Source organism: Diospyros lotus, chromosome 1 (genome assembly GCF_014633365.1).
Source record: "Diospyros lotus cultivar Yz01 chromosome 1, ASM1463336v1, whole genome shotgun sequence".
Lineage (NCBI taxonomy): Eukaryota > Viridiplantae > Streptophyta > Magnoliopsida > Ericales > Ebenaceae > Diospyros > Diospyros lotus.
In genome coordinates, this window is record NC_068338.1 from 8,128,982 (window position 1) to 8,201,070 (window position 72,089).

The following is a 72,089-nucleotide window of genomic DNA, read 5'->3' on the forward strand; positions in this document are numbered from 1 at the left end:
TACGGACTAGGGCGGGGGTGGATGATGGTCCACATTTATTAATTACAACTCTGGGAAGGGATAAGAGGAATTGTATGAATACATGTGCAGGTGTAGACTATAATGGTGGTAAAAATCAAATGACCGTAAGACTGATAAGAAGAGAACCCCACAATAGCATTTGATATTGCGTATGACTAGTGGGGGAGGACCCCACAACGATACCTCCTAGAGATTCCACCATATCTAAAGTTATGCATAGTACCGATTGTACTCGATAGGAATATGGCATATGGGTGTGTGGTATCATGGGTATGGGCTAGCGCTGCAGAATTGAGAATGGATTGAGAGCACGGCTATGATGGGGCCACTGTATACTTAGAGTGTGGCATCACAAACAGGTGCTAGTGTCGCAGAGTGGATTGGATTCATAGGCCCAGAGTTAATTGCCTTGTAACATAAATCTATGATACTTCAAGATAATGGTTGTTGTGCTTAAAGAATTAGATGGGTTTCAGAGACTATAAAGTAGCAAGGCTACTGGAGTTTGCTTTGTCTATGCTATGATAGGAGTTGTCATTTGGGTAGGATGTGCTAGTGTTGGTTGTAATTCCGTCCATGATGTTTATGTTGCAATTCTACCTGTATTATTCTATGCCACGATCCTACCATATATATTACTTGTTATTCTTCCTAAGTCTCTGTTATGATATATCTCATGCTCTATTTTATTGTATTATACTTGCTGGGCCTTGCGGCTCATTCTTTCTCTTCACAACATTCCAGGTGCAGGTAAAACGAAGAATGAAAAAGGTCCTAGTAGAGCATGATGAGTTGGGTTAGATGTGTACAAAGCTCACCCAGATAAAAGGTTTTGGGAGCGTTTACCGACTGGTTAATTTGTACCATTCTAATGGTTGTATTTTATTATTTGGAGTTTATCATATTCCTCTTGGGAATAGCCTAATGGAATGTAAATGATAAAGGTTATTTTATACTGTTAAAAAAAAACAGAGAGAAATTGATCTAGTTCGAGTTGTGCTTGGTTCCTATCTTGTATTGGACCATTGGGTTAGCAGGTCTTTACAATTTTATCCCAATAAACATTAAAACCTATTTTTTCATAATTTCTTTACATTATTCTCTATTTTTCTCCTATTTTTCTCACTAATATTCTAAAATAAATATCTACTTAAATATTCCACCAAATATTTTTTCATAGAAATTCATAAAATACTTATCTAAGAATACTAAAAACTCAAAAACTCACCTCGGCTTAGCTTTAAAGCCTCATTGATGTGCATGCATTGACCTCAAAAAGCATGCAAATCCTTAACTCTCGAGCACCGATTCCCGCGCACCACCTTGATTCTCACACATAACCTCTATTCTCGCGCACTACCTTAATTCTTATGCACCGCTTTGATTTTCGTGTACCACCTCAATTTTTGTGCATCATCTCGAAACACGTGCCCGAATTAATTTTCTTGCCAAAATATTTGGAATATTATTACATCTTCATATCCTATTTTTCTGGAATTTTCCAGCATTTTTTCACATTTATTTTCCATTTTTTCCTTTTCCTCCTTTTCTTTCTTTTCTTTTTCTTGTCTTCTTCTTCTTCTTTTTCCTCCCACCTGCGCGCGAACCAGCTATGCCGGTCGCCGCCCATGCGCCAGCCGCCTGCCTCACCACCCTCGCCAGCTGCCGCCGACCTCCTCAGCCACTGCTGCGACCTTCGCACTGCTGCTGCCAGCTACTCGCAGTCGCCTTCGGTCGCAGTTGGTCGCTACCTCGTTGCAGCGGCTTGTAGGTATGGCCGCTGCTGCTGTGCGGCCAAGTTTGGCAGCCTTCGGACTTTTCGGCCGTCGTTCCGGCCTCCACTAAGCCTCCTCAACCTCGAGCTACAATCATCGTGATCGTTTCTGGATGCTGTTGTCGCCCCTACTTCATTTCGGCCTACTAGAAGCTTGTGACCATGGCTGCCGCTAGCTATTGTAGCCAGCTTTGACTGTCTCCGGTCGCTTCCTTAGCCGCCTTTAGCCACCATTTCGGCCTTCTCTCACTTGGGCAAGCTTTCTCTCTCTCTCTCTCCCTTTCTGATCTCAGCCAAACTCTCAGCCACTGCAAGAGTATCCATTCCCCCTGTAACTCTCTGTTTTTCTCATTTCTACCATCTCTCACACTATATATATATATGGGCGAAGCACCCATCACAGTATTGGCTGACCACCCCCAACCAATCTCTCGACAAACTCTCTGAAAATCTCCTCGCCCAATTCCAACATGTTGTAGCTTGCTCCCCATGCCTCTGCAGAATGCCTCCCACGCCTTACGCTCATGCTTGTGTATATTACACATTTAAACCCCCAACTCTCATTAATTACGCTTAAGATCCTCGATCCTTTTTGAAGTTACATTCACTTAGGTTACCAACCTTTCCTTGAACCAATCTCTATTCAAAACTTTTGGTTCGTTTCCCGAAATCTATCAGGACATCTTACTTTTCGAAACTTCCCAATCTCATGGTGCTTATGACAATTAACTTTGATTTCATGTTCACCAACATAGAGCCTCGTGCTCTCATCATTTCTTTCACGGTTTGCTTACGACCTAGCAAGCTAATCTCGTTCTCAACATCTATGGTGATGTTTTTCATCATTATACTCAATGTTTCTGATGTGTCTCCCTATCCGAGGAGTACACTAATATCATCAATAGACACAATTACCAACGCAACTTCAATGTAGATGGTACATTGGTCAAATCACAAGGTAACATCAATCACGACTCACATTGTCGATTCCCATAAATGCCCCATTCCTTTATCTTAACCTTGATCACACATCAATCATAAATATCCCAGTCTCTTATAGTTGTTTCATAATTCATCAAGTTCGAGTTAAAAGATATCGATTCTTAATTATCACCTCTTTCAAAGCCTGATAATTTACGTCCTCGATCAAGCCACACATAGCCAATCATCCAATATCCTCAAGCTATCATTGGCAATCATCATTATGAAATAATCCCGATGAATCTTCCGATAATACGTCATAACATTTCTTAATTTTCTTACGGCTTTTCACTAACCGCAAGTGTCTGTACCACATATCAACAGACTCCTTATTTCCATAACTTGCTCACATCACTTAGCGATACATCTTCAAATTTGCCTACCAGGCTACCTAGACTAATCGTCTAGCCATACAAGAATTCCATTCTCCAAAATAAAAAAATCTCGGATCCTCAATCGATTTAGGTTCGTAGTTTTTCCTATTGCGACCCTTCATCTTAGCACCTCTGCCATCATTTGATTCTCTCAATCACGAATCCCTAGATCCTCCATGACCCTTACAATCGATCTCTTTAGAAAATTCCTCAGGAATCTCAAACTGATTTATCTCCAAAAATCCTGAATCAGATCACAATATATGGTTCCAATCATCCTCCGAAAGCTCAATTTCTTTACAACCATTGCTCTCAATACACCACTCATCGTGGTGCTTTCAAGTTCTCCTTATCGGGTTGAACACTGACCACTTTACCTGATTCTGCAGGTCCATTTGGCACACTGAACCGTTGTCACAACCTTTGTTAACTAGGTCTTCTTATCATTCCTTTTTCGGTTGATACGACCTATCAAGCACCTCTTTCCTTTTTGGTACCTGATTTCTATCTTAAGTCGAGACTGCCATCTCACAACTAATCGTCAAGGTTTTGGACTAACCATGCCCCGCTACCTGAAATCTCATTTATTGAGAATCCATTGCTTTTCATTCTTTAGATCTAGTTGACTATCGGCACACGATCATAAAATTAGTTCTTCTTAGGCACTACACCTACCGTCAGCCAGCACACAACTGTCATCATCACTCCTATCATATGATAGGCTTACTCCTACATCATACGTCGACCCTCACACAGGTACGTCCTGGGTGAAAACTGCACGGTCTCGTCATAGTCCTCTAAGAACTATCATTCCTTATCGCTGGCACGAGTCCAACTCCTTCTGCAAGAACACTCATTCTAGGCCCTCGAGCCTCCCACTGCTCGTCGTGTCACCAATTCCAAAGATAACCACGAACCCCGATGCAATTCGGACACACGATCCACATTTAATCCATCTCATTTCGGGTTGATCCCCTAGGCTTTCAGCCTCTTTCAACCAACTAGTGGCACATCTCACACCTTAAACCATTGGAACTTTAGATCCTCCTATAAGGTACAAACTCTACTAGGTTGTCCCAGATCTTCAGCATCTAATCGTCTCATCAGCAGTTCACTAAACAACTCAGACCCTGGGTCCTAGACCCATACCGCGAGATAGCCTACAAGCCTCTCCGGTACGTTAGTCACAAGCTCATTACAAGTCTTCTGCCTTGGTCCTTAGATCTAGATCTATCACTGTGAACACCGAACCAATAGTGTCGTCATGCTGCTAGGGTTCCTTATCCCATCTCTGCGAGTTACACCACTATCGCCTCATCAATTGACGCAACTCACATGCCATCACTTGGCCATATTCGACCTATCACTTAACCCAATCCGTTGGAGCCCTGATCTATACATCTTATTTCCAAGATACTACATAATCCTCGAAAATCCTTATCATCCGATCCTAACTCATCAGCTAGGCTATGCCACATCAGACTAATCATTCATGATTCAATCATTCTCGATAACCACAAGTTATCCTATCATTTCTCGCAATGATTTCGACTAATGATCTCAAGTTAACAGTCTCCAAATCTCTCGGATCCATAATCATGGCTACCGAGTCAACCTTACACCCAAATCATATTATCAAATCCCAACTTCAATAGCTAGATCATTCTACTTGCTAGCTTCCATCAGGCTTCCACTATTCACTATGAATAGTAATCGTATACTGGAATAGTGTATGTACGTGAATAGTATACTAGGTAAACTCCCAGGAAAGAGAGGTGGGTCACAAACGAACACACTTAAATACCAAGTCTTTCCTTAGCCAGAACTTTCCTAGACATGCACTACCACTACACCACACTAAAATCCAATAACCGTGGTTACTATATCTGTAACACCCCCTCTCCTAGAACTGCCCGAGAAAAGGTGCTACGGGAAAATATAAAATAAATTAACTGATAAACTGAAATCTGATACCAATAATGAATATCTCAATCAACTGGAATAAAACTCTGAGTCATCAAGACCAAAAACCATAACTGCATCTAAGGGAGAATCCCTAAACTGGAAATAAAAATAAACCCAAACTGACAAACACTATAAGTCTAACAACTCCTAGACATCTTTTGTCTTAAGCGGCTCCACGTACACACACTACTGGACACTACTGTTAGGCCCCACATCTAGTACTCCCCCGCTAGGACTTGGAATGGTGAAGAGTACAAGGTGAGCTACAAAGCTCAGCAAGTAATAAACTGAAAAGAATAACTGGAGCTGAATCGAAAAATATCGATACTGGTAAATACTTACTGAACTTGTACTGAGAGATATAATAATTACTGGATTGCATTTACAAGATGTAATGCACATAAACTGTAAACTAAATGCAGGTATGCAACTTTGGCACATAGAATCACATAACTGTAATACATACCTGGCTGATCTGAATCCTGCAAACATAAAAATTGTAAGCACATATTGTGGGCAATATGCCCCTAACCCCCTGGTCGACGCATCTCATAATTGAGATATAACTAAATTGATACTAGTGGGATCCCCGCAGACAAGCCGCCTGGCGCACATCATGCAATGCTCATATAAGTGCTAGCACACGATATGTAGTGCTCCATATAAAGTCATGCTCAATGCTCATACAAATGTGTATGCACAATAATCTCACAAAATAATGTTGACCATGTCATAATAAACTACTAAACATGGTATATGATTTTTACCAGCAATATTGAGATACAAAGATTCTGAAATTTCTGAGTATAGGCTGCGCATATTGGATTTTATCATATCTTGGCATAAAAATTCAATATTGAATAATTAAATATTTATATTAAATTTAAGACTTGCATCAAGAATTTATTGGAAGCCATTCGGATACTATATGATACTATTCGGATGATTGAGGAAGTATAAGGAGTAATTCGAATGAAGCAGCAGCCCATTCGAATGAAAAAAAATGGACTACAACAAGCTCATTTGAATGGCAGAAACTCATTTGAATGACAGAGGCTCATTCGAATGATAGATGATATAACAAAGGCTATTCGGATCTGATCAAGAACTCATTCGAATGACTCACAAATTCATTCGAATGAATTTGACAATTTTCCAACTTTTGAATTGGAAAAAAGTGACTCATTCGAATGAATTAATGGGATACTCACGGATTATTCGAATGACAAAGAGACTCATTCGAATGCTAGACTATACAAAACAACAGCTTATTCAAATCTTCAAGGACTCATTCGAATGATAAGAAAACTCATTTGAATGACAGTCTCAAAACTTCAAAAACACATACGAATGATACGATAACACATGACTCATTCGAATGACAAAGGACTCATTCGAATGACTGATACATTATAAGGGAAAAACTTACGATAACACTAAAAACTCATTCGGATGCCTCAAAACTCATTCGAATGACTAGAATCTTATTAGACATAAAACTCACGATAACAGAGACGATATCTAGAATTACAAACTTAACATTACTACACCATTCCAAAAGAAATCTTGAGTAAACAAAACCCAATCGATAAGAAACAACTTTAGGAATGATTTAATGATCATAACTAATGAAAACACTTCAAAGAACATGCATGAACTGGTTGGAACTCACTGTATCGCATATATAAATATATACGTATCTGGTTTACTGAAATAAATTTGAATCTTAACAAAGCTATTAAATAATCTGAAACGAATTCACAAGGGCCTGTAATGGAAGGGATTACAGGAAGATTACTTGCCTTATGATCTCCTTAATCGACTCAATGATCTCCCGAGAGCCTTCTATGCAAATCCTTGAACTCGCTGACTGCTTCTTGACTCTTTGTTCTTGCAGCATGAAGAACATATGGCTATGGTCAAATATATATATATATATATATAAACAGCCCTAAGCCCATCTCACATTCCCATTATATCTTGGAGACTTCTAAACCCAAGCCTTCTCGCACTTGGACTCCCAATCTCATAATAACTCATTAATTAATTAAATTCTATTAACAAATCCTTAATGACACCCATGTCCTTGCATTTAATTCTCACAATAAATAAATATAATTAAATGCTAATTTCTCGCTTAAAAATACTCTAAATTTCCACATTACAATTAAATGGCAAATTCTCTTAATTAAATACCTCACTAATTAATTAAATAATTCTAATTAAATATTGGGCCCGCTAACGGGTCGTTACAATATCACCCTTACGTCCGAGCCACATCATCGGACCCTTATCTTTCATAGCTAGATCCCGACCAGCTAATCTATCGCTTAGCAAGGTTAGATCCTCAAATCAATAACCTCTTAGACTTCAATCGACAATCCCCGAATCTCTAAGTAGGGATTTCGTTCTACGAACCATTAGTCTCATTTCCCCTAAGCCTCCACTTAGGGTTCCTACTAATTGGTTCTAACAATATCGAATCCTCTTAAGTCTCCAAATCAGACTTCTCCTAAGTCTCCAAATAACATTCCGCTCTAATATCCACTATATCAAAGTCATTTAGGGCTTCCAATTGGACTTCTTCTCCAAACAAATCCCCTCTAATACCAACTGTATCAGAGCCACTTAAGACTTCCAATAAACTTAAGCTCTGATACCAACTGTATCAGAGCCACTTAAGGTTCCAAATACACGTAAGCTCTGATACCAACTATATTAGACCCACTTAAGGCTCCAAATACACTTAAGCTCAAAATCCACTTTAATCATAAAATAAGAATCCGTACCATTACATCTTCAAATACTTAAATTACATGGAGACTCGTCATCAAGAGATAATAACTAAATACCTCAATTAATAAATAATAACATCATACATGGATATCTCTCAACTCGACTAAAACATATCTGGATCTTCATACAGAAGCAAATACCGGATCTACTCACCAAATCCATCGGCCACGTCATCACGTGTCGTTACGTTTCAATCATCTCCTTGCCATATCTGCTAGTCCTAACTGGAACGTTTGAATGTTCCAAGGGCATAACTCAATTAGAAGATGAACCTTCTAGTGAGCGTTTTAAAAATAGTTACATGAATGCATGATGCAAATACATGAACAAACATTTTCCCTAGTATAACTTCCCAGGCCCAGCCCGACACGGAACCCTAGGTAGAATCTTGACACCTTCGGCAAGATAATCCTAACGTTGTTCTGTTAATTGCCCTTGGGGAATTATAGGTACACTATCGGGGCGACATCCCATTCCGACACAAGTATCAATATGTCAATAACATCATGCCATATGAAAATCACAACTTTCCATGCAATAGTATACGAACAAATATGACAAAATGATCATAACTTTTATGAATATCATGCATAATATAACACATATGAGTTTTGAGATAAAACCACTCACAAAACTAGGTTTACGATAAAACTACTTACCTTTAGATGCAAATCTGAATTTTCTCGAAAAGCACGCATCGCCTCGATTTGCGTGCCAAATCTCAAAATTTGCACAAGTCACTATTCCTCAAGCCTCAAAGTACCTTATCCATCAATTTATCCCAATAAATATTAAAACCTATTTTTCCATAATTTCTTTGCATTATTCTCTATTTTTCTCCCATTTTCCTCACTAATATTCTAAAATAAATATTGTCGACGTTCAGAGTTAGTCGATGGTGATTCGTTGGCCCACACTGGTATGGGGATCTGAGAGGGAGAGAACGAAGTGCTTGGTCCGATTTGCTAAGCCGCTGGCCCGTCCCTGTAAGATACTCCGAAGCTCAAGTCAGTGAGCGAGTAAGCAAATATATCGGTTCTACGTAAGTTAGCGGAAAAGAGTACACATACCCTAGCCTTTAAGAGGGCTGGTCGATATATATCCCAGAAGAAGCCCTTCTGCATGCTCCGTACTTGTACAGGCGATGGGATAGAATAACCGGCGGGGGCGTCCCTGTCACGGCAAGGTGTCGACGAGACCTTCAATAATGTGGATGGGATCCGCCATTAATGAGAATGAGATCTGCCATTAATGAGGATGCGATCTGCCATTAATGAGGATGGGATCTGAGGTGGACGCCCGGAAACCTAGGTGCGGCTGTAATGATGTTGTTGCAAGAGGGCTAGGATGGGACTGGCATGGGTCGACCAAATGGGCCGAGAAAATGAGCCTGACTGGTCCAGCTAGGGCGGCCCTTGGCCTGCCAATAAACTGCGACATACGCCCTTTCAATAATGCAAGCTGACGGGCTGAGCCAACAAGCTACAGAGATCACTGGGAACTTACTCAGAACATAGCTGGGAACCTGCATGAATACGCTGATGAGTTAGGGGCGTTACCGGGAGCTCGCTTGGTCCCGACGTTTGAGCCTGGGCTTCAGCATTATACGAGCTCGCTTTAATGAGCTCAATTCGATGTTTACTGGGCCTTGAGCATTTAGGCCGAATCACTACATTAAGTCCGACCCACACAGAGTAGAGCAAGAAATACCCGTAACAAATATCTACTTAAATATTCCACCAAATATTTTTTCATAGAAATTCATAAAATACTTATCTAAGAATACTAAAAACTCTAAAACTCACCTAGGCTTAGCTTTTAAAGCCTCATTGATGTGTGTGCATTGACCTCGAAATGCGTGCAAATCCTCGACTCTTGAGCACCGATTCTCACGCACCACCTTGATTCTCGCGCATAACCTTTATTCTCGCGCACTACCTTGATTTTTGTGCACTACCTTGATTTTTGCGCACTGCCTCGAATCATTTTTCTTGCCAAAATATCCAGAATATTATTAAATCTTCATATCCTATTTTTCTGAAATTGTTTAACATTTTTTCACATTTATTTTCCATTTTTTCCTTTTTCTCCTTTTCTTTCTTTTCTTTTTCTTGTCTTCTTCTTCTCTTCTTCTTCCTCTTGTCTGCGCGCGAACCAGCCATGCCCGTCGCCGCCCGCGCTCCAGCCACTTGCCTCGCCGCCCTCGCTAGCTGCTGTCGGCCTCCCCGGTCACTCTTGCAACCTCCGCACCGCCGCTGCCAGCCGCTCGCGGCCGCCTTCTATCATGATTGGTCACTGCTTTGTTGCAGCGGCTTGCAACTATGGCCACCGCTGTTGTGTGGCCAACTTTAGCTTTCCGGCCGTCATTTTGGCCTCCATTGAGCCTCCTCGAGCTGCCATCATCGCGGTCGTTTCTAGTTGCTACCGCCACCCTTGCTTCACTTCGGCCTGCTGGAAGCTCGCGGCCATGGCTGTCGTGAGAGATTGCAGCCAGCTTCGGCTGTCTTTGGCCGCCTTCTGCCACCATTTCGGCCTTCTCTCATTTGGGAAAGCTCTCTCTCTCTCTCCCTTTCTGATCTCAGCCATGCTTGGCCAAACTCTCGGCCACTACAAGAGCATCCATTCCCCCTTTAACTCTCTGTTTTTCTCATTTCTACCATCTCTCACACTATATATATATATGGGCGAAGCACCCATCACAACATTGGCGACCACCCCCAACCAATCTCTTGACAAACTCTTTGCAAATCTCCTCGCCCAATTCCAACATGTTGTAGCTTGCTCCCCATGCCTCTGCAGAATGCCTCCGACACCTTACGCGCATGCATGTGTATATTACACATTTAAACCCTCAACTCTCATTAACTACACTTAAGAGTTTTATTAATTGCAATTTAACCCCTCATGAAATCCCTTAATCTCACTTAGGGACTTAATAATTGCACTTAGGCCCCCCCAAGGCTTTCATTTAATTCCATCAAGCCACCCAATCTCCAAAATTAATAATCGATAATTACTCGATAATGACGACTTCTCCCCAGTGTTCTCACCGGGTTGTTGTTTCATCCCAAAACCACTGAAGGGTTGATCGTTATGAAAAACTAGAGCCCCCTCAGCATTCCGTTGACTTCTCGAAAGTCCCTTACGACAATTCAATTTTTCAACCTAAATGGCAGTCGCATTTTAGCTGTACCGAAAATTGTTCCCGATCCGATTTCTTTCAGCACCATAAATCATGCCTCGAGATGCTTGACAATGCCACATTATTTTCCTTAAGCATCTAGGCTCCAGTACACTCCTTGCAGTTGATTCGGTCAATATTTTCGAGCTATTCAAATACCAATCTTTCCCGAAATTTCATTTTTCTAATAAAATACTTATTCTTAAATAAATAAAATTTCTTGGGTATTACAGTTGCCCAGCAAAACTGAGGTGAATCCAAGAGAGGAAGTCAAGGCGATGACATTGAGAAGTGGTAAGCAACTTGGTGAGGTAAGTAGCGAACATGTTACAGGTGATGCTAATAAAAAGAAAGTACATTATAGTTAATTCTAAAAATGAAAATGAAATTGAGACTTATGTCTCTTTTACAACCTGGATGAAAGAATAATATTACATATTTATCAAATAAATACCTGAAAACATTCATTCATTCATTCACTCACACATCTATTCAATCACATTGAATCAGTCCATGATTATCCATTAAGTCTCATTGAAATTTTTTGTGCATTAGAAATTAATAAAAATTAGTGTTTATGTAATGTACACCACTTTTCAGACTAAAGCATCTCATGTTAAATTTCTTTCGATTTAATCCATTTAATGTAATCTCATCACATTTTGCATACACCAAGATAAATCAACAATCGGCTTGCAAACTATAATGACCCGAAGGTCCAATACAAGGCTCTGTCACCAAACCGCGAGGGCCCACCTCCGGAAGTCCCACTAGTAAAGGAATTCCGAGGGAAAGTCCACACAAGATGGAATCAAAGTATAACTCTACCAAGGTTACTCACACCTTTAACAATAATTAGTAATTATTCCATTATTTTTCATACAAAACAAAATAAACATAACCATTTACATTCCCTTAGGCCGCCCCAAGGGAGATACAACAAGCCCAAATAACAAAAACTACCGCCACTGGCCTGACACAAACCAACAATGCCCTAAGACTCTTTGTTCAGGTGAGCTATGTACACATCTAACCCAATAGACCATGCCACGCTAGGACTCTTCTCATCCTTTGCTTTACCTGTACCTAGAATGATGCAAAGAGAAAGAATGAGCTGCAAGGCTTAGCAAGTATAACACAATGAAATGGAGCATGAGATATATCACAATAGAGGCTCACTAAGCAACAACCAACAATACATGATAGGACCTTCACATAGAGTGCTATTGACAAAATAGAACAAGAAGCACCACGAGAAAGACATACCGAGACTGATTGTAGTCCCCTCAACTATCTAGCTTCCACCATAACCTAGGTATGATTCGGTGACTCTACTACCACACCGTCTCTAGAACCCACATAATGTTATAAGCACCACACTCATTGTCTCGCAATAACATGATAATCATGCCACAAGGCACCCTACTTTGGACCCATAAATCCCATCCATTCTACGACGCTATCACACATCTACGGTACCACACACCTAGCATGCAGTGGTCCCACCATAACAGTACCCTCAACCTGCTCTCAACTCTAGGATACGAGCACACGCCTATGATACAACAGCCACATAATGCGCACAAGTCCATATCCCTGTGTTATAAACCCAAATAATTTTAGACACTTGGGGCTAAACAGCTCTACTCCCAAGGCAATGCCCGAGGCCAGTCGGCTCTGCCCAAGGTCTACATACATATCAACTGACCCTTGGGGCCAGACAGCTCAAGTCCAGGTTGACACCTGAGGCCAGGCAGCTCCACCCAAGGTCTATGTACACACCGAGTGACAATTGGGGCCATGCAGCTCAACTCCAAGTTAACACTTGAGGCCAGCCAGCTCCACCTCACGTAAAATTAAGAAGAATCATCAAGGGCTGATGTGATGGAGTAAGAAGCATCAAGAGATGGTGATTGAAGGGATCAAGTGAGCTAATGGTTTTCCAGCATATGTGATATGTGGTTGAATGTGTCTCTTAAAGCTTTCTTAATTAAATCTTAAATTTTGAATTTAATTAACAGATAAAGTCCATGATCATTCAGTTGTTTACTTATATGCATTTTGTGATGTATGAGATACATAGTGAAAACTTGATACATGTTCAAAGTGAGATCTTAATTAAGGACTGAAAGTCTTCTTACATTTGTACAAAATAATATTAGATTAAAGTGGTAAATTTGATTTATCGTTGCTGTGAAAGAAAAATAGTTGCACAAATTAATATATATATTGTTACGGATATTTCCCGGACCCCTTATTATGGGTTGAACTCGACCCAGTAGGCCAGCCCAATCTCTTGAAGCCCAATGGGCCCAAGGCCGAGCTCGCCAGAACAAGGTCACACTTCGTTGAGGCTCGAGTTCAGACTGCGGGAACCAAGAAAGCTCCCATCGATGTTTTAGCTCGCTGACCTAGCCAAGCAAGCTCCCAGAGGTGCTTTCAACTCGCTGGATGAACTGTTCAGCTCGCATAATAAAAAGGCCACGAAATAACCAGAGAATGGTCGTGGACTAAGCATTATTCTGACTGGGCCATCCATGCCCGATCTGGCTCCACCCTCTCGTCCCATTTCTTGGCCATGTCGGTCCCATCTTGGCCCTATATCAGCCTACAAACAACATCATTGCTGCCTCTTTTAGGTATCCAAGAGCCCACCTCAGATCCTATCCATATTAATGAGGGTCCCGTCGACACCTTGCCGCCACCTAGGTACCTTCACCAGTGTAGATATTCAAACCCATCACCTGCAGATGCATGAGGCAGGCGTACGGAGGGACATCTCCTCCTCCTATATCAGTAAGCTCTTTCCAGAGCCAATGTATGGTTTCCCTGTGAACCTACTGATACACAGCTTTTCCTTACTCCCTTACTTACTTGTACGTCGAAGTACTTGCAGGGGCCAACTGGTCGGAGGATCACAGACCGAATCACACAACATTCCTTGGAGTATCTTCTCTTCCTCCCTCTCATGTTCATTTTCTTAGTGTGGGCTAATGAATCACAATTGACCAATTGTCAATGTCGACATATATATATATATATCAATAAGCAAAACATGGAAATAATTTTTTCACATTGAACCTACCAAAAGAAAAATGGATTAATCGAATATGGCATACCTTTGGTATTGTTGCCTTGGTCACATCAGTGAGAAAAGACTTAACAAGTTAGTCGTTGGAGGATACTTAGTACCATTTGATTATGAATCTTATGGTACTTGTGAGTCTTGTATCAAAGGTAAAATGACTAAGGTTTCACTTGTAGGACAAGGGGAAAAGGCATTGGGTTTGTTGGATCTAGTACACATTAATATATGCAGCCCAATGTCCAAACATGCTAGAGGAGAATATTCATATTTCACTACATTTACTGATGACTACTCTAGATTTGGATTGTATGTATTTAATTAAATACAAATCTAAACCCTATGAATTTTTCAAAAAGTATAAAGCAGAGGTAGAGAAACAAACTGGTAAGAATATTAAAACCCTTTTAATTAGATCGATGAGGTAAATACTTAAACCATGAGTTTTATTATTATTTCAAAGACCATAGGATTAGATCTCAAAGGACACCTCTTACCCCACAATTAAATGGAGTACCTGAAAGAAGGAATCGTACTTTGTTAGACATGGTATGGTCCATGATAAGGCTTGCAAACCTTTAATTATCGTTTTTGGGTTATGCCCTAGAAACAACAGCTTATTTACTGAATAACGTTCCAACCAAATCAGTCTCTAGCACTCCACATGAGATGTGGGTCAGGAAGAAGTTGATTCTAAGTCATATAAAGGCATAGGTATGTCCTACAAATGTTAAGAGACTGAATCCTGATAAACTTGAGACTTCAGGCAAGAAGCTCCAAGTGCTACTTTGTGGGATATCCAAAAGAACTCGGTGATATTATTTCTACAATCTAGATGAGAAAAAGGTGTTTGTCTCGAAGAATGTTATTTTTCTTGAGATTGATTTACTTGAAAAAAAAAAAGCTTGGATAGTAGAATAGATCTTGAACAAATTCAAGAACCACAAGTAGAGGATACTAATGAACCTATTCAAGAACCTTCCAATATGGTTCAACTACATAGGTCTATTAGAACTTTGAGACCACCTAAGAGATATATGGGATATATCGATCAGAATGGTTAAGATATTTTGATAATAGAGGATGAGGTGAAAGGAAGCAACCAAAGACGTGCCAAAAACACCAACCCGATGTGGATCTATGCAAGGATTTTATTTTCAAAACATTTTTCAATAGAAAAAAAACACAGCAGAAGCATAAAACATACGCAGCAAAAACCAAAATCAACCTTCCAAGACTTGGTTTCTATCACCCACAAGAAAAATAGAAAATCCCATGCCATAGGGGGTATTTTGGTATACCTTTCGGATGAAGATTTATGTCGGTTGCCTATGCGTTGCTCTCATCCATTTTTGTCCAGCTAGTTGCACTATCCCTGCAAGCACTTGGGTGACCAACCCCTCCTCCACAAATGTAGATGACCTAGTTGGTTCACGCCCAAGCTGCCACAGAACCCTCAAATGGAGTTGTGCTAGGACCCCCTTGATGGAGGTGATCCGGGGCAATGCGCAGTCCTTTCTTAGTTGCCACTTGGCTGTCCAACAACCACTCTATAGGGATAAGATGATAAAGAGAGTTGCACCACCTTGTCTTGGAGTAAGAACAAGAAGAATCCACAACTCTAGAGGAAGGAGAAGGAGACGAATAACAAGCCAAAAGAAAAGGAAGAACAAAGGAAAAAGAAGAGAGAAGGTGGAGAGCAGCTCACGCAATTGGGTGCCTCCTCTAATCCTCCAAACCCCTTTCAAATCCCTTTCCCTTATGTCAACTAGTTGCTCACGCCTTTCCTCTCCCATTCCTTCTCTCTTGATTTGCATCAGGGCATTTAATGCTCTATTACGACAAAGTTGTGTTGGATTAAATGGAAAAAATAGTCGACAGCTTGAGAACTAGTCAACCATGAACTATTAGTGTAAGCCTTATGAGTTAAGTATGGTGAGCTCATAAATGATACACTTAGATGTAAGTCAGTGTAGGCTATACAAACCAAGTGTGGTCGTTTGGTGAAAGATACACACTAATTGTTGCAGTGATAAAATAAATTAGGCACAATTCATCATTCGTACTTCATTATATATAAATGCCTAAGGATGATTTCCTGAGGACTAACTTGTGTGGAGAGTGGTTAAAGTATGACTTTAATTGTAAGAGCACTCAACACATATACTAAAAGGTTAGTACCTTAAAACATAGTCCTTGGTCAAGATGTCATTGAGAAGGGATATAAATGATGCATGCGAGACTAGTATACATGTTGCCTCTATCTTAAGGAAGATAGCAGCCAATCTTACAAGGATGTTAGTGTGGGATCTAAGGCAAGTGTATGGGTGCTTGTTGGAGAACATGTACTAGACATGATCCGACATGGGAATATATGAGGTTTTTAGGTCTCTATGGAAACCCTGGTGGATGCTGTGTAAAGTCATCTTTTAACTTGTGGTCACCATAGTATCTTGTGTATAGATTCTCATACTTTGACTCTGTTATGAAAGCAACCAGTAAAGGGTGGGGACTCGACGGTGATTGATTATGTCATGAAGCATATGAAGGTTGTGAGTGATTCAGAGAGGATTCATCGACCCTTAATTGAAGAATGTCTCTTGGGCCCATTTATTGAAAAGGTAACTATTTAATTTGTGCACAGTGGGAATTTTATTTGAGATTAGATCTTAAATCAAATGCTCTTAAAGTTATCCTTTTGATATATCAAAGATAGAAACACCAAACTTAGAAGTGGTGACACCTAATTCAATCCTCTATTCAGTCAAGACACTTTAAACCGATAAAGGGATAACATTACACATACATGATTGTAACCTCCACTGAAAGGTTTGTGATCGCTATTGATCCTTTTACTAATTGGGGCTCTTAATGGATTGCTAAATCCCACTCAAGGTCTATGGTTCTTTTAGTGAAAAGAATCGTTGCCAACATATGTAGAAGCCTAATGGGTTACATGCAATAGAACAGCACGATAAGGTAATTGCAGGCTTGATAGGTTTTATGAGCAAACCTAAGTGTAAGAGCTGGAATTTCCTAAATATTATAGAGATTAATATTAAGGAAAATAATGTAAATATTGATCCTAATAATTTGGGATTAAAGTCACTTAATGTCCTTGGCAAAGATGCAAACCTTAACTTGGAGAGAGGTAAAGCTACAAAAGAGTCACAAGACTTGAAAGGATCACGAGAGTCACGGGACCTAAAAGAGTCATGAGATGTGGACATGAATCCCAAATGGAAAACAGATTGCAAGAGATCAAGGAAACAAGCCGAATGAGCAAGAGGTCAAGCCGAGACCAAGTTGGGTACACTCTCTCGGTTATAAAATTGAGTGGGGAACACTAACTCGATTATAAAATCGAGTGGGTGTGACTTCGGCACCTTGGTTTTTTGGACATAACTCTCTCATCTAAACTCCGATTGAAATGATTCAAAATCATATGGAAATCTAAGAAAAATATCTACAACTTTAATGTTTTTGAGTTTTGAGAGATACTGGCCGTATCAAGGCAAAAATCAAGCTTGAAATTGATGCACCTGCACACCCACTTGGTCATAAAATAGAGTGGGTGTGGCTTCGACGCTGTTTTGGTTTTTTAGGCATACCTTTCTCTTCCAAGCTTTGATTGAGATTATTCAAATCCTATGGAAATCTAAGGAAATTATATACAACTTTCATGTTTTGAGTTTTGAAAGATACTGGTCGCATCAAGGCTAAAATCAGGCTTGAAATTGATGAGAGTCCAAAATGTGACAAGGTTCCAAAAGGTGACGAGAATTCAAAAGGAGTAGCCCAAGCAGGTCGAGAGAGGGAGACTCTCTCGGTCATTTGACCAAGAGAGTGTTCTCCCCTCACTTACCCATCCACCTCATCCAAAGACTCCTTACACTACAAGAAACAAGATTTTTAGTGGAGGCCAAGATCGTCACTAAAAGCATAAAAACTCGTCACTAAAAGTTTTAGAGGCCACTAAATTGGTCGTCACAAGCTGTCACTAAAAGTATGTCACAAATAGTATTAGTGGCGATTATTGGCTGGCCGTCACTAAAAATATCGTTTAGTGGCGGCCGGATGTGACGGTCACAAAAATTTTTTTAGTGACAACCGCAGTTTTTTTGTGACGATCATGGCCGTCACAAATAATGACTCTTCAGTGATGGCCACCATTGTCACAAGTAATGAATTTTTTGTGACGACTTTGCTGGTTGTCACAAATGATAAGATTTTAGTGATAGTACTAGCCGCCACAAAATGAACGTTTTTTAATGACCACATTATATTGGTTGCCACAAAGTGTTTAACAGATACTTTTAGTGAGAGTCGTGGCTGCCACAAAAAAAGACATTTTTAGTGACCACTTTTTGTTGGCCGCCACAAAAAGTGATTTTTATAAAAATTTCCCACAACCCACTGCTTGTTTTTCTATATTTTAAACCCTATTAATTTAATACATTGTATCCAAAATAAACACCATTCTAATCATCAAGAAACTTCAGAAAACAACTCTAGTCAATTAATAATTGACTAGCACTTTACATTTACAATATCATCAAAAAAAGATATCAATTTACAATCACATTGTCATCAAAAAAAGACATCTAACACTTTACATCAAAAAAAGACATCAAACAATTAAGTCTAGTCAATTGTTATTTCTAATCCTTCCTGCCCTAACATCTTCCATAAAAGCTTCAAAAATTGATTGCCTTTCTTTGACTTGGTCTAATTCTGTCGACAACGCTTCATTTTTCTCTTTCAAAAGTTGCATTTCATTTTTCAAACCATTATTATGCTGTCGCATTTGTTCTAGTTCTGTAACAAGCTCATGACGAGATGGAATCATCTTTCCAAGGATAGAAGAAGGAGTTGGTCCGAATCCATACCCACGAACACGTCTATGTCTTTCTCTTCCCATTACTTCAGAAAAAATTTCATTTTCATCAATAGCTTGAGAAGTTTCTTCCTCAGCTCTTTGGGTTACTGAAGATTGAATTTTTTTCCTGAAATTTGATAATAAATAAAATAGATATGTTATAACATAATACTAAAATATATATCACAATAACATAAACTGTTTAAAATAAAATTTACCACTATTTCTTTTGATGTGGAATCAACCATTGACCCGTCTTTTTTCTTGTGTGTCACCTTGAACATTTCCCATGCAGACAGTTCATGTCCTAATATTTCAGCCTGTATTAAATAGACAAGTTAATCAACAAAAAAAAAAAAAAAATTGTTAATGAGAAAGATGCATAAATGATTTAAATTATACCTGTTCAGCTCTAACTCGAGCAAAACTTCTAGTGCCTATAGTTTTAGTCATTGTTTGCTTTGACCGATTAGACTTATTACGAGCACAAAAAACCTATATGTAAGACCAAATACAATAATCATATTTTAAACAATTAAAGTGACTTGTGCATAAAAAAAGTAAAGGGTATAGAATACCTGAAACTCATGTGAGCTCAACCAACTGACAAATTGTCTCCATTGTCTTTGGTCGATTGTTGTTGGAGCAAACTTAATTTGATCATCATCATTGTCATATGCATCATAATAGTCAGCCTTCAACTTATATCTATGGTTTGCAAAATCCCTTCCCATCTTTCTAAAGATCCAATTTTTTCTTACTTCGTTTTCATCAAATTCAAATTTCTCCTACACAAGTTAAAAGAAAAAGTTGTTTGAAACGTTATAAGTCATGAAGAACGATTTAATACAATATCATATAAGTATAATATAGAATAATTATTAATCTTACCAGTACATAAGAATACATTTTATTCTTATTGTCTTGTGGAACATCTTCCCAACGCTTGCAAGAAATTGGTGCATCTTCACATACTTTAACAATCTTGCCAATATGACTTGCAAATACATTAGCATTTGATCCAATGGCTTGACCATAATTATTGAATTCCAATAGCAATTTTTAACCAGGAGCCAAAGATGTTAGTATTTTATTCTTTGTTTTCCCTCGACCTCTTTTTCTTACATTAGATGATGATGATCCTATATAATAAATATATGATAAATAAAAATTAATAATTATTTTATCATTTTACAGATGAGAAAATCAAACTATTAAAATATAGATAATTATTTCTTACCAGCGCAACTTTGTCTTATAGATGGATCAAAATTAGGTGGTGTGACGAGAGTTTGTTCGTTGGTTTCGATTATACCCTCTATTGGCTACAACATAGACTTATATATAGAAAGTGACTAAAGAAAAAAGAAACACTGAAATACACTAAGCTTTAGAAAAATAAAGAGAAAAAAAAAAACATATCAAAACTAAGCAAGCAAGAAATATACAATCAATCATCATCACTTAAAACTGGTTTTTGTTTCCTTCTTCCTCTAGTCTTTCTCTTTCCCTTAACTGAAAGATACATTCTTTTCCTTCGTTGTCTTGATGTCCCTTCTTCAAATGCAATCTCTAGCGGAATGTCACTTCTATGGCATGAAAACTCACAATCATTTAGATCCGCATCTTGGGTTGAACATTGGCCAATGTTTGATAGATCATTTTGTTGAAATGGTTCATCACTAGTGGCTTCATAAGCATCCATATCATAAAAGTTTCGAGGTTGTGATCGTTGAACAACATACCAATTAGGTTCCCCCATTTCCCTTACATAAAACACTTGTTCAACTTGGCAAGCAAGTATAAATGGTTCATTAGTCTGCAATGATCTATCGAAATTTAAGGAAGTGAACCCGTAATTATCTGTCTTGATTCCTCTTCCTTTATTGCATACATCTCTCCAATCACACTTGAATAGTATTACTCGTAAACCACCAAGATATTGCAATTCGATAATATTCATTAACACGCCATAGTAATCCACATTACCAAGGGTTGGGTTACCATCTCTCGCAGTTGCAAAACTATTAGTTTCCCCTCTCACAAAAACTCCACTATTTTGAGTTTTCAATTCTTTCTCTCAATCTCGGGTGTGGAACCGAAAACCATTAACAATGTAGCCTTTGTATGACAATGCACTATGATTTGGCCCTCGAGCAAGTGATAACAAATGATTGGTGACTTTGTCATTTTCTGAATTATACATTTGTGTCACCTATCCATTTAAAGGGAAATGGGTTAAATAACAATATAGTTCAAATGGATGGCATTGAACATCTAACCACAAAACATTTAAATGATACATATTAGATATTAATATACTTACTTGATGCTCAAACCAACTTAAAAATTCTCTATTGTGAATGTTTTCCACGTTTCTGGGATGGGAATGGGCTAGAGATTGGACCACCAAATGTTTGTGTTCTCTATTTTAAATTACACACAAAAAGCAGTAAGAGAAATTCCATGAAAAAATAATTGTTATAAATTAATTGGTATAGAATATGTCAAAATTATCACTTACTCTATGAATGATTGGATTTCATCACAATTTTTAAGGACATATAATCGAGCTTGGGACCATTCCTCTCTTCCAAGCTCACATTGAGTCGTTTTTCCTAAAGCACGACCTGTTTGAGTAAAAATAGATAATTCACCAATTGTTTTCACACCATCCCCGTCAGCATTTCTTTCAACACGATTGAATTTCGTTTCACATCCTTTTAGGTATCTAGAACAAAAATTTAGGCATTCTTCTGCAAGATATCCCTCTGCAATTGAACCCTCTGGACGACTCTTATTACGGACATAAGATTTCAATGTGCGTAAATATCTGTCAAAGAAATTGATAACTTTTCTTAAACTCCTTAATAAGGGGGTAAACCTTTTTTTTTTTCCAAAAAAACTAATATGAATAAGAACATGTACAAACCTTTCAATTGGATACATCCAACGATACTGGACAGGGCCGACAATCTTAGCTTCACTAGGTAAGTGAATAGGCAAGTGTTCCATAATGTTGAAAAAAGTTGGAAGGAAGATTCGTTCTAATTTGCAAAGAGTTTCAACAATTTGGAGCTCAAGTTCATTTAACCTTTCAACCCTCAATACTTTGGAACAAATCTCTCGAAAAAAGTTGCTCAATTCAATCAATGCACCAAAAACATCTTTAGGGATAAGGCCCCGTATAACAAGAGGGAGTAATCGTTGCATAAGAATGTGGCAATCATGACTCTTTAAGGACAAGATTTTGCGCTCCTTGATATTAACACACTTTGAGATATTCGATGAATAACCATCTGGTACTTTAACTTCTTTTAAAAATTCACACAACATCAATTGTTCTTTTGAAGACAACATGTAACATGCAAGAGGTATTTTATCATCTTCACCGAGTAGGTAGAGTGTCTCTCTAATGCCCATCTCTTTCAAGTCCATGCAAGCTTTCTTACCATCTGTCGATTTTCCTTGAATATGCATGATCGTTCCAATGACATTATCACATACATTTTTTTCAATGTGCATAACATCTAGATTGTGACGCAACAAAAGTTCTTTCCAATAAGGCAGCTCAAAGAAGATACTTTTTTTCTTCCAATGTTTTAGCCAAGTATCATTAGAATTATCCTATTTTCCTTTTTCAACAGTGCATAATTGTTCAAACACATCATATCCGGACAGTTGTGGAGGTCGGTCCCTTCGTTCCACCTTCCCATTGAATTGAATTTTATTATTAAGCCATTTATGGTTCCTAGGTAAAAATCGACGGTGGCCCATATAGCAAATTGTTTTCCCATAACTTAGCCAATGAGACTCGGTGTGTTTGTTGCAACAAGGACAAGCCCATTTTCCCTTTGGACTATATACAGACAAATTTGCATAGGCAGGAAAATTATTAATAGTCCATAAAATAGCTGCATGCATCTGAAAATTTTGTTTCTTTGAGGCATCATATGTTTGAACACCAGCCTCCCATAACTCCTTCAATTCTTCAATCAAAGGTTGCAAATAAACATCAATGTGGTTTCCAGGGGCTTTTGGACCAAGAATAAGTAAGGTTAATATGAGATAAGGCTGTTTCATGCACATCCAATGGGGAAAATTATATGGAACTACAATCACAGGCTCATGTACTATGAGCAATGCTCATTGAGCCAAATTGATTAAATCCATCACTTGCCAATCCAAGTCTAACATTACGAGGTTCAATTGAAAACGAAGGATAATGCTCATCTAACTTTTTCCAAGCTTCAGAATCAGCTGGATGACGTAATAACCCATCCTTAACATGTTTATCTTCGTGCCATCGCATATCTGAAGCTGTTTTGGATGACATATATAGCCTCTGGAGCCTTGGGGTCAATGGAAAATACCTCAGGATTTTTGTAGGTACCTTTTTCCCAGTTACATCTTTTTTTCCTGCCACTAACTTCCACCTAGGAGCACCACATTTCACACATTCATGACAATTTGCATATTCTTTTTGAAAAAGTATGCAATCATTTGGGCATGCATCTATCTTTTCATAATCGAGTCCTAAAGCTCGGATGCACTGTTGTTAGAATCGTGCGATTCGCATCGCGAATCGCACGATTCGGCTCGATTCCAAGAGAAATCGAGTCGAATCTATAGGTAGAATCGAAAATTGCTTAGAATCGACCATGAATCGAAAGAATCGGCAAAGAATCGATAGAATCGGACGAATCGAGTGAATCGAACGAATCACAAAACTGAAATAGAAATGAGATGAAACGGCAGTACCTGAAACGTTAGGAGCTGGAAGCTGGAAAGTTGAAACAGAGAAGCAAAAACGCTGCATATGAGCATGAGATGAAACGACAGAAGCAAAGGCGAGACTCGAGAGCTGCGACCGCAAGACTTCAGGTTCTGTTCAAGGTGCGTTGCTTTCTTCTTCTTCAGTTATTCTTTTTCTTTGCTTTATGCGAGACGCCTAGACCATACGAATCCTAAGAAGAAGACTGCGTTTGCTTAAAACCAGTGCTTCTATTCTATGCCTATTCCTAGAGAAAATCCAGCTTGGGAGTCTTGACGAGTGTTGAAACCAGTGCTTCTGTTCTAGCCACTTCTCTCGTCAAATCATTTTTCATCCTTGAAAATGATATTATAATTTTTCATGTGCTCACGTGCCAACAAAGACATCAGAGATGTGGGCAGCTGGGCACATGAGCCTCAACCACTCATGCTTATTTCTGAGCACTAGCTGTTTTTATTGACTTTGAGGTTTTCTTGTTTTGTTTTTTTTTTATTTTTTTGTTGCTGTTGCACTGTAGTGCTGACTGCTGTGTCTTTTGCAGCTATTTTTGTTGACTTTGGGGGTTAAGAGAACCTATTTTGTAATTGTTAACTTAACTTGTTATTGTTTTATTTTTTTTATATATATTTTCCTGCTATTAGCCTATTGCACTGCAGTGTCGACTGTTGTGCTGTGTCTTTTTTTTTGTTTCTGATTTTTTCTAATATGTTTTATTGTTTGGTCAGATTTGTTCTACTTTTTTTTATTTTCTTTTATGATATTTGTATTGTTTTTTATTTCAAAATTTTGACTTTATATTTTTTTTCAATGCTAGAAGAATATTGCTTTCTTTCTTGTTGAATATGGCGTCAAGATCAAAAAAGGGATCTACAACAAAGAATAATGATCCTATCTGGGAATATTGCACTCGGATTAATGGAAATAGAATGAACTTAAAGTGCAATTATTGTGGACTTGAAAGATGGGGAGGGATAAATCGAATGAAACACCATTTTGCGGGTGATCATGATAATGTGGCTCCGTGTACACAATGTCCAGATAATGTGAGGGAACTTTGTATTCAGATATTAGGAGAATTGGAAAGACAAAAGGTGAATGAAAAAGAATATTTCCAAGAAGAAGAGACAGAAGTTCAAATGATAGGAGAAAAAAGAAAAACTAGTATGGATGTCTTTGTCACTAAAGGGAAAGAAAAACAACAAACTTTAAATGCAATGGGTAAGAAAAGGGAGCCCGTTGTTCATAGCATTTGTAGATTTTTGTATGGACGTGCATTGCCTTTTGTTTTGGTAAAAAGTCCTCTTTTTGCTTCAATGATGGAAGCGGTTGGTGAATATGGTAAGGGTTTAAAACTTCCTAGTTATCATGAGGCTAGGGTTACATTTTTTAAGAAGGAAGTTGACAATGTAAACTCAATGCTGGAGAAGTATAAAAAGGAGTGGAAAATGACTGGTTGTACTTTGATGTCGGATGGGTGGACGGATAGAAAAAGTAGATCTCTTACAAACTTTTTGGTGAATAGTCCAAGTGGAACAGTTTTTCTTAAATCTATTGACACTTCAGATGTTATAAAAGATGCACAAAAGTTATTTGAGTTGCTTGATTCATTGGTGGAGGAAATTGGGGAGGAAAATGTTGTTCAAGTGGTGACTGATAGTGCTTCAGCCTATGTAGCTACGGGTGACTTGTTGATGGAGAAAAGAAAAAAATTATTTTGGTCTCCTTGTGCAACACATTGCATTGATTTGATCTTACATGATATAGGTGGGTTGCCTATTTTCACAGATACAATAAAGAAGGCTAAAGAAGTTTGTGTATATATTTATAGACATGCTTGGGTCCTTAGCATGTTTAGGAAGTTCTCTAAGAAGAGAGAGTTGAAGAGGCCAGGAGTTACAAGGTTTGCTACATCATTTCTTACATTGAGAAGCTTTGAGGAAAATAAGATTCCTCTTAGGGCTATGTTTGCATCAGAAGAGTGGGCTAAAAGTCATTATGCTTCTAAGGTGGATGCAATTAAAGTGGGAGCAATTTTGTTATCCGATGACAAGTTTTGGAAATCGATCAAGTATTGCTTAAAGTGTGTAAGTCCACTTGTTAAAGTTTTAAGACTTGTTGATGGGGATGTGAAACCAGCAATGGGATACATATATGAAGCAATGGATAGGGCAAAGGAGAAAATTGCACAAAATTTCAACCATCAAAAGATAAAGTATGAGCGCATTTGGAACATTATTGATACAAGATGGGATTTGCAACTTCATAGGCCACTCCATGCAGCGGGATATTTTCTTAATCCCAAATGAGTTTCTAAAATCATATTTCCTATAACTAACAAATTTTTGTATTGTATATGCTTTGTTGTTTCTTACTTGTATTGCATTTTTTTTAAGGTTTCAATATGATGAGTCTTTTAATGCGGATATAGAAGTTAAAGTTGGTTTATACAAGACAATAGAAAAGATCTATCCGGATATTGAAACAAGACTAAAAATTGATGAGCAATTAGAAAAGTTTAAAAAAGGTGACGGATTGTTTGGCATGAGTATGGCTACTTTAACAAGAGACAAGAAGCAACTAGGTATTATTTTGATTTAATGTTTTAATTTTCAAATTTCAATTGTTAGCTCCTTTAAACTAATTAGACTAATTAGTTTTTTATTTTTCTATCTTAGCTTTATGGTGGGAAAGCTATGGGGAAGAATGTAAAGAGTTACAAAACCTAGCCATACGAGTCTTGAGTCTCACATGTAGTGCTACAGGATGCGAAAGAAATTGGAGCACATTTGAGCATGTCCATTCAAAAAAAAGAAATCGTTTGGAACAACAAAGATTAAATGCTCTTGTCTTTGTGAAATATAACATTCAACTTGAATTAAGGCAAGCTAAGAGGGAGAAAAGAGGTGAAAATTATGATCCTATTTATTTGAGTGATATGGAGTCCGATGATGAATGGATCACCGAACAAGAAGATCCTTGTTTACCCCAAGATAATTCATGGATGGATGCTAATGAATGTTTTGAAGATGATGGAGGTATTCAACCAAGTAATAATAGAAGAGGTATATATCTATACTTTATAGTTTTCTACATTCTAAAACTAAGTTAATGTGTTTGTTTAAGTTTGGGTTGAATTCTAATATGCTATAACTTATATTGTATAATATAGTGCCAAGGAACTTGAAGCTAGACAGAAAAAGAAAAGGAAAAGTTGTTGAAGACAATGTGGAAGAAGAATTGGATTTAGAAATGATTGATGATGAGGAAGATGTAGAGGATGGAGAGCAAATGGATTTGGATACGTTTGAAGATGATGAAGATGATGATCCTCTTCAACTTGAAGATGAAGATGATTGATGTAATACCCTTGAAGAGTCATGATAAATTTGGTCATTTAAGAGAATTTTAGTCTATGAAAAATTCCAAATTTGCCCTTGAATTAAAGAAAATGCCATGAAATATTGGATGTCTTGTGAGGGGCAAAATGGTAATTTGGAATTTCATCCCAAAGGAAGATAAATTATTTTTGGAGAAATTATTTATATTGGAGAATTAATTTTGGAGAATTTAATTCTTGATTAAGTGCATAGATAATTAGGAATTAAATTGGAAAAACCAAGTATGGTTAGATTGATGACACTTGGCAAGTTCTTATGGAAGAGATTTAATTTAATTTGGAGAATAAAGATTTATTTAATTAAGAGAATTTGGTGACACATGGCATGATCTTATGAATCAAGAGGGATATTTAATAAATGCAAAAAGGAAAAAGAAATTAGTCTCTCAAGCATTAATGAGAGCCATTATGGAGAGAATTAAAAGAAAATCAATAATAAAAAGAAATGTGTCAAGCATTAATGTTGGAAAATAGAGGATTTAAATAAATGCTAAAGTAAATGGATTATGTCTTTCAAGAGCCTTTAAAATTAAATCAAAAAGAAATTATTTAAGTCTCCATTAAATGCTTAAAAAGTTGTGGATTTAATTTAAATAAAAATTTGGGAAATTAGTCAATCTTGGAAATTAGTCATGATTTAATTAATTGGAAAATGGAGAATTATGAAAAATTGGGATTGATCCAAGGGAGGAGATTTAGTCTCCAAAGAGAGATCAAGGGATGAGATTTAATAAGATAAGTCTCTTGGGTTTGTGTTTCTTTTGTATCTAGGCAAGAGTTCTCCTAAAATCAAGGGCTAGGATTTAAGTTGGGAGAAGCACAAGGATTGTGCTAATGTTCAAAGGTAGAGATTAAGTCTCTTGAAATAAGAAGAGATCTATGGCTAAGATGTGATCTTGAGAATTGGCATGGATTAAGAAGAAAGCTCCATAAATAGGAAGTGAGAAATTAGTTCAAAACTTTTACCATTTGTGAAGTAAAGAAGCAAGAAGGCAAGTAAGAAGGCAAGCAAGTCTAGAGAAGGAAGAGAAAGTCTAGCAAAGGTAATCTAGTTTTCTCTCTTGTTATAGTTGAATGCTTGTGTTTAAGAGCTAAAGTCCCTTTATTATTTTTCTTTAAGGGTGAGTCTTAGCTTGTGGTGGTGTTGAAGCTTCAAAGTCTAAGAGGATTCTTGGCTTGTGAGAGTGTAAAGCTTCAAGGAAACAAGGTAAGGGATAGCCCCAAGTGGAGGGGTTTTGCTTGCATTTGTACATGTATGAATGAGTTGCATGTGATGGTTCTTTGCATGTTTTGTGCCCAAGTGGACCTATGGCCATAAGGAGGACTTATGAGGGGAGTGAGGGGTTGGTTGGTGCCTTAACCTAAGTGGTTATGAAGGCATGGAGAACTACCCTTGATATGCATTGCATTGCATTACATGTTATGTTTCTCATACTTCATTTACATTTGCATAGCACCCTTACTGAGCATTGGCTCATAAGGTCCTTGACCTCAATGTAGGTGGAGAAACATCCAAGGGAAAGGGAGTTTTGCGAGGGTGAAGGTATTGAAGCAAAGAGGAAAACTATGTGTAATGGTTATGTAGTTTGTATTTTTGTGTTGTATTATTTTGTTAAACTTGGATTGTATGTAAATGTGGTTAAAAGGGGGAAAAAATTAGTGTTTTGGAAGCCCCTTGATATGGAAATGTATTCTGGAAAATATGGTTTTATTTAAAAAAAAAAAAATATTTTTTTTGGAAAAAAAAATGGCCAGGCAGTGGGCTGGGCAGCCAAGGCACGCCTGGGCGGGCTGGCGCGGCCGCGCGCGGCCGGCCAGTGCGCGCGCGCGCGGGGCAGGCGCGGCCCGCACGCGCAGCCTGCGCGGCCAGCGCGCGCGGCCTGCGCGCGCGCTGGGGGGCGCGGCTGCTGCTGCGCGCCCCCCCTGTGCTGCTGAGAAGTTCTTTTTTTTTTAATTGTTTTATTTTTTTTGTGGGTTATTTAATTATTTCTGACATTTATGAAATTATGAAATAATTTAAATAAATAAATAATTAAATGAGTATTTAGCCTCTAAATTAATTTTTAAATTAATGTAAATTTGAGGCAATTGTGGGAAAAATTTCTATATTTTGGGAAATTAAATAATGGGCTATTTTCCTTAAATTTTGAAATTGGATGAGGATGCTTTGAGAATTGTATTTCAAAAATTAATTTCCTAATGGTTGGAAAATTATGGAATTTTTGAAATAAATAAAGGGAAAATCAATGGAGCTTTAATGAGGAAAATTTATTTAAATTTTTTCAAAGAAATATTAATCCAAATATTTTACAAAGGAATTGGAAGAGAGATAAATGGGTTAATGGTTGGGACAAAAATAGGAAAAATTTATTTTCTTATAATTAAGGCGTTATGCCATAAATTATTTTAAGCTAGAGAGTTAGTTTATTTTCTTTCGATCCTGGTAGGTCACCCTTAGCCCTTCATTAAAGAGCTCGAGAAGGGGTGACGATTGCGAGGTTTCGGATTTTAATAGGTCGTTTGATAATTCCCGGACCCTCGAGCGGAGCGAAGAGATGGCAAAGCCTAGTTCCCACCTAGGTCGTTTCCCGTTGAAACGTAGCCGTCTCTTCATCTTTGCCCTAGCGTGTGAATAGTAAGTTGGCTATTCGTGAGTAACACCCGTAGGTGGGAGCGGGGCGTTACAATTGATAACTTGTGAAAATTATGGACAATGGCATTTATTGGTAGCCTAATGGCTAATAGTTGTTTTTTTCTAGTTTGTTATTTTGAAAGTGGTTTGATTTGATACAATTTGAATTTAAAGGCAACATGAATATATTTTTAGTATAATTTTAATATATTTTATTTATTTTCTATGGATATATATTATTTATATTTGAAATTAAAAATGTGTACTGAATCTTACGATTCGATTCGATTCTCGATTCACGATTCGTAAAATAAGGATTTCGATTCTCGATTCGAATCTCGATTCAACAACTATGCTCGGATGAATTTCCTAGCTTTATAATAAGAAGAAGGCACAGTTTCACTCACTGGAAATGTAGATCTTATTATCTCAAGTAGCATGTTGAATGAATTGTTACTCCACCCACTTAAACATTTCAAATGCAACAGTTTCACAAGAAATGAAAGCTTCGACACATGGGTGCATCCTAGAAATAGAGGTTGTTCGGCATCATGCAATAATTCATAAAAAAAATTTGCACTCGAGTTCGGCTCATTCTCGTTAGATGAATCATGACCCATATCAATATTAACACTTGACAACCCAAAGGCTTCTTCCAGCATAGGACGCATATCGTCATTATTATTGTTGTCATCATCCTCATCACTAATCTCTACTTCAACCAATACCTCTTCCCCGTGGTAGTACCAATTAACGTAATTCTTAACTATTCCATACCTAACTAGATGAAACTTGACATCATCTTGACAAAAAAAAATATGTATTGTTGCATTACACACAAGGACACCGAATTTTTCCATCTATGCATGGGTTTCTGAACACGAATTCAAGGAAATCATTAACTCCATTCAAGTATTGGTCACAAAGTCTGTCATCCAATTGCATCCAACTCCTATCCATCACACTAATTAAAAATAAATATAAAAAAATTATATTCTTATTCAAAAAACTAATAAAGGAAACTACAACAAATGTAAGGTACAAGTTTAACGTAAAATTTATAAAAGTTGTTAAACATCCATTAGATAGTCTAAACATAATGGACAAATAAACACATAAATTATGGTGATTTCCCACCACCTGGAAGGAGTGATAAAATCCCCATCACTCACGAGGTATGTACATACACAATGTCAATGTACATATATATATATATATTCATTAATATTCGATACCTATAAATTAGGGTGATCTCCCACCACTCGGAGGGAGTGATAAAATCCCCATCACTCACGGGGTATGTACATACACAATGTCAATGTACATATATATATATATATTCACTAATATTTCATATCTATAAATTAGGGTGATCTCCCACCACCCGGAGGGAGTGATAAAATCCCCATTACTCACGGGATACATACCTCTTACGATGCAAATGCAATCCCAAATAACGCAACGATTTGAAAACAAACCAACACTGCAATGGAAATGAGAAGGGTGATAATATTAGTAGCCCCAAAGCTTATAGCAATAAGAATTTTTCTTAAAATCAAGTTGTCCTGTTTCTGCAAAATTAAGGTTCACAATATTAAATTTTTGTTGTCTATTTAGATTAACAAACATTAGTAATCAAGTTAGTCTAATTTCTTGTACTCATCCATAATAGCAAGACAATAAAGAAAATATTATTATTTTTATTATTATTATTGGAAATTTAAATCACTGTTACTGCTGCTGCAACATTAACTAGAACTAGCAATACATTATACATTGATGATTACTTGATGCTCTTCTACTTCTAATACATACAGGCATTGCACTGCACTATTAATTAAGTATACGCAATACATTTACCATAATTTAGACAACACCAACTTATTTAAGCTTGTTTCATTATACATTGATGATGATCCATGTATGGCCAGAGTTTATAATTCCTTGTTCTTTGTAATTGAAAGATCACAAATTTTAGTTATAAAACCTATTGGTATTATTGTGCTTTTAAATTACATTTTGGAAAACAACTTCTAGTTCTTATAGTGAAACTCACCATATTATTATTTTCTTTTAACATTAATAGATACAACACCTCACTCTGCTACTGTTAACATTAATAGATACACCCTGCTTCTATTAACACTACTTTTACAACATAGCACAAAGAAATATAGAACACCACAGCACTCACAACAAAGCACAACAATGCCAAACAGATTTATAAAAGCCTCTTATAAAGTTATTTGAAGTTTCCTCTTTTGTATATATTCTTTTTTATATTATGAAGAATATATATGTATATTTATTTTGGTATATTAGAGATATTGGAATATATTATAAAGACCAAATTAACATTTTAACCTTAAAAAAAATATAACTTAATGCCACATACCCTTTGCATGCTGTTTATATATATATATATATATATATATGCAAATCATCCCATCTTTCGAATTAAGAGTGTTCTAGCGGAACAAGTTACAAATTAAGCTAAGTAAAACTTTAATTAAACATATATTATTTCAATGTTTCTTAATTAATTATAATGTTTGTTTTTAATATATATATATTACCCCCTTCACTCCCAATTTAACTTTTCCAACTTCCCCCAGCCTCTCCTAGCTTCCCCTTTCCTTGCTAATATATTATATAATATACCCATCTACCCACATATGCCATAATATAAAATATTTATTGTTAATCTAATACATATTCTCACCATATACAAGCTATGCACACGCAACATCCTTCAATTTTTCAATTGCTCAAACCCATTATGTCCTATTATTATTTAACATACCTCTTATAAAAACATATTATTATTGCAAAATAGCAATATTAGAGAGCAAGAAAACAATGCTAAATCAGATGATTATTATTATTGTAATATAAGGCAGGTTTCATTGCCATAATTTAACTTTGCTTGCTTCAATGCTCTCATTCTCATCTGACTCACTCATCAAAATCAAAAAGAAGAATGTGCAAAGAAGAAAGGCACTGCATCGCGCTGCACTGCACAGCACCACCTCCCATTAATCATCATTCCAAACTTCTTTGCTGGCCATGCACTTTGATTCATTTGTTATTCTCAAAATTAAATTTTAGATTTTTGTAAAAGAAAGATAAAAAATAAAGAAGCAGAGATGAAAACCCAAACAGAAAAATCCAAAAATGCCAAACAGTGCCAAAAATGCCAAAAAGAAAGATAAATTTTAGATTTTAGATTTTAGCTGTTTTGACTATTCGTATGACAAGAAAAATCCAACCAGTGCCAAAAATGCCACAACTACCTAAAAGAGCTTATATCATTGACCGGCGTAATGCCAAATAGAAATAAGATTCAGAATTCACAGGCAAAACCGGGAAAAAGGTATGACAATACACACTTGGAATAAACATCAAAATGCATATATACATATATCACTATCAATTTATTATATATACATATACAGATCACAATGTTTACTATTACTTGTGTTATTCAGTTATTCCTCTCAATATTCCATGATTAAATAAAAAATCCAAAACAACAGTTCAACAGAGAACTGATTTCCACTTAATTATTATGCCAAACCATCAAAATAACACGTTATCTTTGTTATACAATGAATATTTTTCCCAAGGGTGAGGTCGGTAATGAACTGATTTGAGAACTCAACCAAAATAACTAAAATGACTGAAATTAATCTAAATAGACACCAAAACCTAGAGCGAAATGTGTTCTCTAAGCACCAAAATAAAATTTGTTCTCTACTGTAACAAAATTAAAAATAGACCTGCTGGAGATGGAGGCCGCAATGGAGATTGAGGCACCAAGGAGGCTACGACGGAGTCGAAGCCGGAGATGGAGACAAAGGCACCAAGGAGACTATGACAGAGCCGAAGCCGGAGATGGAGACAAAGAAGGAGCCAAAGTCGAAAATGGAGACGGAGAAGGAGCCGAAGTCGGAGATGAAGCAGGAGAAGGAGATGCTGCGGCACTCAGGCGGCGGAGGCGGGAGAGATGAGGGAGATGAAGGAGATGAAGGCAAGATGAGGGAGGGAGATGGAGGGAAATGAATATGGAAGCGGGAGAGATGAGGGAGGGAGATAAAATAACTATAATATTTTTCATATTCATTAATTATTTTTTTATTGTAAAATCAACCGACGTGGCCTTCTCAAAAATAGACAAACCTCAATGCCAAATGTACATTAAGCCTATATACTGAGTGTCCTCACCGCCTAGATGCTTCAATTAAATTAGTCGAATGTATAGACGACAAAACTGAGGAAAATTGAACTCAAATTCAAAAAATCAATTCAATATAATGGACTGAAATTAATCAATCAAAATAATCAAAGTAATCAGTATAAAGAAAATTTAGAAGGAATTTAAAATATTTTTTTATTGAGTAACAAAGGATTTTAAAATATTTTTAGTGTGATTATTCCCGTAAACTTCAACTTATTTAATTTTATTTTAGTATAAAATTTATATAAATTTATATTTTGGTTAATTCTATTAAAAACCAAACCGGTAGTGTGAAAATTGATCCGAATCAAAAATATATTTTCGTATCAGAAAAGGGTTAGTACTAGGTTCATCACATCAATATTTAAAACATGATTTATATTAAAAAATTATTTTTTTAATTTAATAATTAAGTAGTTAAAACAATCGGTCTTCAAAACGAGCATATAAATAGGGTTATGGGGGAGATCCAATGTATTTTAATAATTGGGGAAGCACATATTCTCTATTTCTAATCTTAACTATTTAGTTCTATTAAAAATATTATTGTATTTTTTTTGTAAATTTTTTAGTAGTAAAAAATATACTTTTTAAGAATATTGGGAGAAGAATGAAATAAAAGTATATTGAAATAAAAAGATATTTTGTTTTTAATTATTAATTATATTTTATATTTTATGTGATATTTTATATTAAAATATTATTGTATTTTTATGTATCAATAATTTATTTTTAGTGACCGCCAAAGTTAGTAGTCACAAATAAATATATTGAAGGTATATTTTTAGTGACCGCCAATGGTGGTCCTCACCAATAATGCATTTTTAGTGGCCGCAAATAGAGGTCGTCACAAATAAATCAAATACTCACCTTTAGTGGTAGCCACTCATGACTGTCATTAATAATGTGCTTTTTGTGGTCGCCATTGGCAGCCGTCACAAATAAGTGACTTCCCCCCAACTTTTAGTGATGGTCATGGTAGGCTGTCACAAATACTCCACTTTTAGTGGCCGCCATAGATGTGGTCACAACTAATGAACCTTTAGTGGCAGCCATTGGCAACCGTCACAAATAATGAACCTTTAGTGGCCGCCATTAGCGGCTGTCACAAATAAGCGTAACATCCTCTATTTTTTTAGTGGCCTTCATGTTTGGCCGTCACAAATAATGAACCTTTAGTGGCCGCCATTAGCGGCCGTCACAAATAAGCTTGTTTGAGTTTCCTCCCAAGCTTTTAGTGGCGGCTATGGTAGGCTGTCACAAATACTCCACCTTTAGTGGCGACCACACATGCCCGTCACAAATAATGAACCTTTAATGGCCGCCATTAGCGGCCGTCACAAATAATGAACCTTTAATGGCCGCCACTAGCGGCCGTCACAAATAAGAGTAACATCCTCCATTTTCTAGTGGCCTTCACAAATACTCCACCTTTAGTGGTCGCCACACATCCCCGTCACAAATAATGAACCTTTAGTGACCAGCATTGGCGGCCGTCACTAATAATGAGCTCGTTTAGTGGCTAATTTTGTTGGCCGCCACTAAACACGTCTTTTTAGTGACAAACAGTTTATGGCCGCCACTAATAATTGTATTTGTGACAAATATCTTTTGGCCGTCACTAAAAGTGGCCACTAAAAACTACTTTTCTTGTAGTGTTACTCAATCCATCATTTATGAAATTAATTTTATCTTCTCTATTTATGAAAGTAAACCCCACAGATTTGCATCGTGTGTTACAAGTCCATTAAGCACATTTGTGACAACCATTTATTCTTTTCGCTCTTCATTTTTTCGAAAAACTACTCTTTCCCAAGCTTGGGAAGTGCTTAAAACTAGGTGAGGTTTCGCCAGCTAATCGAACTTTTGCTTCAATCAACAAACAAATATCTCCAGTGATGTTTTTACACATCAATAGCCTAAGTCTTTCACACTTAGTAGCATAATTTTTTTTCAAATCATTTTGCGAGAGAGATGGATAGTACTTGAGAATTTTCGAGAGCTAAAAATCAAATTTTTAAAACACAACTATAGTAAGAGAAAAGAAAAGGCTTGCCTCATACAGATACGGAGTCTCTCATAGGGCAGTGGAAGTCACTATTCCAACAACCACACTTGACTCGAGGTGTGCCACAAGTGCAGGGTCACGTCTGGAGTCTTCTTTTTTCAACGCTTGGCGTTTATTTTTCTTTATAGGGCAGTGTGATTGCTCTGCCCAAAAAAAGTGGTTCTCATCAGCGTTAAGTCTGTCTCTCTCTTATATCTTTATATATATTTATATTTTTTATTTATTTTTATTATTTTCTTAGAGTTTTTTTTTTTTTTTTTAAGGAGCCCAATAAAATCACATATACCACACAAAACAATTCATAAGTACACCTTACCCCCAACTTGAATTATGCATTATCCTCAATTGGCAATAATAGAAAAGATAGAGGATAGGCATACCTGGCGGTCATCAATGCATGAATATGTGGTGTTCTCTTTACCCTCAATGGCTATAAGGGTTGTTATTAATGTCCTAGTCCTAGAGACGTCCATTTAACCTATACGGAAAGGTGGTCTTTTAACGTCAGATTTTCAGACGATACGAAACCTCCTTTACTCATTTGATGGTGGATCCCCTAAATCCACGCTTCCTTCGTCTTACTCAAAACTATACTGATAAGGTTTCAACATATGACCATTGACCTTAAGGCATTGCCCTCACTCCTAATTTTCAATTTTGAAAGCCCCATATTCCGAGATGGACTTGATTATGAAGGGGCCAACCCATCTTAACTTTAATTTTTTGGAGAATAAATACAATCTAGAATCGTACAAGTGTACCTGTTGCCTGACATGAAAGCTTTTCCTAAAGATGCATCGGTTATGAAACTCTTTCATGAGAAGCTTGGCCAATCATGCATTTTTAAATGCATCGTTTTATGTTTCCTCAAATTCGTTTAATTGGAGCTTCCTAGAGAGGCCTATTTCGGTCAAACTCTTGTCGATTCTTTGAATTTCCTAATATACTCTATGTTCAATTTCCACGGGTAGATGACAAGGTTTACCATACATTAATCTATATGGAGACATTCCTAGGATCATTTTATATGCAGTCCTATACGCCCAAAAAGCGTCCACTAATCTCATAGACCAATCTTTACCATTGGTGGCAACGGTCATTTCTAGGATATGTTTAATCTCCCTATTAGCTAGCTTAGCCTGACCACTAGTCTAGGGATGGTACGGTGTGGCAATCTTGTGCAGCACACCGTATTTTTTCATGAGTCCTGCCATGAACTTGCTACAAAATTGGGAACCCCTATCACTAATGATTTCTCGTGGCATCCCAAACTGGCTGAAAATGTTCTCCCTTAAAAATTTTACCACAATCCTATGGTCATTGCTCCTTGTCATGATTTCTTCGACCCATGTGGACACGTAGTCGATAGCAAGTAAGATATACACATGCCCAAATGAGCTAACAAATGGACCCATAAAGTCTATGCCCCAGCAGTCAAAGACTTTTAAAACTTAGATTGGTTGTAACGGCATCATGTTTCTCTTGGATAGACTACCTAGTTTTTGACATCGATCACAACTTGCACAAAATCTATACACATCCTTAAATAGTGTCAGCCAATAAAATCCACTTTGTAGAATTTTTACAATTGTTTTCTTGATGAAAAAATGGCCTCCACAAGCAAGAGTATGACAAAAATTAATGACACTTTGTTATTCATGATTGGGGATCCATCTGCAGATGATTTGGTCAGGACAATACTTGAACAGATACGGGTCATCCTAGAAAATTATCACCACCTTCCTGAAATTTTTTTGTTTATCTAGTTTGGACCAATAATCTGGGATCCATCTAGTGACTAGATAATTTGCTATGTCAGCGTACCATGGAAAGGTGGGTGGTTCAATTTGAGTGTTTTTTTGAAACAATTGTTCTTTAGGAAAGGAATCCTGGATTGGGTTTTCAAATTGATTAAGAATCTGGCATGGTAGACGAGATAAGTGATCGGCCACCACATTTTCTACCCCATTTTTGTCTCTAATCTCAATATGGAATTCTTGTAACAATAAGATCCATCGACGAAGATGGGGTTTTGTATCCTGATTTGTGAACAAATATTTGAGACTAGCATGGTCAGTAAAAACAATCATCAGTGACCCCACAAGGTAAGATCATAATTTGTCTAGAGCTGAGACAACTGCTAGCAACTCTGTCTCTATCATGGTGTAGTTCTTTTGAGCCTCATTAAGAGTTTTGCTAGCGTAATATATCACATGAGGTTTCTTGTCTATCCTTTTCCCTAACACGACTCCTATCGTGTAATCACTGGAGTCACACATCAGCTCAAATGGTTGGGACCAATCAGGGGATTGAATGATGGGTGCGGAAATGAGTGAGTTTTTCAATTTCTCAAAAGCAGTTTGACACTTACTAGTCCACTCAAATGGCATGTCTAGGGCTAAGAGGCGACATAAAGGTCTGGCTATAGCACTAAATGAAGCAATAAAGCGCTTATAAAAACCAGCATGGCCAAGAAAAGACCTAACATCTCTCATATTCTTCGGAGCGGGTAATTTTTGAATTAATTGAACCTTAAATTGATCGACCTCAATACCCTTAGAAGAAACAATGTGTCCCAAGACACTTCCTTTACTGACCATGAAGTGGCACTTCTCCCAATTAAGCACTAAATACGTTTCCTTGCACTGCTCCAAGACTCTCTAAATTTTTTAAACAACTGTTAAAGCTGTCTCCGTACACTAAGAAGTCATCCATGAAGACTTGCACCACATTCTCTACCAATTCATTGAAGATGGTCATCACGCATCTTTGAAATGTTACAAGGGCATTGCATAGACCGAATGGCATTCGTCTATAAGCAAATGTCCTAAATAGACACGTGAATGTGGTGTTCTCCTGATCCTCTAACGCAATTTCAATTTGATTATACCTAGAGTACCCATCCAAGAAGCAGTAGAAGGCATGTCCCGCTATTCTCTCTAAGTCCTGATCCCGAATGGAAGCAGAAAATGATCCTTCCTCATCACGGAGTTGAGATTCCTATAATCAATGCACATATGCCATTCGGTTTGGATACGCGTAAGGATGAGCTCATTGTTCTCTTTGCTATCACAGTGACTTCTGACTTCTTAGGTACAACTTGAGTTGGACTAACCCATTTGGAATCCGAGATGGGGTAGATGATACCTGTATCTAATAGTTTAAGAACCTCCCCCTGAATAACTTCTTTCATGTTTGGATTTAAACGCCTTTGCGTTTGCCGCACAAGTTTAGCATTTTCCTCTAAGAAGATCCTATGGGTACAGGTGAGGGGGCTAATGCCAGGTAGGTCAGAGATGGACCATCTTATGGCCTTTTCATGCATTCTAAGGAGATCTAGTAATGCTTCCTCTTGATGTAATGCTAGGCTTGATGAGATCACTACTGGAAAAGACTCCCTTTCACCCAAGAATGCATACTTAAGGTGATTTGGCAATGGTTTTCTCTCAAGTTAGGCTGGGCGAACAAAGGATGATGGGGTTTCATTCCCAGATAATTTCAATGGCTCTAGTCCAGGCATCAATTGTGTGATCACCCTGGTTGGCTCAATGTCAGGCTCTATCTCTTCCGAAGTTTGCTTCTCTAAATTATAAATAACCTACTCATAAAGAGCCTTCTCAAAGTATTCTTCACTTAAGGTTTAGATTAAATCAACCTCCTCTAATTCCATTTCGTCATTTGGTTGGTTAGCTACCTTGAAAATATTCATCTCCACCATCATATTCTCAAATGATAGTTTCATGATCTCATTCCTGCAGTTGATGATAGCATTTGAAGTAGTAATGAATGGTCTCCCTAGGATAATAGGAATAGGCGACTGAGGACCCTGGTGGGGCTGGGTATCTAAGACAATGAAGTCCACCGGGAAATAAAATTTGTCCACTTAGATTAGGACATCCTCCACGATCCCACGAGGAACTTTGACTAATCGGTTGGCCAATTGACGAGTGACCCTAGTGGGCTTGAGTTCTCCCAACCCTAGCTGCTGATAGACACTGAAAGGCAACAGGTTGACACTAGCCCCTAGGTCAAGAAGTGCTTGGTTGACTTTTTGGCTTCCAATTATGCAAGTAATGGTAGGACATCCTGGGTGCTTGTACTTTGGAGGGGTCTTGAATTGAAGGATGACACTCGCTTGTTCCATCAGGGATGCTTTTTCCCGCACATTGGTTTTTCTTTTGACTGTACAGAGATCCTTTAAAAACTTAGCATACGAAAGTGTTTGCTTAATTGCATCCAATAAAGAAATGTTTATCCTTACCTGTTTGAACACCTCGTATATGTCTGCATTTGTTTTATCTCTTTTTGATTAGGTTAATTTTTGAGGAAATGGTGGTCGAGGTTCAAATTTGGATCTCTCTTCAACACTCTTCCTTTTTTCTTTTTGCTTTCTCTCTTCCTCCTCGGCTTTCTTCTTACCCTCTTTATTTCCTTCCTTCACTTCTTGCCCTTGGTCTTTCTTACTAGCGATGAGCCACATTATCTTAGGGTCCTCAGATTTCTCAATTACTTTCCCACTCCTAAGGACAGTGATCGACTAGACTTGCTCATGATTCTCACTAGATGACCCTTTGGCCTTATGGGCTTGACCTACGGGGTCGGACTTGGTTGTGAGGGAAACTTACCTGGTTCTCTAACACTCAAGGTCTGAGTCAACTTAGTTAGCTGACTTCTCATGTCTTCTAGAGCCCTATTTGTTTGTTCTTGAAACTTGGCTACTTGGGTATTGGTTCTTATTTGACCTTGCATGAATTCTTGTAGGATATCTGATAGAGCTTACTTGTATACATATTTTTATATAATTTTTACCTTAACCTTGTGTTATTTTCCTACATAAATATGTGTTTATATGGATTTTACATTATTTTAATCTCTTTTTGTAGGAACTAGCAAAGGATATTATTTCAAAAATTTGAGCGTAAAAAGAAAAGAAAAAATATTATAAAGTTAATTTTAAAATTAATATTAATATTATAAATTAATATTATAATATAAAATAAAAATAAATATTTTAAATAATTAATTTTATAATATAATTAAAGTTAAAATAATTAATAGTATATTATATATTATCTAATATTATTTATATTTATATATATATATAATATTATAAAAAGATAAATAAAATATCTATATATATAATAATGGCTAACAGTGGCGTGTAAAGGGCCTTAGGGCTCCATGTGCACATATATATATATGTATGATAATATATAATGAGTCAATGAAGGAAATAGAAAGGGAGCACAAGAATGCAGCGCAGGGAGGAAGAAATTGAAGAGAAGGCGGCGTACAATGACGAGGAAGAAATTGAAGTCGTGGACAGAGAAGAATTGAAAGCAGCAATTGCGATCCAGATCTGATTCAAATCTGGGTAGGGAGCCTCTCTTTTTTTCATTTAATTTCTGTTTTATTTTTATTTTAATAATATCTAGTTAATTTATTTTAACTAGGGTTTAGATGGATTTTAATTTTGGAATTATATGGTTACTTGTTTAGTTTGATTCAAAACACGATTATTATTTATATGTGGATTTTATATTGTTGCGTTTAATGCTTTAAAAGATTCGCTACCTTTTATTGATTTAATAATTTATGTATGAGTGACTAAATGATTGTTATAAATTAGATCCATAAACAATATAAATTGCATGCTTAACTATGATATCGAAATATGATTAAATCATGTGTGACAATCGAGGAAATTTAGTGAGTCAAATTATCTTCCGTGATTAGAGGTTTCCAAAGAACTCAATACTTATTTATTTCGTTGATATTTGTTCAGAAATCTGACAGTAAAATTGAAGTACTAAAGGATTAATATGACTTGAGAAACCTTATTAATTAATTGAGGAAAATCTACCATCACATGCAAATAATTATAAAATATTGTAAAGGTATTTTTTATTTTGAATCGAATTGAATAGATAATTACATAACTCAGATTAAATGAAATTTAAACCCTAGTGCATTCATTAATTAATTTTTCTAAAAAAGAATTCAATTTTTTATTTATTTTTATTTTTATTCATCCGATTAATTAATTAGTTCAACTTAGGCTAAATTAAAATTGTTTTGGTATTGTGATCTAGTTCTCATGAGATCAACATCCTTTTTATCACTATATGCATATTTGACTAGGGTACACTTGCCCAAATTAATTGTGCATAAATTACACATCAAGTTTTTAGTGCCCTTGCCAAGAACTAGTTTATTGCATATCAAAACTATATAAATTAGCCTTAGATTGAACATCTATGTATTTAACTTTAGGATTTAAATATTTTAATTTTATTTTATTATCATTTTATTTTATTTTTTTCTTCATCTTTTAGGAAATTTTTAATTTTTACTTCCTTCTTTTGTTTTTCTTGATAGGTTCTCTTTTTAGGATTTAAATTTTTTATTTATGATTATTATTTTTTTTTATTTTACTTTAGCTTTTAGAAAAAAATTTATTTTTAATTTTAAATTCTTAATTTTTTCAGGAGATGGCTGCCAACGATTATCAATGGGGCAATGAGAGAGCAAATACAAAGGGAGTTGGCATTTATAATTTTGATCATGTCATTGGCTTATCTGTTCAAATTGCTACATTAAATAAGAATTTAGATAATTGGGGGATTTCAACGAGTGTTTCTTCTTCTTTTTTTATTTATTGTGAGCTTTGTGGGCAAAGGGGACACACTAGTGTAGATTGTCAAGTAGGGAATCCTTTTTATTCTTCATTTGAACAAGCTGATTTTATTTCTTATGGTGGCAACAAGTCCAATTTCATTCCTTACTCCGACACTTACAATCTTGGATCGTGGAACCATCCTAATTTTTGTTTTCTAGAATCCTATTTGTTTGTTCTTGAAACTTGGCTACTTGGGTATTGGTTCCTATTTGACCTTGCATGAATTGTTGTAGGGTATCCTCTAGAGATCTTGTATGAGGAGGTTAATAAGCACCGAATGACCCTTGGTTTGGTTGGTGAGACTGTGGCTGTGAGGGGAATGGTGAATGGGGTTAGGCAACAGAACCATTTCTCCATGAAAAATTAGGATGATTACGGGAGTTGGGGTGGTATGTATTGGAATTAGGATTGTACCCTGAGTAGTTCTCACCCTGATTCTGATTCTAATAAGGCCTACTCTCAATGTGACGTGGTTGTGATCCAGACGCTTGGCCATATAAGACCTCTTTAAAAGCAGGAATAGTAGGGAAATTGTAACGACCTGTTCCCACTTACGGGCGTTACTCGTGAATAATCAACTAACGATTCACTCGCTAAGGCAATAATAAAGAGACGAGCTTTGTTTCAATAAGAAACGTCCTAGGTGGGAACTAGGCTTCTCCCCTCCCTTCGCTCCACTGAAGGATTCGGGAAAAAATATCAAAAAGATCTCGCAGAATAAAACCCGAAACCTTGGTGAAGCATCACCCTTCACTAGCTCTTAATAAAGAGCCACGGATGACCTTACCTAGGATTTGAAAAAGAATAAGCAAACCACACTCGCTTTATTTAACTATAGCACAAGGCCTTAATTATTAGAAAATAAATTTTGGCCTAATTATTAACCCATTTTCTCATTCTCAATTGCCTTAGAAAAATACTTGGGTTAAACTCCTCTTGAAAAAAAATTTAATAAATTTTTCTTAGCCAAACCTCCATTTATTTGTTATAAGAACCTATATTTTCGTGAGGTTATTTCATAATGTAAGCAAGTTTAGAATACCGAAAAATTAGCTTGATGGCAGTTATCAGTATCGAATCGACTGCAAGGAGTGTCTTGGAGCTTACATGTCTAAGGAAAATGATATGGTATTGACGAGCACTTTGAGATAGGATTTATGATATTGAAAGAAATCGAATCAGGAACGATTTTCAGTACAGCTAAAATGCAGCTGCGAATCAGGCTAAGAAATCGAATTATTAAATGGGACTTTTGGGAAGTTAACGGAAGCCTGAGGGGGCTCCGATTTTTCATTAAGATCAACCCTTTAGTGGTTTCAGGATGAAACAATGTCCCGGTGAGAACACTGGGGTCGAATGGTCTTTATCGAGTAAATCTTGGGTTATTAATTTTGCGTTTTCGGTATTGTAATGCAAATTAATTTGATGTTTGAGGGTATAATTGCAATTAAGGAATTGTTCAAGTGAAATAGAGATGAAATTTTAGATTAAATGTGTAAATTTCTTTATATTATGGTGTAATATATAGTTATATATAGATAGATAGATATATGTGTGCGTGCGTATGTGCGTGAATGGCCAGCTTCTTTAAAGCTTTAATGGCCGAGATTTTGGCTACAAATTGGAGAGATTTTTAGCAATAAGATTTGAGGAAGAAACTTGCAATGGGTGAGGAGAAAAAGTAACACCCCCTTAGCTCAAATATCACAGGAAGGCATACACCTAACTGCCTAAGGGGTGTTAGGAAACCCCAAGCAACGAAAGCTATGGATTGAATTTGCCAAGAGAATTGAAAGGGTTTCCAAGGATGATATAATTACATACAAGCCTTTCTTTTAGGTGGTGTTTAAGTTTAACATTAAGTAGTACAACCATCAACTGATACAATGCTTTGTTTATAACTTGATCAAGATTACACATCAAGCCACAAGATAAAAGAAAAAACATCAAGCGTCCATAATTTCCTTCCCATTTGTCTCACTTGCCTCCCTACTTCCTGACACGTCAAACATACCAGGGGCATCAACCCAAGCTAGATAACAAATATCTAAGTGAAGTGGTTTCAGGAAAGAAGTAAAACATGAATGTAATGCATATATGCAAAGTGAAATCCCTTTTTGTGGAAGTCATGCCAAGGTGTTGCAATCACCCCCGCGCACACCATGCTCACATCAAACACAAATATGTGACTCCATAGAGCCACACATGACGGCCACTAGCTTACCACAACACCTTAAGCTATGCAGTGAGGAAATAAGTAAAGAAACATGCTAAATAAGAAAATCAAGTGAGTAAGTTCACATCCAACATAAGTGATTCAATAAATAATCAATATGTAGCAAGAAAAATGCAAGAAACCATTCACTTTAGCTGCTGGCCTTGTCGGGTTACTGTTCAAAGGGGTTCGGCTCAATTTGGCTACAATTTCACACAGTTCGAGTTACCAACCTAAAATATTTTTACATAGGATGATAGAAAATAAATTAAGGAATAAAACTGGAAATTTTTAGGTCAAGAGGTGCCCTCACTCGCCCCTAAAAGGGTGGCCACGCGCCGCCCCCTTGTGAACAGTAACCCAATGAGCTAGAAGACATTGTGGTCACTGACCCTATTTGCACACAGTAATTCCAACAGGACATATCAAACTCCCCCTCATGATTGGGTATTCGGATCTTTAGACCACAACAATGGCAGACTTCCTTGTCATCAATAACCCCTCTGCATACAACGTCGTCATAGGGAGGCTTGCTTGAATCTGTTTGTCTCGCTTGCCATTTCCTTCCCATTTGCCTCGCTTGCTTTCCTTGAATCTATTTGTCTCAACCAGAGCCCTGACAATCAAGTTCCCAACTCCAAATGGTATCGGATATGTAAGGGGCGAGCAATATTCGGCAAGATGCTACTATGAGGAGGCATTGAAAATAGGGCTCAAAGGAAAGAATATCAATATGGTCTCTGGAGGGGAGGTGTGAATCACCAATGGCAAAGGGGTCAGTTACAACCTGGATCTATGCAAGGTGGACTGCGACCGGGCTGCCAGCCTTGCAGATGAGCTGGAAGACATTGTGGTCAGCGACATCGATGTTGAAGGATGTCTCAAGCTGGGTAAGAGCCTCTCCGTTAAGATAAAATCCCAACTGATTGATTTTCTAAAGGCAAATTTAGATGTATTCTCCTAGAACCATGAAGATATGGTGGGAATAAAGCCAAACGTGATGCTACATCGACTCAATATTGACCCCAACCATAAGCCAATTAGCCAGAAGAGGAGACCCGTGACGACTGAGCGTTATGCAGCCTTGAAAGAAAAGGTAGATAAACTCTTGGCCAACAAGTTTATTAGGGAGGCCCGTTATCTAGTTTGGGTGGAAAACCCAATCCTGGTGAAGAAGGAAAACAGAAAGTGGAAGACCTGCATCGACTTCATGGACTTGAATAAAGCCTGCCCAAAAGATAATTTCCCTTTCCCCAGAATCGACCAGCTTCTTAGCTTTATGGATGCTTACTTGGGGTACAACCAGATTCCTATGAACCTCAAAGAGGAGGAAGATACATCATTTGTCACGAATCGGGGGCTATACTGTTATAAGGTAATGCTCTTTTGACTAAAGAATGTAGGAGCAACTTACCAGCAGCTGGTTAATATGATGTTCAGGGACCTGATTAGAAAAAACATGGAGGTATACGTACATGACATACTGGTGAAGTCTAAGCAGGTCGCCAACCATGTCCGTGACCTGGAGGAGGCATTCCAAGTGCTGAGGAAATATCAAATGAAATTGAACCCACTCAAGTGCTCATTCGGTGTATATTCTGGGAAATTCTTGGGCTTCATGGTGAATGAAAGGGGGATTAAGGCCAACCCTAAGAAGATTTGAGCTTTGCTTGACATGCGATCGCCCACCAAGAAAAAAGAAGTACAAAGCCTTAACGGTCAGATCGCTGCCCTTAGTAGGTTTGTCTCAAAAGCCTTCGATAAATCCATCCCATTTTTTAATGTCTTGAAGCAAGCACAGGATTTTCGGTGGACGGAGGAATGTGAAATCACCTTCCAGCAATTAAAGGAATATATGGGACGGGCTCCCCTCATGTCAAAGCCAAAGGAGGGAGAAGAGCTGATTGTCTACTTGGGGGTATCTCAACATGCTATTAGTGCGAAGCTAGTGCGGGAAGAAAACCAGTTGCAATACCCAGTGTATTATGTGAGCTACAGGCTACTGGAAGCTGAAATAAGGTACACCCCCATGGAGAAGCTCGCCTACAGCTTAGTAGTTGCTTTGAGGAAGCTACGCCCCTATTTCCAAGCCCATCAGATTGGTGTACTGACCAAGTACCCACTGAAGCAAATCTTATAGAAACCTGACTCGTTTATCTGTTTACTCAAGTAGGCCATTGAGCTCGCTCAGTTCGATGTAGAGTACAAGCCAAGGTTGGCCATCAAAGGGTAAGTGTTGGCAGATTTTATCGTGGAATTCACAGGCCTAGCAGAGGAGGAGCCCGACTCTTCAGTAATTCCCGTCTGGAAGTTATTTGTGGATGGGTCTTCCAACGAGCATGGATCTGGAGCTGGTGTACTCTTGATAAGCCTGGAGGGACACAAGATCCCTTATGTGTTAAGATTTGGGTTCAAGGCAACCAACAATGAGGTTGAGTACGAGGCACTATTGGCAGGTCTATGCTTAACAAGAGAAGTGAAGGCAGAACGATTAGCATTTTCCAGTGACTCCCAGCTCGTAGCATGTCAAATACGAGGGGAATAGCAAGCAAAGGGCCAAAAAATGATAGCCTACCTCCAGAAAGTCCAAAACCTAATTCGCCTCTTCGAGGGATACGAGTTACATCGAGTGCCAAGGAGCCAGAACTCTCACGCCGATGCCTTCGCTCGCTTAGCGTCAGTAGGAGATGCAGACACCTTGGGGGCCATTCCCATGGAGTTCCTAACAGCATCGAGCACGGAAGAACAAGGTGAGACGTTAACAATCGAGCTGAGATCGGATTCATGGATGAAGCCCATCGTTGACTATCTGCAAGAAGAAAAATTGCCAGGTGACAAGTTAGACGCACGACGTACACGAGCTCAGGCAGCCAGATACTGCATTCATAATGACATGCTTTACAAAAAAAGGGGTCTCAGCCCCATTATTGAGGTTCATTGATGAGCCTGATTACCAGACAGTTCTTATAGAAATCCATGCAGGTCACTGCGGCAATCACGCTGGGGGGGTATCCTTGGCTCAAAAGGCACTTCGCCAGGGATTTTACTAGCCCACCATGAAACAAGGCGCTATAAATCTGGTGAAGAGGTGCAACGCATGCCAAAGATTTGCAAAGATACCGCGAGCTCCACCCACCTATGTGCAGCAGATGTGCAGCCCGCTGCCTTTCGCTATGTGGGGTATTGACCTCATCGGGCCACTTCCTATAGCTCATAGCAGAAACAAGCATGCTATAGTGGCTGTTGACTACTTCACCAAATGGGCGAAAGCAAAGGAGCTCGCGTAAATATCCACGACAAAGGTAGAAAAGTTTGTGTGGAGCAATATTATTTGCAGATTCAAAGTCCCCCAATAGATAGTCACAGACAACGGAACCCAATTCACCAGCGAACAATTCGTCGAATTCTGTGAATTGCTAGGAATCCAGAAGAGCTTCACGGCCTTTGACCACCCGCAAGCCGATGGACAAGATGGACAAGTCGAGGCTGTGAACAAAATAATCAAGCAGATATTGAAGAAAAAGTTGGAGGCCAGAAAAAGAGCCTGGGTGGACGAGCTACAAACAGTGCTCTAAGTTTATCGGACCACAGCTCGTACCACCACGAGAGAAACTCCTTTCTTTATGGTGTATGGGTCTGAGGCAATGATCCCAGCGGAGAATGAACTAATCAGTTAGCGTAGAGCCACCTCCAGAGAACAACGACCAACTACTAGCCACAAACCTTGATTTACTTGAAGAAGCAAATGAGGTAGCTCGCATGAGAGTAGCGATCTACCAATGGTGTGTGGCGAGATACTATAACTGGAAGGTTCGGGTCCGGTGCTACAATGTTAATGACCTCATGATATGCCTTGTTCTTCCTAGAGTTCGTAAGACCAGTGACGGGACATTGGGCCCAAACTGGGAAGGCCTCTATACTAAAAAAGAAAGCCTCAGTAATTGAGCGTATCACTTGGCTGACGTGGATGGATCCATTCTCCCACGAGCTTGGAATGCAGAGCACCTCATGCCATATTTTCGATAAGAAAACATTTCTCTTTCATATGATATTAGCTATTAATTGACATCTCATTTTTGCTAAATATTTCCTTGTTAATAAAATTGAGTATGCGATTTATGTGATATTAATGTGTCTTGTTTTGTGCCAAATCCTATTACATCCACATTTTGTTTGTTAAAAATAAGAATTAGGAGATAGTCTGGGGTATGAGGGCTATGGTTTGTGAGCTGGGGCCTATTCAACTTGGCTTACGTGCCATGGTTTGAGGCTTATCTGAGCATTCACCATAGTCCTCACCCTAAACCATGGTTCGTAAAATGGAATCCATTAATCTTGACCGCAATGTCATGGTTTGGTGTTCTACAAAACAACCGTCTCAGCAACCACTTCCATCAAATGATCTCGAGTCAAGGTTCACTAGCTGGGGTCCTTTCATCTTGACTTAAGTCATGGTCTGCGACCTACCCAGGTACTCTATTCGGTTCATTTAAAACTTGTAAAAGTCATGGTGTGTTAGCTGAGGTCGCAGTACGATCCACCTGGACACATAACTTGGCAATGTAAGACAATAAAATAAAAAGGCATGGTATGTTAGCTGGGGTCAACTTATGATTCATCTGGACAAATAACTTGGCAATACAAATGGGAGTTCCACTAGCTGAGATCTTTTTATCTTGGCTTAAGCCATGGTCTGCGACTTGTCGGGGTGTTCGCTCCCGACTAATTAGACTCCCAATGAGCCACGACGTGTTAATTAAGATCATAGCACGATCTACTTGGACATGTATATTGGCAAAGTTTCCATTATGGCCAGTATGTTATTTCGTCAGAACGTGTCGACTAAGGATTGCCTAAATTTGCCTAAGTATGGTTGTCTGCAACATTCAGACTCATATCAATTACTGATTACTACGGCTTTTGTTGACAAGCCATATTTCAAGCTTGTTGGTCTGCGAGCTGGAAATTCTCTGGATTTATCATTCTCAAGTTATATTATTAAAGACTTCTTCCAAATTATACTTTCGAGATTACCCAGATATACATAAGCTTTTTGAAGCTCGTTTCAAGTTATGTCGTGAAAATTGGTTCAAGAATTACATTATCAAGTCTTCAATGAATTTCAAACTTAATTAGCTTGAGTTCGCAAAAAAAAAAAATTAAAAGCAAAAGACACAAGTTCAAAAACATGCAATTTTATTAACAAAGGCTACCTCAATTACAAAGCATGTAAAAAGAAAATAGCCTAACTAAGGGGAACCGCACCTTCAACAAACTCGACCTCAAGAATTTTGACCTCAACGGCAACTTCAGCAGGCTAGACTTCGACAACTTCGGCAAGTTGGACCTCAACGGCTTCAGCGAGCTGAACCTCGGCGTTGGCAGCTAGCGAAACAACCTCGATCGAATCTAGCAGGGTGGATACCTCAGAGTTCTCGGCAGCCTCGGTCGCATACCGTTTCACCTCCTCAATGGCCTCTCCATCAAAGAATGTGTAACACCCGAGATTTTTAGACTTAAATATGATGTAATACTTGAGATTTTTAGATTCAAATACTTGAAGAAATGGGATATTTCAAAGGATTATGAAAGTTTTGAGATAAAAATTCAGTTTTTGAGCCAGGGGCAAAATCGTAAATATGATAGTTCGGGTAAAAGTGTAATTTACCTAAAATCTTAAGGTATTAACGTAATTTATCCATTTTTTGGAGGCTAAAATGTACAATTAAAAATAGCCTGGGGACCAAGTTGTAAGGGCCTAAGTGCAAATTATCCGAAAAGTTCGGGCCAATGTGTAGTTCTTGAAACCTTAAAATATCTCAAACTAAGTGGTTAAGTTAACCAAATATAACTAACTAGTTAAAGGTGTAATGATGGGAAATGTAGAAAATCAATTAACCATGTGGGAGTAATGATGGGAAATGTAGAAAAATGAATTAAACTATATGAGATGTAATGATAGAAGTGTTGAAAATCTAATTAAGCATGTGAGGCTCAAAATATCAAGGACACATATAACACTCCATATTTTCTTGAAATTGCCACGTATTTTAAGTGAGTTTAAAATACCAAAAAATATGCTTGAAATAGAAACAAGTGACCGAATCGATCGCAGGAAGTGTCCTGGAGCTTAGATACCTAAGGACAAAAGTATATCATTGACTGGCGTCTCGAGGCGAGATTTGTGACGCTGAAAAAAATCAAATCAGAGATGATTTTTCGGTTAAGCTAAGTTGTAGCCTAAAAAGATCAAATGATGGTAAGGGCTTCCCAGAAATCGTACATATCAAATAATTTTGAGTTATTAATTTTGAGATTTTAGGTATCTCGATAAATTTGATGTTTGAGGGTGTAATTGTAATTAGAGAATTATCCAAATGAAATAATGATGAAATTATAAGCTCATATGGTAAAATATTAAAGTTGAGAACTTGAAATAAGGGCCAAAATGTCATTTGGAAGAAGTTTGGGGTTTTAGCTTGGATTTCAAAAGTTAAATTCATTCTAGCTTTGGATTTGAAAAGCCATTCAATTATAGGTTTGAGTCTTTGGAGTCCATGGCTAAGATTGTGACAGGTGGCATAATATGATTGGTTCAATAAGTGGAGGAGCTTACTCTAGAGAGAAAGGAGGAAGTTCTCTAAGAAGGCGGGAAGAAAGCGGCGGAGAAGTGGCGAAGAACGAGCCTCGTCGGAGTTGCGGGTCTTTGTCGGAATTTGTTGAAACCAGTCAGAAAAAAAAGTGAGGTAAGTCCCTTTTTCTTTTATAATCCTGTAGAGGGGGAAGAAAGTGTCGCGTAGGTTCAAACGGGGGTTGAATTGGAGTTAAAATGAGGAAGTTATGGCCAAAATACGAAAACAAGGTGAAGCTGTCCGAAATCTGGTAGTCGCGTGTGAGTTACACACGCCGGAAATGGCTCCGCATGAAGGCGCGTGACCCACCTTTCCAGGGCGCATGAGAGGCCTATTTTTCTTCAACTTTTCCACTTTTGTCCCTAATTTAATGTCCCTCAACCCTATGTAAAAATATTTGAGGTTAGGATTACCAAAATACGTGTTTTCTGCAAAAACCTAGGCCGTTTGCAATGAAACCGTACCGTTTAAGAGATAAACCAACAAGGTGAGACTCCTATACTCCAAATCCTATTTTTTATTCTCTTATGAAAGACTTCTATTGCATGAGACATGTTTTGTAAAGTTCTTATACGTAAACTCTTGTTATTCTTACGTGAAATCATGTTGCATATATGAAATATATTTTTTCTGAAAATTATATGCTATTGGCTTTTTAACTATTGCATTTATAAAATTCATGTGAACATACTGTTGTACGTATTTGTTGTTGGCCGAGGGAAAAAGTCGGATATCCCCCGAGAGGCGCTATGCGTACGCCATCGTACGCCATCGAGAAAGTTCTCGTGAGGAAGACCGTGAGTCTAAGGAACAACGGATGTAGTGCTTACATAAGTTCTATGAGGTCAGGCCGAAGTGACATGGTTAAGGACCTCCCGAGAGGCGCTATGCGTGCGCCATTGAGAAAGCTCTCGTTGGAGGAGGCTGACATATTCACGAGGCACTTCGGAGTAGTTCTCGTTGTCTTCTCATACATTTTATAACTGATCATGCATCGATATAAATTGTTTTTGGAGTTTCTCACTAGAAGTCTAGAAGATTCATCTTCTAATTGGACTATGTCCCTGGAATATTCAAACGTTCCAGGTTTGACGAGCGGCTCTAAGGGAAATGAGGTAGCTGAAGAATTAGCTTAAATTACTGCCTATAGCATGATTAGCATATTTTTGTTTATGTGCGAACCTATGTAATTTTGGATATGTTTAAGATGTTCAGTTATCACTTGCTAGAGATGATGTCCTTGTAATATATTTTGTAGACGTCTTGAACAATTTTTTGATAAATAAAGTATTATGGTTGTGAACCATATCAGGTTCGATCTAGCTTCCGCATTCGAGATTTTAACGTCTGTCTTAGCTATTCGATTATTGGGTTTGTTAAGCTGAGAAGGTAAAAATTAAGGTTTTTGGGATATTGTATGATGTATGACAGCTATTATAATATAAAAAAATTTTATATTCCCGAAATCCTAAGTTATAACACGCTTGAGAAATTTGGGGTGTTACAACACACGGTAAGCTTTCATTGATCATTTGGAAGATAAAATAAGATCACATGATGGCTCATAATGACCCCCCTAAGGTGGCATCGCATGATTGGCCAAAAAAAAACTTACTTAACCTCCAAGTTTCACTACAAAAAATTAGAATTTTAGTAACGAAAAATTCTGTCCCTAAAACATTAAAATCCGTCGCTAAAAAGTTTAGCGACGGGGGACGATCCGTCGCTAAAGTTGGTGTTGCTAAATTTTAGCGACGGGACACTTTTGTGACGAATTCAGCGACGAGATTGTCTCCCGTCGCTGATCAGCGACGGGAAGAATCCCTCTGTCGTTGATAAGCATTTTTTAAAATAAAAAAATAAAAAATAAAAAATTTAAATTATTTAAATTTAAACGTAAATTAAAATTATTAATAATTTATATAAATAAAAAATTTTAAAACGTTAAAAAAACAAAAAAAATTAATTATTTTCTATAATAATTTTAATAGATAAAATAAAAATAAAATTTTTAACGTAAATTAAAAATTAAATTTTAAAAATTTGACAATAAATAAAAACATATTTATAAAAAAATTCATATTTAATTATTATTCAAATTTTTTTAATCTTTTATATTTATTTAAAAGAAAATTTATATATAAATGAAATTAATGATAATTAACAACTTATTTTAATTAATTATTATAAATTAAAAATATATTATTTTTAAAAAAAATCATATTAAGTCAAACTAAATTTATATCAAAATTCATAATCAAACTGAATTTGTAAGTCAAACTGATTAATTCATAAATATTCAGTTACAATCATCATCATTACAATCATCATCATTTTGTTCCTCATCATCAAAAACCTGATTACTCGGTCCTGGTTGAATTGACAGTCCAGGTTGCTGATAAGACGGGCCAAGTTGTTGTAACGCCATCATTGTCTATTTATCTACTCTTGCCATGCCATCATCTGTTGCTACCACTGACGCAGCTGCACATTCTCATTTCTCACCTCTGTCACATTCGCATTTATCCAAGACTCGTTGGATTGCAGCTGATTTTCCACCTCGACGACCTTGGTTTGAGCAGAATGTAACTCCTCGTTCAACTGGGTGACCCTTAATCTCATTTGTTCTAATTCCTTCGACAAACCATTGGAACTGCTATCAGATCCAACCGGGAAGGACTGCCTACCTTGAGAGTCAAGATCGTAGACACGACCCTTCTTGTTCCTACTAGAGACAGCTTGATAAAAAATCTGGCATTCGTCGATTGTAAGTGGAGAGGACGACTCACTACCACCGGCTGATACTGAAGATGCCTCTGCACTTAATCTCTTGAACGCCTCCTATATAAAATAAAATATTGACGTTGTTAAATAATTAAAAAAAATCATTAAATTCTAATGTTTATTAAATTGTACAAAATACAATTACTGCGACGGTCTTTGATCTATTATCAACCCATACTTCTTGTCCTTGATCATTCTTTCAAGTGTGGGTTCTCCTAAAAATCTCAAATTCATTGGACTCGCGGTCTAATTCCCTTACCTGCATGACAAGTATATGAAATAAATAAAAAATAATATAAACCATTATATAAATTTATAAAATTTACATTTAATTAGTAAAAAAACTAATTACCATCCTTCTTCGGCTCTCTGTGAAAGGAATGGATCCACCTGTGTGGATTGAACCACCAGTCTCGGATGCACGATTCTTTTTGTTTTGTTCTACTCTCTTCTTGTATTCATCTTCATCCCACTTGGCCTGTAATGCTCGTCGCACCATCGAATCTATCAATTCCCCCTTATTTGCACCTTTTTTAATTTTGTTCAAATTATTTCTAAAACTTCTCCCACTAGATTTATTCCAAGTGATCCATATACGATCACTCTCATCGGGTTGCCACTTAAACTCGTTCTACAAGAAATTTAAAATGAATAAATATGTATACAATTTTAAATTGAAACTTTCTATAATTAAGAATTGCAATTAAACTTACACTAAATTCGTCTAGCCACATTCGTTGTGTTAATTCAGGCACGTCATCCCAGTGAAGCCAAGCTTCAATGTACCGTCTCTTCCAAATCTTGGATTGTACACCTGGTGGGCCAACCTCTGGGAAAAAACTGTAAAACCAATATTTATCATGTAAGAAATTGCATTTATATGTAAAACAATCACAAACAATTAATTAAAAATAATATAATTAAGATACTCACTTATCACAGTTCTGATTGCAGGATAACTCTACTCGGTGATCAACTCGGTCGATATTAATTGGCTCAGATGGAGTCGGGTCAACATTCTGCGTAGGAAAAGATGTCGAAGGATGTGCATGTGGTGTCGGCATAAATGAGTATGGATATGAACCTCCTATGGGATGAAAAGTAGACCTAGGATAAGGGACAGAATGTGGTGCAGTCTCAGGTGGGTGGGATGTGGGTGGGACTGTAGTATAACCAATATGATATGGCATAGAGGGGAATGGTTGTTAGAACTGAGGCATGGGAACGAAAGCATCTAGGTGCGATGGCTGAGGGTATAAAGGAGTAGACGAAACAACATGTGTGGAGACAGAATGAGAAGACTGTGAACCAGCACTACTAGGATCTGGGGAAGGTGTGTCCCTATAAAATCGACGTCTTCCTCTACCCCTACTACCCCTAACCCTGCTTGGTTCGGGAGATGAATGCCCTGACATCTGTTTTTGAAATTACATGAAAAAAAAAAACACGATAAAACGTACAAGGTCACAGACATTAAAAAATACAAAAGATCAATATTATATCATAATATATATATATATTTAAATTCACATGTATTCATAAATATATCAACCTTGTTCTACAAATTCATCACTATCTATGTCATCAGACAATAACTCTTCTTCATCGTCTTCTGATATAGATTCTTCCTCTGCATCATCATCTTCTTCTTGCTGCATAATATTTGAAACATCTATTTCCTCAACTATCCCATCTAAATCTTGTAAACTACCTCTAAGTCATCATTTTGATCAATTTGTGGGAGTTCTGGTATTTCATCCTCTTGGAAAGATTCTTCCATATTAGCCTCGGGAGTCGTTATTGTAGGTTGTGTCTTTGTTTTAATAACAACCATCCAATCACGTTTATCACGGCAAGTGCTGGGCTACGACGCGTAATACACTTGTTCAGCTTGTTGAGCAAAAATGAAAGGATCATATTTCTTATACCTTCTTGATGATTGAACCTCGATAATACCATACTTTTCGTGAATTTTGGTTCCCCTAGGACTCGGATTGTACCATTCACATTTGAATATAACTACCCTTTTGATTGGTAGGCTTGTATATTCCAATTCAATAATATCTAAAATTTTTCCGTAATAATAGGTCTCTAAGGATCCAACTCTTGTCCTAGACACACAAACACCAAAATTTTCGATAGATCTACTAGTACTTCATTCGACAGTATGAAATTTATATCTGTTCACGAAATATATTGGCCAATACCGCACGTTTGGAGTCGGTCCCCATCCTATATTCTAAATTAATGGATGTGTAACAACTTGAGTATTCGAATTAACCTGAGAAAATATTTGAATCACGTAATGTATTTTTAAAGTTTAATTAAAAAATAATCTAATATGAAGTAACATACTTGATGATGGAACCACTTAGGAAAATGTTTCTCGATTTCTTTGTTTATTTCTACGTCTGTGATATTTGAATATAGCTAACACAATAGATTGGTGTACATGCTGATAAATTTAAATGATATATCAATCATTTAATATGAACCAAGAATAAACTTATAAATATATTCATTTAAATTTTAATTCTTACTCGATATAAAGTTCGACCTTCGGAGTATTCAACAAGACATATAATTTAGCAGCTTCAAACTCTTTCCTATCTATCCACTTGATTTTCATTTCTCCCGCAGCACGGCCTGGATAATTGAACGCCAAAATTTGTGGATATGAAGAATTTCCCCCATCGTCATTTCGAGGGACTCTCGTTCTTCTTGATGGAACATTTTGGTGCAAAATAATATGAACCAAATTTGGATGTCTCCTCAATTAAATATGCCTCACATATGGATCCTTCTACACGAGCTTTATTGCGGACCTTCTTCTTTAAAATGTTGAAAAACCTAAATCATTCGAAAATCTCATCAATATAAAAGAATTTTATTATCTTTAAAATGGATACATCCATCTGTATTATACTGGTCCCCCTACATTTGCTTCGTAAACTAAGTGCACTAGGAGATACTCCATTGGGTTAAACCATTCGGGAGGAAATACACGCTCTAATTTGCATAAAATGATGAGTATATTTTGTTCTATGACATCTAGGTGTTCAATCCTCAATATTGTTGAGCAAATATCTTTGAAAAACTGGCATAACTCAGTGACCAGATTCCAAATTCGATTTGCTAATGCTGCAAATGCCGTTGGAAGTAATCGCTCCATGAGAATATGGCAATCATGACTTTTCAACCCAACTAACTTTGTATTTCTCATATCAGCGCACTTACCTAATCTGGAAGCATATCCATCAGGGAGCTTAAGTTCTTTTATCCACGTAAAAACACTTAACTTTTGTTCCCTTATGAACGTGTATTGGGCCTTAGGTTTCCAATATTTTCCCCCGCCACAGTCTATTAGTTCAAGTTCTTTGCGCCTACAATATTCTTTAAGGTTCATTCCAGCCTTGGTATTATCTTTAGTTTTACCTTTCAAATTCATAACTGTATTGAAAAAATTGTCAAAAATATTTTTCTCAATATACATGACATCTAAGTTATGTCGGATCAGATTATCTTTCGAATATGGCAATTCCTAGAAATGCTTCGTTTTGTCTAATTGTGCTTAACACCATACCCATGCATCGCACAGTCCTGTAACTGGAGGATAGAGGAAAAATTACTCTCTGAAAAATGGTATCTCCAGTTAACCGTGGTGGTGGAGAAGAATTATCGACTCTGTTTTTTCTAAATGCACTTGTATTTCTCCGGAAGACATCCATAGGCAAAAATTGTCTGTGACAGTCAAAAAATGATGTCTTTCCACCATACTTGAGGTTGAAAGCTTTAGTTTTCTCCATACAATATGGACACGTTAATCTACCCGATGTCATCCAACCAAATAACATTCCATAGGCAGAAAAATCATTGACGGTCCACAATAGAGCAACCTTCATAAAAAAATTATTTTTAGTTGATATATCATTAGTCAGAATACCTTCGTACCATAACAATTTTAGCTTATCAATTAAAGGTTGTAAGAACACATCTATCTTGTTTTTCGGATTTGATGGACCTAAAATAATAACAGTCAGAAAAAGAAACTCTCTCTTCAAACATAATTCAAGAGGCAAGTTATATGGTGTCACAATAACCGGCCAACAAGAATACGGCTGACCCGAATTACCATATGGAGTGAATCCATCTGCACAAAGACCAAGCCTCACATTTCTAGGATCGGCGAAAAAGTTAGGATATTTCTGATCAAAATGTTTCCATACTTCCCCGTTAGATGGGTGAGATAAAACACCAAGCTCCCTCCGACTTTCATGATGCCATCTTATGCTCGCGGTTGTAACCGTAGAAGCATATATTCTCTACAGTCTTAGTATGAGAGGAAAATACCACATTTTTTTATAAGAAATTTGTTTAAATTTTCCTTTCCCACTTCTTACAGGTTTAAAACGAGGATGACCACAAAACTTACAACTCATCCCGGATTCGTCATCCTTGTAATACAACATACACCTATTTGAACAACAATCAATCTTTTGATAACCGAGGCCAAGCTGCGAAACCAATTTCTTGGTATGATAAAAATTAGTTGGCACCTGATTACTAGTTGGCATTGTTTGATGCATAAATTGCATGATTTCATTATATCCACTTTCGTGAATGTTGTAATCAAACTTTATACTCAACATCCTAACTGCAGCAGAAAGTTCACTTTCTACTTTGTAGTTTGGTTACAATGGACCTTGTGCAGTAGATAATATGTCATAAAATGCTTGTGCATTTTCATTCGGTGCCTCATCTACATTGTAAGTCTAATAACCACTTCCAATACCAGTCTCTTGCATTATATATGGCGTATTTGATGGCCCAATCGCATTTTCATTCAGTATTTCATCTACATTGTAAGTCTAATAACCACTTCTAGTACCAGTCTCTTGTATTATATATGGCGCATTTTATGGCACAGCCGCATCCATTACCATCTGTTCATAGGAATTAAACTGATCCCTAAAATTGTCTTCTCTATAATATTCATTTTCAACAACCAAATGAGGCACAACGCGCATTTCTTCACCATGATGCATCCAATAATAATAACCTTTCAAGAATCCATATTTACAAATATATCTTTTCACCTCATTGACTGATTTAAACCTTAGACACTCATATTTCATACAAGGGCACTTTAACTTTCCTTCTAATCTTATAAAACTTTCTTAGATAGACGCAAATTGAATGAACTCATCGACACCCTCATAAAATTCTCTAGTAATCCTGCCTTTTCTTGGGTTACACCTATTATCAATCCACTTACGATACGACGGAATTTTCATTTTAAATTAAATAAGATGTATGACAAAAAAAACTATCCTGAAAATTCACAAAACCATCATTTAGTACGTAATTTATAATTGCACTTTCAGACGTACAGTACTTTAAATTTTTTACCAAGTAACAAAAGTTTAACTAAATAATTAATAACATTATATTTGTACTTATAATTTTAAAATTGTATTAAATAAATAACTAACTCGATAACTATATTATCGGACATTCAACTGTTATATTAAAACATATTATTTATCATTAAACTAATCATTTTTTTAATTAAACTAGACTAGACCACAAGTTTTTATTTATTTCAATTATGTATTATTGTATAATTTTGATAAGATTAGTCTTCATTAAACCTAAAGTTAAACCTTGTTTAAATCTTAAAACCCACCCATTATTATTAAAAAATTAAAAATATATATATTAAATATTTTAAATTTATAATATATAATTAAAAAATTAAATTATTTTAATTTCTAATAAGAGATTTAATAAAAAATAAAATTAGAAAATTAGGCTATATTCTTAAGAACAAAACTAATACACAAATTTTTTTTTTGTGAATAATTATTTTAATTAAAATTAAAGTCAAAATATCAAAATTAATTAAGAAAATATTGATTTGGCCCTAAAAAATTATTTAACAACCAAATTTATAGTAATATTAATAACTTAAAAAAAATTAATATAAATTATTTTACAAATTTAAATTTTATTCCAAATTTACAATTAATTAAACCCGCGAACCAAAGCCCCGACCACACCACATTTAAAACCCTAATTGTGATTATTATTAATTTAATTAAAATTATATATTATTATCTAATTTTATTAAGTTTATACATTTAAAACCCCAATTGTGCAAAATAATTTTATTTAATCCTACTAATATTATTTAACTATATTATTAATATTAATAACATAATTTTTTTTAAATAATACTAAATATAAAATTAAAATTTGATTTAAAATTTATTAATAATTTATTTTTAAAACACTCACCTACTTGAACCCTAACCGGCCCATTTTATTATTTAATTATATTTTTTTAATAATTAAAATTAAAATTTTAATTTAAATTTAACATTAATTAAACCCCATATATCTTATATATCCCAAAACATGAGACATGTAAAAAAATTATATAACTCTTCAAACTTTGGCATAGCAATTCATTAGCATTTAAAAATGTTAAGTGTAAGATAAATTAATTTCATACCTCATAACTCTCAGAGTCAACATGCCAAACATAAATGAAACTCCACACCTAATGCCAAACATAAACTAATTTATGAATTTTGTGTAAGCAATTGCAATTATATATAGTGGGATCAACATGGAATATTTCATGTTTGATTCAAGTGCTTGTCGTGCCAATGGCTAGAGCAATGAATTAAATGATCATATCACAAATTAAATTATTTTTTAGCTACAAATTAAATCACATCATAAATTTTAAATTAAAACATTCAAGAATCCACTCATTTAATGTTTTCATTTTAATTCTAATGTTTAGTGTTTCGATTTTTCTTTAATTCTAATTTGTCCAAATAATATTGATTAAACTTTCAAGTTTCAACGACTTAAAAACTAAACAAAATCACCTAATATACATATATTATTAAAAATTAAAACTCTTATTCTTATTATTCATTCTATGCATCAAAAAAATGAAATGAAAAACAGTTTCATCCACAAAAAATTTAAAAATAAAAAAAATTATGTTTTAACTTAGAAACAAAAAAAAATTCCAGACGAAAATTTACTCAAAAATTTTAATTTTTTTAATTTATTTAAAATCATTATAAAATTATATCTATTTTTAGATTGAATAATTATTTTTGATATTAAAAATAATAATTACAAAAAACTCTTATATTTTTTGATTTACAATTTTTTTTATCTATTTAAAATATCATCTACCTATTGTTATTCATTTCTCATCTTCCTTATAATCTAAAATCTAACGTATAAAAAGCACAAGGAGAAGAAACTCTAATTTTTCCTCTATTAAAACTCTTACAAATTATTTAATTTTCTATAATAAAACTCCTATTTTTATTCATTTCACATATTTTTAATCATTTTACTAATTATTTAATATAATATTTTTTATATTAAATATTTATTTTAATTTAACCCCCCTAACAGCCGCCTCTCCCCTAAGTCACAAAGTTTTGAACTATATATTATTTTAAATTTAATTTATTTATTTATATCACAAAATACATAATAATAATTTATACAAAATATATAATAAACCCTCCCCATAACAATCGCCCCTCCCCACACACAGACACTAAATTTTTAATTATATATTATTTTAAATTTAATTTATTTAATTAAATCACATAATACATAATAATAATACAAAATATATAATAAACTCTCCCCCCCCCCCCCCAACAGTCGCCCCTCCCCCCCCCCCCACACAGTCACTAAATTTTTAATTATATACTATTTTAAATTTAATTTATTTAATTAAATCATATAATACATAATAATAATACAAAATATATAATAAACTCTCCCCTCCCTAACAGTCGCCCCTCCCCACAGTCACTAAATTTTTAATTATATACTATTTTAAATTTAATTTATTTAATTAAATCATATAATACATAATAATAATACAAAATATATAATAAACCCTGCCCTTTAACAGTCGCCCCTCCCCCCCGCCCCCAACACAGTCACTAAATTTTTAATTATATACTATTTTAAATTTAATTTATTTAATTAAATCACATAATACATAATAATAATAATAATAATACAAAATATATAATAAACCCTCCCCCTTAACGGTCGCCCTCCCCCCCCCCCCCCCCCACGCCCCCCACGCCACTAGTCACTAAATTTTTAATTATATATTATTTTAAATTTAATTTATTTAATTAAATCACATAATACATAATAATAATTTATAAATAATAACAAAAATAATACTAACAAATATTTAAAATTATAACAGATTATTTATAAATCTGTTATAAATAATATTAACAGATTTGTTATTATTTCTGTTGTAAATAGATTATTATTTTAATTATAAATATAAATCTTCTGTTATAAATAATATTAACATTAATAAATAACAATTAATTAATATTATAATAAATATTAACATTAACAGTTAACAGAAATACTAACATTAACAACTATTTACAACTTAACAATTAATCAAATAGTGCCTATTATATAAATAGTTAACAGAAATATTAATATTAATAACATTAACAGAAATATTAACATTAACAACTATTTACAACTTAACAATTAATCAAATAGTACCTATTATATAACATGTAGAGCCCCTACCCAGGTCCCCAAATGACCAGAGTGGGTGCCCTACTAAAATAAAGACAACTTGATCAAAAAGAACCTGTCATGCATGCCACTGATAAATATCAAGAGAAAACTGATAAAGGAAACTTGTCATCACAACATGTATATCAAAACCTCAACCTGCTACATAAGAATTGATCTCTAGGCTTACATAACCCAAGCATGCATAACATATATCTCTAGCACACTAGCCTCAAAATAAACTTAAACCATACAGACCCAAATAAACTAAAGAAAATACAGTTCGAAAGCGACAAAATGCACAACAAGAAACCCCCAGGCTGACAACTGCTAGGTCTGCATGGCCCTGTACACCGTCTAACCTAGAAGTCGGGACCCACTAGACTCGCCCACAACTGGGTCCTTGCCTTTTCCTGGAATAAAGAGAAAACAAGGTGAGTCCAAATGACACAGCAAGCTCATAAAGAAATGAAGGACGAATAGAATAGGTGCTAAGAGTAAACCTGTGTCTTAAGTGTATAGCAAATCGAAACTCTTGCATAACATGCCATGCAATCTCATAAACTGTCACAGGTACAAACTACATAAGTATCAATGCACATATATAGTATCATGGGGCACAAATAAAGAATGCACTAGCACCCAACTCCTAATCACAAACCTGTTACTGCCCTGAAGGCAGACTGTACCTGTGCTACGAGCCGAAGCTCACCTGGGTGGGAGCAACCACACCCTCTGGCCTTCATAAGCGACCAAAATAAAAACTGGGCACGCTAAGGCATCCCTAATAACTCAGTTCGAAAAAGCCCGACACCGTACAACTGTATCTCAAGAATTGGCTCCAAGATTGTGCAAATGCAACAAATAAGGGGTGGCGTAGTAGACCAAACAGGATACAAAGCTCCCATAAGCCAAGCATCTCGCCAAGCCTCGCCCAGCTAGTAAAACACACACCAAATGCAAATGCTCATGTCTACAACTATAGATAAATATAACATGATCGTGTAACAAGCACTCAAGTGTAAATGAACCACACAAAATGCATAAACCCGACTTGAGTGTACGTTTAGCACTTGGATGAGTCACATAAGTTTAACTGATTAGAGTAGAGAAAATAGTGTTAGAGACATACGCCTGTTCCCTATGGACACTAGCAGGCCACCAACCCGAAGATACCTATCTTCATTCCATTTAGAAAGTAGAGAGTGAACAAACCCTCTAGAAACACAAATACGACTCACGAGCATCGTTACCTTAATCCCGTATTTACTAAGCTGGAATAGACACACTCTCTTATAGTTAAATAAAATAAAAGAAGACAAACTCATATGCATGAAAATGTATAACTCACGCATATTATTCTTATTGTATTTCCTTTACTCATTTTATTTTATACTTCATAATAATATTTCGCTACATATTATTAAAGTGAAGCATGATAATGATAAACATATTTACAATAAGATAAGATAACATATTAATATATAAAATCAAGAGTATTAAATATAACTAAAATCCATATTATTTATAAGACTAACAAATAATATAATACATGTTAACACTAGTATTATTTAAATGCTAAATATCCCCCAAACACACCCAACGCACATAGTGGCTGGATGTAGCCCATCTTCACATTGCTTATATATATACCATTATACTTACATGCAGAGCTTGCCTCCTCCCCCGTATCCAATTATCGGCCAAGCTCTACTCCTCCAATTCAATGAAAGCTGGCCACTAGCTTTCACATCCAATTAATCAGACTTCATATCTAGAGTTCATAGGGGATTTTAAAAGCAACAATAGGCTAACCATTCTGCCAAAACAGAACTGCGTATATATATATAAGTGCTCATATATCTATCTACACAAAAACAAGCACACTGAAACCACTTCCAAGAGATCTATTAGCTAAGGAAGGTTGGAAAAACAACCAAAAGGTAGAGAAGAAACTCCCACTCGGCTGCCATCTCTCCCATTTATAAACATAAATCCACCGTAAATATATATATATATATATTCCGAACAGCTGGACTACCCCAAAGAAAACCCTCACATACTGCCATTCATAACCCTAGAAGAAGAAAGAAGGGAGGAAAGGCTTGCCTATTAAACCTACCAAGATCGAATAGCAAACCGAAAATCGCCCCTGCTCTCCACTCCTTCTTCTTCCCCTGCTCAAGTAATTTCCTCTGCCTTCATTTGCTAGCCGAACGCCAAACTCCCTCTCTCTCTCTCTCTCTTTCCACTCAACTCCACCGCCCCACTTCGATTAGATAATGGCTTGGGAACTCGTGAGCAAATGATATTATCTGGAAACTCCTCCTTCCCGATCAGTAGTGCTCGTGTTTAGATATATATATGCACACACACTTTATATAACCACATATATAAACACGACATTACATATCAATAATAATATTAATAGCAGAAAATACAAATAAATTAATAATAATAATAATAATTACAATGATAATATAGTAGTAGAAATAATAATAGTATTAATAATATAAATAATAATATTGACCATAATATTGATATTGATAATAGTATGCATACACAGTTTAATTAAAATCCACTAACACATGATAAATTTTAATTAACAGTTCTAACACCTTAAACTATCAAAGCATAGATAATGAACTTAAAAAGGTAAATTTCAGGCCACTACATAACAAACATTCAATACTATAATTTAAATTTTAAATAATTAACAACTAAAAATAAAAAATACCTTCTAATCTTGATAAGGTTCGAATGTAAATCACACTAAAATAAAATCACTATCACGATTTCAGTAAGAGTGAGACAGTAAGGAATAGAGAAGAGATAAAGAAGAGGAAATCAAATTAAGAGTAAAGACATAGAAGAAATGAAAGGATCGGAGGGGAAAGATGAGGGGGGAAGCTTTAAAAGGAGAGGGAGGGGGGGCACTTGGTAGGCAGGGAGTAGGAGGGGGAGCACTTGGCAGGCAGGGAGGGGGAAGAGGGGCAGTGCCCGTCACAATTAGTGATTTCCCGTCGCTAACTACATGGGGCGTAGTGCACTACGCCCCATTTATTTTAAATATATTAATATATATTAATTAATTATTTTAAATTAATATATAAATTTAAAAATAAATATATATTTTAATATACTTTAAAATATAATTAATTTATAGTTATTTAATTTTACAACATTAAACTAATCAAGAAAAAAATATTTTACAATCAAGAGAGAAGAAAAATGAAAAAAAATTAATAAAAATAAATCAATTTTTCAAGTGCATTTAATGCAGCTCAACTATTTTCAGTAGTTCAACTGTCAGCTATAAATACTTAGATGTTGCAGCATTTATTAATTATGGGGTTAGAGAACATTTATTACAAGTGTTCAAGTGTTCTAACTTACAAATTTCTATATTTTATCTCTAATGCTTTAAATTGACACAATTTTTCAATTACTATTGTTACATTCATTATTATATGTTTATTTTGTAAGCCTTCAATCAATTGAGAAATATTGTCACTGAGAAGTTTAATTCTCATATTAATTATCTCAATTGAGAAATATTGTATTTTCAAAACAAATTTTAAATTTAATTTAAATATTTTATAAATTTCACATTAAATTATTATTAATATTTTATTAAACATTAATTTCAACAACATTACTAAATTATTGAATTATATAGCATGACATCATATAGTTAATGATGAAATTTAAAACAAGTGAAACGTACGTATCATCTAAATATCGTGGTTATTATTTTTATTTTATCTGCATATTATCATTTAAAAAAATGGGTATTTGCTAAAGGATAATATATTACTCAATAATAAAGATCAATATCTTTAAAAAATGTATATGTATATAGGGCACATTTAGATTTTAATTTATGTACTATTACATTTTTTTTGTACAGTCATTTTAATTTTTTATTTTTTAATTACACTTATTTATTTATATTTTTTAGTTAAATTTATTTTTATATATGTATTTTTAATTTAATCCAACCACTTTACTTTAATGTGTAAAAAAAAAAAGACGATAAATACAAGTAAATAGATATAATCAAAATAACGTAATATATCAGTTATCACAATTAAAAATGTATATTTAAATAAATTGCATCAACAATATAAATTTAATTACTAAAATGTGAAATTAAAGTTTGAATTTCATATTTTATAAATTTGTTTTCAAATTTTTACACATTTTGTAAAGTGTAAAAATTATGTTTTGAAATTATAAGTTTTTAATTTTATTTTCCTTTTTTTCTTGCGACATATTTATTCCATTGCTAACGTGTAACATCCCGCATCGAGCGATAGGAATGACTGGAACAACTTACCCTGATGAGTCTACACGAACTTCCCAGAGAGTCACCCATCATTGGATTACCCCAGGTCAAGCACGCTTAATTTGGGAGTTTTTTGCCAACATTCAGTCCAAAAGGTATCCAGCTGGTGTTGGTTCCTTTCTTACACTATTCTCGATATATACTAACTTCTCTGGACTCTCGGGGTATTACATAACGTTTGTTATTTTTTTTATTTTTTTAGCGACGAATTCCTTCGCTAAATTCAATGGATGCCCTAAAATTGAACGCGTACCGGGTCCTACCCTCCCCTCATGAGCGCGTCGTGTGGCAGCACTGGGATATTAATCTCAGCAATAATTAAAAGTTTTGTGACAGATGCATTCCCATCGCTAAAGTTTTGTATTTTAAATTTATATTATTTTTCTTTTTTTGCGATGGATGCATTCTCATTGCTATTCTTTAATTTTAAATTTATATTTTTGGTTCTTTTTTAACAGATCTGCTCGCCACATGACAACGCTGAAATATTACTTCCAACTATTATCTCAGTCTCTTTACTGGATTCGAACCCCTAACCTCTCATGATCAAGTTTCGCGCACGAGCTGTCAATCTAGAAGTCTTCTTGTTTATTGATGTATATAAAATATATTTATAGTATTCTCTTTCATATATTTTCAGAATTATATTTACAACAAAATTTCTCAAACTTATTTAATGATATTAATTTTAATATTAATGTTAGTAAAGGGAAACTTTATTAATTATTATATTAGCATTAAAGAATTATGTTATGTTTAAATGTAAAGTTTTTAATTAAATTTTTAACTTTTTTTATTTTTAGCGATGGAGTTAACCAATCGTTAAATTTTAATTTTAATTTGAATTTTTTTTATTTTCTTTTATTTTTAGTGACGGTTCAGCCCCATCGCTAAATTTGATTTTTTTTATTTTCTTTTATTTTCTAGCGACGGGTATATCCCCGTCGCTAAATTTAATTTTTTTTCTTATATTTTTAGCGACGGGTTTATCCCCCGTCACTAAATTTTAATTTTAATTTAATTTTTTCTTTTATTTTTTAGTGATGGATTTATCACCCATCGCTAAATTTGCTTTTTTTTTATTTTCTTTTATTTTTTAGCGATGGGTATATCCCAGTCACAAAATTTAATTTTTTTATTTTCTTTTATTTTTTAGCGACGGGTTTATCCCCCGTCGCTAAATTTTAATTTTAATTTGATTTTTTCTTTTATTTTTTAGCGATGGATATATCCCATCGCTAAATTTATTTTTTTTATTTTCTTTTATTTTTTAGCGACGGGTTTATCCCTCGTCACTAAAATTAATTTTTTTTATTAATTTTTATTTTCTGGCGATGGGTATATCCCCATCGCTAAATTTAATTTTTTTTATTTTCTTTTATTTTTTAGTGACGGGTTTATCCCCCGTCGCTAAATTTTAATTTTAATTTGATTTTTTCTTTTATTTTTTAGCGATGGGTATATCCCGTTGCTAAATTTAATTTTTTTTATTTTCTTTTATTTTTTAGCGACGGGTTTATCACCCGTTGCTAAATTTGATTTTTTTAAATTTTTTTTATTTTCTTTTATTTTTTAGCGACGGGTTTATCCCTCATCACTAAATTTAATTTTTTTTATTTTTTAGTGACGGGTTTATCCCCTGTCGCTAAATTTAATTTTTTTTAATATCTTTTATTTTTTAGAGACAGCTTGTCCATCGCTAAATTTAGTGACGGGTCCTTCGTCGCTAATTCCATCGGTAAATTAAAAAAATATTTAAAAAAATTAGTGACGAAATAATTCCGTCACTAAATTCCGTCGCTAAACACAAATTTTCTTGTAGTGTTTGCAAAAGTCTCCAAATCTTATCATTAAAGAGATGTGGCAAACATTTATTTGCCACACATGGAAGGTAATAATGAGGCCTCGTGATGATAGGACATGTGGCAAAACATGATTGGTTGAAAATGTCTATAAATAGGCCTTAAGGTAGTTCACAAGTTTTAGGTAGAATTTGGGCAAGGTTCAGAAAATCAGAAGAGAGGATTTTGTGATAGAGAGTGAGGGGAAAATTCTAAAGAAAGAAGGAGCAAATTTGGTGTAGAAACATGAGCAAAACAGCCTCGTCGAAAAAGTTGGATCATTTCCAACCAAGTTAAGGTAAGTACACTATGAACTATCTACGATGTTTAGGTATGCTCATGAATCATGTTTATGTGGTCCCTCATGTTATGTTTCAAGCAAGTTTCATGTTCTCAAGCAAGTTATGGGACCGGGGTTTAGTAGCACTATGCACGGAGGTTCTTACCCTTGCAAGTTGGTAGAACCTATTGTGTCCCCTTATGTTATATGTTCATGTCATGTTTAAATACGTTTGATAATTCTCTTGTACTTACTGAGATTTGCGTAATCTCACCCCCTTATGTTTCCCCCCTCCCCATGTGATCATGAATGAGGAGATCGGGACATAGACGTGGAGCATGGTGGCTCAATGAAAAAGAATTTTCAAGAATTTAAGTTTTAGTTTCCTTTTGAAACAAAGTTCTTGGGGTTGAACTCTAATCTTTTTCTATATGTATGCCATAAAGCATGTCTTGGATTTTTATTTAATTTAAAGGAAGTATGAGTTTGGCTTTAAGCTCCAGATCTGGATATTTTTATATATGCTATTGCTATAAAAGCATCTTCGTGAAGTCTTTATTTCTTCTGTTGAAACTATAGGTGTCAAAAGGGCCGGCCCGGTCTGCCCGAGTCGGCCCACGGGCTTTTTAAACGGGCCGGGCCGGCCCTTTTACTAAAAGGGCCGGGCCGGGCCCGGGCCTTTTTATCGTGGATAGGGCCCGGCCCGGCCCACGGCCCCTCTACAAAGGGGCCGGACCGGGCCGGGCCAGGCCCTTAGCCCACAGGGCCTAGCGGGCCCGGCCCTTTTTTTTTTTTCTTTTTTTTAAATAATTTTTTTAAAAAACAATACATATAATAAATACATATATAAATATCAAAATAATACATATATAAAAATTAATTTTTTTCTTTTAAAAATATTTTCTATCTTAATTCTTAAGTTTTAAATATTATTTCATTATTTTATATTTCAAAATTCTATATGCCTTATAATTTTTCTTGTGAATTGATATGAAAAATAATGTACATATAAAAAGGAGAATGTTTATTTATAATTTAAATATATAAAAAATTTAACTTAAAAATTTTAAATAAATTGATGGTTATTATTTATATATATTGTGAAATTAAATTTTTTAGTATCCAATATCAATAATTATTAAAGAATAACAAAATTAAAAAAAAAATGAGTAAGGGCCTTATTGGCCCATAAGGGCCTCATGGGCCCAGCCCATAAGGGCCACGGGTCGGGTCGGGCCGTGGGCCCAATTTCTTTGGCCCAGCCCGTTTGAACAGTAACGGGCCGGGCCAAAGCCCGGCCCATCACGGGCTGGGCCGGGCGGCCCGCGGGCTGCCCGGCCCTTTTGACACCTCTAGTTGAAACCATGTTTTCCATGTCAAACTTTATATTTACACAAAACATGCTTTGAATTTTATTATGTTCGAAACTTTACTTAAGTTTATAAAAGTCTGGTTTCTCCAGTTTCTCTACGCTAAAACTTAAAGTTCATTCGAATATTATTATTATTGTTAAGCATGTAAGTAAGTTACAGGTGTCACATAGTGGTATTAGAGCAAAGTTTACTTTCCTGTAGACTCAAATTGTTTTAAAAGAAAATTTTGTGCTTTTAGTAAAATTTGTAAGGAAATTCTTTTAAGGAAACATGAAAATCCACCACGTCCCATTCAAGCTTCTGATCTCCAGGTAAGTTATAAGAATGGTTATGCTTATTCTTTATGGATACTATGCTCATGCAAGCCATATCCCCCATAACTATGCAGTTATTCCCTCAAGCTATATTTATGAGCATATGTTGTTATATGTATGCACACGTATGAAGCTCATGTTGGAATAAGTATGTGAGAGATATGATTCTTATTTGCCATTAATTAGTATGCGTTTTTCACTAGTGATATTGCTCCAAACTCAAGAGTTCATGATTATAGAGGAAATACTTGTTTAGGAAGGGCTTATTAGAATGAAAACAATTAGGAATCAAATCCATCAAGAAGAGCTTGCATAATGAATCGTAATTAAACACAAATCTATTATTGAGTTTATTGATACGTGTGACCGCGCTAAGGGTTTTGTCACAAAGACCTAAACTGTCTAAGGCGAGCTTGGGACTTAAGTGGTCCATGTGACCCCCTTCCTTACCTGCAAGCTCTTTAGTTGCGTGTTATACATATTGGTAGATGAAACAATGGACTTACAAATCGTAGTTAACACGTAGTTCCACAATAGTACTCTTTATCCTTAGGGACCCTACATTCAGGAATTAATTATTCTTTTTCACATAAGGTTATGGAAACTCGTGCAAGAAGTGCCAATAGTAGGGGCAGGCAGCCGTAAAACGAGGCTAATGAAACCAACAATCTCAATGGGCAGTTCATGTAGTTCATTAATGCCATTCGCAACATGACGCCACTTGCTACACCACCAGTTGCACCTCTCCAAGAAAACCCAAGAAACAATGCTACCTTAGTAGAGCTGTTTTAGAAGCTTCAACCTCCAACTTTTGAGGGTGGGTTGGACCCTCTGGTAGCTGAAGATTGGATAGCA

At 36.0% G+C, this 72,089-nt stretch overlaps 2 protein-coding genes across 4 annotated transcripts; one reads left to right on the top strand and one right to left on the bottom strand.

Annotated features, from left to right (window-relative positions):
- Window positions 1-18,759: 18,759 nt before the first annotated feature.
- Window positions 18,760-33,932, bottom strand: LOC127795251 (uncharacterized). Of its 3 annotated transcripts, XM_052326824.1 has the most exons (6): window positions 33,639-33,932; window positions 31,287-31,342; window positions 19,635-19,844; window positions 19,459-19,551; window positions 19,275-19,376; window positions 18,760-19,183 (listed from the first exon to the last, which is right to left on the bottom strand). In XM_052326824.1, exons 3-6 carry the CDS (start codon window positions 19,788-19,790, stop codon window positions 19,148-19,150), a joined length of 387 nt encoding a protein of 128 aa, XP_052182784.1. In that variant the 5' UTR covers window positions 19,791-19,844; window positions 31,287-31,342; window positions 33,639-33,932; the 3' UTR covers window positions 18,760-19,147. The 3 variants fall into 2 exon arrangements, 2 of the variants coding, with proteins under 2 accessions (XP_052182784.1, XP_052182774.1); XR_008021771.1 differs by lacking the exons at window positions 31,287-31,342; window positions 33,639-33,932 and adding an exon at window positions 19,948-25,279.
- LOC127798293 (uncharacterized) lies at window positions 24,673-26,136 on the top strand. Its single transcript, XM_052331802.1, has one exon. It carries the CDS (start codon window positions 24,673-24,675, stop codon window positions 26,134-26,136), a length of 1,464 nt encoding a protein of 487 aa, XP_052187762.1.
- Window positions 33,933-72,089: the final 38,157 nt, after the last annotated feature.

Coding starts and splice junctions, on each gene's coding strand:
- LOC127795251 (XM_052326814.1), bottom strand. Junction 19,552..19,634: donor TGAGCTCACATGAGTTTCAG/GTATTCTATACC, acceptor TCTTACATATAG/GTTTTTTGTGCTCGTAATAA. Junction 19,377..19,458: donor CTCGAGTTAGAGCTGAACAG/GTATAATTTAAA, acceptor TATTTAATACAG/GCTGAAATATTAGGACATGA.
- LOC127798293 (XM_052331802.1), top strand. CDS start 24,673: ATGGCGTCAAGATCAAAAAAGGGATCTACAACAAAGAATAATGATCCT.